This window comes from Pagrus major, chromosome 17 (genome assembly GCF_040436345.1).
Source record: "Pagrus major chromosome 17, Pma_NU_1.0".
Taxonomy (NCBI): domain Eukaryota; kingdom Metazoa; phylum Chordata; class Actinopteri; order Spariformes; family Sparidae; genus Pagrus; species Pagrus major.
In genome coordinates, this window is record NC_133231.1 from 7,446,915 (window position 1) to 7,507,862 (window position 60,948).

The following is a 60,948-nucleotide window of genomic DNA, read 5'->3' on the forward strand; positions in this document are numbered from 1 at the left end:
TGAGTGTATTGCATTTCGATATGTGTAAAAACACACGATGAAAGCTTTCCTTTAAAGTTCATGACTGTAATGTGACTTGTAACATGAACATACAGCTACAATATACAGCAAGTATTGAGGTCTTACTTACCTACTTAGCCAGGAGATGGTGGCAGCAGAAAGTGGACTATTAAATTACCTGACCATTTTTACAGTCAGCACTATTCGAACAAATGTGGCCAGCAAACACCCAAAATATTCAGCCAACACCATTCGAATCAAGCAAGCTAACGTTAGATAGCTTATTATGTCCATAGATGCTAATGTTAACTTTCACAACCGACTTACTGACCTATCTGGTTGTGTTTTCAGGTGCCTGATAAAGTTTGACGTGGTCGATCCAGCGTCCTTTATTTTGATTCCACAGACGTTGTATTTGGTGAGTCTTTTGTTTGGGCCTTGTGTGAAGTCTTTTTAGCCAAAAGTGTTGTCAAACAGCACAGCAGCTAACGGCGTGCCCGACATGGTTGTGTTTTGAGCTGTGTTGTTGCTGCAGCATAGGTCACCATCTGTGGCCACGCGCTTGTTAAACTGGAGGGAGGAAGAGAGGGAATGATGGTCAGCTAGCCAGACTTAAAACAAAGACTGCTCACGAGTCCCTGATGGCGAGTTCAAGCCAAATCTCAGGTCTCTGTGTGTGGCGTCTTAAGTGTGACTCGAGTCCAAGTCGCAGACTTGAGTCCCCATCTCTGATACGCAGCAAGTACAAATATCTCTCAAAAAGGCAAAATTAGTAAAGATTACTGCAGTAGCATCAACAACTTGACATTTTCTTCAAGATTCATGCGATATATGAGTTATATCTGTTTTGGAGGCAATCCTACTCCTCTCAGCTGTTGAAGTGACTATAATTTACTGAAGAGTGACCCTGGGGTGTACTCTGTGGTGTCTTGGGAGTTAGAAAGGTAAAGAGGCGCACTCACTTCACACACAACACCCTCGCCCTTCCTCAATCAAGCAAGTGTTGTGAAGCTGTAAGACGAGACGTGAGTGTCCAAAGCTGCCTGATCACATGTGTTACGGACTTATGGTAGAGCACCTCTTCCATTATTGCCTCTGCCTCAGAGGAAATCTCCTCATAGATCACCTTTAGTGCTTTGCTTACACTCTACTCTCCTCATAAACAATTCCTAACGGTAGGAGGACAAGAGCTTTGCACAAAGTTTACATAATGGTAGCAGCGATGCCGTCAGACATATATTATTCCCAAGTAACGCCTTATGAATGTCATTTATAATTTTCACATCATCCTGACATGTTTTATTTCCCTTAGAAAACACAATAAATCCTTTTCCCACTGTCATTTCAGAATAAATTACAGATAAATCAACTCTGTCAGGCTGCAGGAGAAAGGCAGTGGATGAAATAAAAGGAAACACAAGTTTGGCCTCTGGGTATTGTTACACATTCTCATTGGTTTTGCGGCGCTATCTTTGATATTTTCACATGCTTCTCCTGGGTTTTGGGGCCAAGCAAACAGTCTGGACTAAATGCTGGACAGGGGGAGTCACTGGGAAACCCAAATATTATTTCACAGAAATCCAATATGTGGGTACAAGTATGACAGCTAATAAGTTGGCCCCCGTCCTCGCTGTGCACCACCCACAGAGCGACGCCCGTTCGCGTATAAAATCCTACCCTCTGTCTGGATGACCTCACAGCTCGGACCTCTGCTCAGGCCAGGGTCTCCAACCAGGGTCCAATAAGCCACCCCATAACTCGCTAACACTCTTTTCATTTGTCCTCCTTGCTCTTTTAGGATAAGAACACCACATAGTTGCAGCAGATCGGAGTAGGGAGCTGCACTGCACTAGGTGTGTCCAGATTAGCGTGGGTTACGGCCCGGCGCCTCCATTGTTCTTTGCTGTTATTTCAGAAACTAAAAAAACAAAAAAACAGAAACATTAACGATAGCTTTCACTGGCTGAGCCATCAGTGAGGGTCGTGTGAGCACTGGTGCGGAGGTCTCTCTTTCAGTCATGTGGGCCCAGACTTCCGGGAGAAGCTTTTACACAGGCCGCACGAAGATAGCCGCACCACTTTATGCTGCGTCATAGACCTTTGCCAGGCGTAATTACAATGTCAGTCTGTTTAAAAAGCAGTCTTACGGGAATGTGAGGGCCCCATTACTGCATCAAAACCATGCGCTAGGGGCCGTGGGGCCATAAAACACTCATCTGTGACCAGCAGTAAAAGAAACAGCAGAGCAAAAAAAAAGGGCACTCTGACAACATAGTATTTAGTGCAATAATAATCACACCCCCTTTCTGCTTTTATTGCATGTAAGCTTGATTGATTCATTGCCTTGAGGAGAGAACACATGGAAATGTACTTGTCACAGTGTGTGTGACCATGGCAGCACAGTTTCCAAGGACTAACCTCACTCATGCAGCGCCAAATGTGTGTCTTAAGTTGGGGAACATGAAGGGCAAGAGGTGGCTCTGCTATGTCAGGGATGCAAGCCATACACATCCACATTTATATTGCTCTTTTGTTGCAATTAAACTGCAACTTATTTTAATGCGCATGCTTATCCACATCTCTGATTGTAGACATGGCTATTGGGCATTTTATGGTCAGACACAGACGCCTCTGTGAATAAATCTTGTAGCTTCCCAGTCATAGGCGGATCTGTTCTTACCAGGCACCCTGCCACTCTTCTTTCATCATAATCTGTCATCATTTCACCATGCTACTCTGTTTAATAACTGACGTTATTAATAGGAAAAAGCCCTTTGGTAAAATGAGACAGTTTAAATGTTCTTTTCCTCTTCCACCAGTTTTTCACAAAGCCCAAAAAGGCCAGTGTGCAGTGCATTCAAGCCAATGAAAAGAAGAGAGTTTTTCATAATGACATGAGCCGATAGAAGGTGCCTACATTGTCGTCGTTTTCGCTATCGTCATCGTCATCGTCATCGTCGTCGTCCTGTCCTGTTTCCAAGACAGGATGATGATGACCAAGACTGTACTAAAGACCACAAAACAATTAAGAAAATTAATTTGGGTTCACACCATTCATTTTGTTTAACAACCAGGTGGTGTAAGAAGTAGTAAACACAGAACACATCCTCACACCTAATCGACTGAAAAGGTTGATTGCCAATGACAAGCAAGAAAACTACTTTGTTAGGAAAACATTGTGGTTTAGGTAAAAATAAGTTACTTAGGTAACTTAACTTACAATATGTACATAAGTTATGTGCATGGCTTAAGTCATGTACGTGATGTATATTATCTACATTATCTACATTAGTAAGTTCAAATAGCTCACCACTGACTTTAAGAGAATGAACGGAACAGAAAAATGGATACATAATCACAGAAGACATTCAGAAAGGGATACAATAGCACTGGAGTCGATAAAAACTGTACAATGGTTACCGTTAGCTCCTGGACAACAAAGTACTTCTGTCTATGCGGCCACTTATTCGTTGTAGGCTATGTGAAATAATTGTCGCTATTTATGTAAGCTGAGCTGTTGCTTCAGCTGTTTTTTCTGACCAGACATCCAGTGAATAAAATCCTTCATATGGTTAAAAGACATAGTTGAAAATGACTAATGGTGGTTTCAGACCTAACGTGAGGTGAATTATTGCACGTATAGATTACATACAAAGTCAATGAAACAGTCAATGACGTAGCACGAATGACGCGAACACCCGGAAATTGCGTCAGTCGAGCCAGTTGAAAATATTGAACTCGCACGCGCGACTCTGTGGGCCGAAAGCCTATCGGCTTTGATATTCACACTGATCTCGCCGATGTGAGGACATTCATGAACAATGGAGGAGAGGACAATAATCACTAATCGTGGTCGTTAGCAAACACCCATAGCTGTTGGATAACACATCTACTCGTACCGAGACAGGACAAATAAGGAGCTGTCGTGGAGGAAAGTTATGGAAATATGTCAGCACAGCAAGTTGTTTGCTTGTCGTATAGCTGACAGACCTGACGAAGCATGAATTCAGGCTTTTTTAAAAGGCAGCATTTTTATGTTGTTATTTCTGTGTCCTTTTGATGCATTTATTGCAGTCAGATCACAGCAAAAGTGACGGTGTTGTGACTTGAACTTGTCATCAGAACAACCATTCCATTCATGCTAACGTCAGCTAAAGTTGTCCGGACTGTATGTGCTGTCCTATTCTGCCTCCAGACCTGCTTACGTAATGTTGTTCTGTTTCAGTGTTCATTTTCATGTCTTGTGCTAGAGCTCTTTTAAGAGATTGATGGCTGCACCAGTTCGATATTAAATGCTTTGTCATTACCTTGAATCATGTCTCTTCATTACCCACACATAAACTCAGATAGCTCTAAATAAATAAAGGTGGTAATTCAGAGAGGCAATGTATAGCCACAGGATGGTGCAGCTTTGATTCATCGTCCCAACGTCTGGAGGGCATTTTTGCCCAATTCTGACATCTCTGTGACGTCTTCCCAATTAGCAAGTGCTCCTGATACCGCGTTTTGTATGCGCAACTTACAAACCTACAAAAGGTCACGGTCCAGATGGACTACATGGGCCATTTAGCTACACAGCTAACTGAGCTAACTTGCTAATAGCAGTCACTTGCTACAGCCAAAATAGCTAGCAAACATTAGAGCAGCAGTTGACAGTTATGTTGCCACCTATATTTTGGAGCTACCTTTGACAGGTTGCCATACAAGTTTAGCTTTTTCAATCCAAATGACATCAGGCTTACGCAAATAAAAAATACATTAAGGATAAGGCATCAAATAATGAAATGGTAAAGATTAAGAAACTAACAATTGGTTAGGGTAGTAATGTTACATAAGAAAACACTGTTATTGATAAGTAAAAGCACTTGCAGTAGAATATTTTATGTTGTGAGTTGAGAATGTGGGTCACTGCAGTTAAAGGCAGAATGTACATAGCCCTCCACCACCCCACCACAACAGCCTTACTTTCCACTGTGCTATTCCTATGTCAAACCACTGCCTCATTCTAGTCATGTCTCCTTCATGTAATCCTTTTGTGGTGGGAAAATGTATTTCTCACTTGTACAGTTTTAAGATGTTATGCTCTTTCCACCAAGTGGATTGCACAGGATTGCCGTGAGATTTATCGCTCATTGGAAATGATAACAGTGCTGCCGATGCCATTATAAAATTGACAAAAATAGACCGGGATTTTCCCAAAAGATAAAAATAACAGTAAAGCTGAATTTAGTATGTTACAGTTATCCACTCAGAGGTAGGTGTAAAGAAAACTTTGTCATCTGCAGAAGAAGAATACCGCCAAGTTTGTCTTTCTAAATAACGCGTGGATTTGTACAATACAGGCTCTTCCTTTCGATTGAAATTGATGTGAATGGAGACACGGCGCTATTATGTCTCCAGTCATGTCATTTTCAATAATGAGGAAGAGCCAGAAATGTGCAAAGATGATTCTGTGTGGTTTCAAAGTCGGCATCAGACTCTGCAGCAGTAACACAATAATAACGAACAAAAGGAACAGTCAATAATTATGAGAGTCACGCAGGACTTCAAATTGACAAGTTTAATATATAATTTCACTTCTAATCTGATATAACATTGCATTTAAATCAAATAATCATAACCATTGTAGGAGTTATTACTTATTGAAATATAATATTCTGAGAACTTTATAGAGTTCAATCTTCTGTTCAATGTTAAAATCATAAAACTCAGCAGGTTAGCCAAGATTGCCCGTCGATATCCATATTCACCTCAGTCAGAGTAAACATGCCTTCAGCACAGCGTATCGAACAAAGATTTTATCATGGACACACACACACACACACACACACACACATGGCAAAGACCACATGGAATGCTCTGAAGCATCTAACCTCGTGTGATCCTTGGTTCACACGAAAACATCCCAGAAACTTAAAAGTTTGATGCTGTGATCAAGGCAAGAGTCCAGAGGGTCTGAACCAATAAAAGACCATGGAAGATATCCAAAATATCTGGACAATTGTAGAATAAGAAGTGCTTGGCTCAGTTTGCTCTCTCCATCCAAGGAAAGGTTTGGGCTGGAGGCCTGTCTTCAGAGTCTTGACTGGATGCCATGGGAGCAGGCCGCAGCAGAAAAACAGGTCAATACTGACTGTTAATGCCACGATTGGATGGTTTGTGGTCTGACCATTTGGAAGACGGAACAAAATAACATTTTACTGGGGTTCATAAACCTCTTGTGGATGTTAGAATGGCTCCTCCATAAATCCTAAAGTGTTGAAGGCAGGACGTTAAAGTCAAAGCTACAGGAATGACAAAATGTATAGAACTTTCAGAGGAGCCCCCAGCACATGCAGGAGGATTGAACACCTCTGGTGTTATACAGGCAATGTAAAAAGCCAGTAAAGATCGATGAGTGCTAAATGATAATCACTTAGAGAGGATACAGTGTGCTACAGTGCAGTGTGGATAGATATAATAATATAATAACAATGTTGTTCCTCTGTCAATAAAACTTCCGACAAAATTATTTTCATCACTGATAATCTGATTATTGTTTTCCTGATTCAACATTTAATTGTTTTGTCTTTAAAATGTCTGAAAAAGGTGGTCATTTCCTAAATATATAATTAGGTGTATGCTCTTAATTTAGTCATATTAGGACTTCCTTCTTTGGTTTGACTGGCTGGTACTGGGTGGGTCTTATCGATTAACTCAATGACCCAGGTCTTTGGCTGTGAAAATGGAAAACCTACAGTACTACCTCAGAGCTAGTCTCTGTATGCTGACCGTAAGCCCACACCATCTACTGCCAGTCAGGCTGGGACAAGACAATCATTTCTGTAAAATATATACTACAGAGAAAAGCAGAAAATCTTCACATTTGAGAAACAGACACCAAAGAATGGATAGAGGTTGTGTTAGAAAAATTAGTAGCACAATTTTTTTGCAGATTTTTTTGCATTAATCATTGTTATTGTGCATGTCAATAAAATAACTGTTCACTTTCTATGATACATGCTAGTCATTCATCCATCCATTAATTCATAATAAAAGCACCAAAAGAAGGTTGAAATAGGTTTATTTTTTGGTTGATTCATAGAAATAGGTCAAATGAAAACTAATCTGTAAACCAAAAAAAAAAAGAAATTGTACTGAGATCTTTGTGCTCTAAATCCTCTACTCCACCACCTGGTCACTGCTTTTATCTTGGCTACTTACTACATATCTTATTACTCTGTTTGGTAAAATATACACTGATTTTAAATGTCTTTAACTACAAACTTCGGTACTTTACCTCCAAACTGTACTCGGTGCTTCAGTGCATTTATTTATTGTAAACTTGTTGTGTTGTCACATTAAACTGCAGGTCACTGTTTCACAGATACTCTCGGTCCTGGTGTGTGTTAAGCTCAGCTGTAAGCTATTAGCTCTGTTAGCTGTGAGATATTAGCTACGTTAGCTGTAAGCTATTAGCCTCGTTAGCTGTGAGATGTTAGTCCCATTAGCTGGTGGCTCCCTCAGCCAAACACACAGCAGGACTGTTCACCGGCTGCTAACAGTGAACAAGCTCTCCTCCTGCTGATTTTGTTTGCGACTGAGGGGATAGATGGACCGGTACTGCGGTTCTTGTGACGTAAGGTGAGACAAACTCTAGGGCCACTGGCTCCACAGCTCGGTTCCAGGGCGGCATTCCAAAGGGCCGCCATTCCGAACGTTCACTTTAATGTTTTTTGGAATGCCGGCCCTTAATTATTTTTGAAAAAAGGGCGCCATTCCGAACCTGAAACCCTAACCCTAACCCGGTCAGAATGGCGGTCCTTTGGAATGGACCGCCATCATCTCTTCTATATAAATAAAAATAAAAACATGAAAAATACGGTTTTTTTTCTGATTTTTAATAAATGTAGAAAAAAATACGCAAATCCTGAGAGCACCAACTAGGATTTAAATGTGTATTTCTGGTCGAAAACTGGGTGATATAAGGTCTGAACATCTTTTTTTTTTTACTTTCCTCCCAACCAGCATCCATGTGTCACATTTGTAATGAACCATTTGTTCAGTTGTAAGTTGAAAGAGAGACAATATTGAAGGAATTTCTCCAAAGTCACATATAGTTATGGTTTCATATAAAAGTTATAAATATGTAACTAGAAAGTCTGTGTGCTGACAACAAGAAGCTTCCAGGAAATCATGATAGGAGCATGTTCTATGTACTACTGTAAAATAAGACATTTCACTCACTGCTGTAAAGAGTACCGAGCTCTGACTACTCCAAACTTGGATTTGTGGTTGTAGAAGCCAATTAGAAATTCCTCAGTTTACAGCCAGTAGTGCAAATCCACTGACATTTGGTCTATATGTGAACCAGTTTTGAACCAACCTTTTCAATAGAAATATCCTCACTAGATGTCCTTGTCGCTTTGGTTATTGCATGTATAACAACAGCAGGGAAGAGACTAATAAAGCAACCACATTACAACTCATACTGATGCCAGTATGTAAATGAAGATTTCATTGATGTTTTTGAAGGGTGACTCATCCGATGAGTGGCAGTCTCATCTCAAGGGGAAGCCAGCAGACCAAAACACATCTGTGTATTACATCCAGTAAGTGGTGCATCATCTGATTTGATGCGATATAAGCAAGTGCCTCCCCTTGAGAAGACCGAAATTATACTAATGTACTTGTGTACTAACAAGGAACTAATGGTAGTTTGAAGTTGATCAAAGGCAAGCTTAAAGTGGCTGTTTGGAGGTCAGGTTGAAAATAAAGTATATCCAAGAGGATGTTCTTCTTCACTTATGGTTATCTTAATGTGTACAAGGATGGAGGCAAAAGTTCACGTAATATCAGCAGAAAGCTGTTAAGTTCACAGTTGCATCTGTATAAAATCATCTCTGCGAGCGTATGTAACAGTTTAACTTTTTACGTTCATCTTCTAAATTGCCCTAAGCCATTTATCTATCTCATGTTGCGAGGGAAAGGCATCTTCATTTTAAAGTAGCAGATAACACCTGCTGCGTCATCACCACTCTACCCACTGCTTTAGGTTAAAGTAACACAAGTTAACACGCACATGTGGAATTTAGCCCCGTGGTGGTTGGAAAGATGATCCTCTGAGAAGTGTGGCGAACTCCAGAACGGAAGCCCCGCTGTGACCAATATATAACCCAGCATGAGTCATCCTGCCAAGACCCCACAGATATGATGACCCTCTCCATCGCACTGTAGCTGCATCAGTCGGGCCCCTGCAGGACGAGGTTTGCATCTACCCTCTCTGATCGTCTTCAGATGTTCCTCCTCTCCCTCGGGGACAGCGAGAGGGCAAAGCAAGGGTGGAGAACGGGAAGGGGAAAAAGAAACCAGGAGGAATTGGTCATCTCCCAAAGGCCCATGGTGTTTCATTTTATACACTGCATCCTGAACTAATGCCACTGATTTGATTTGTCTAAGGTAGAGATACACTTCAGGGCTGCTTTATTCACTCAGTGACTTTGAATTATAGTAAAAGGGTGTGTGTGTGTGTGTGTGTATGTGTGTGCAGGAGATGAGTGAATGGTTGGACTTTCATCATGAGATGACAATGAACAATCAAGAAGACTGATGTAATCATAAAATCAATCAGGATTTGATACATGGCCCCATCTCGCTGCTCACCACAGCCTTTATTCCAAAGATATCACTGTTTCAGTGCACCAGAAATTGCACAGAACCATAGCTTGAGTTCTTTCCCCCCATCCAGTCCAGCATGGCTGAAGTGAGCCACAGGGGTGATGAGGATAGTCTGGCTGACCCTTACCTCAAAGAAAACTCCCCTCAGGTGCCAGAAGCTCCTCAAACACGGAGATCAGATGAAAGGGAATGGAGCTGTCGAAAGTAAACAAATTAGCAGTTGGCTTTTTATGTTGCCTTTAGGTTTGTGGGATTTTGTTAGAGTTGAAAGTACATGCAACCACAGGTAAAAACCCTCCTGGATGCAAAACAATGTGGTATGTGTTTGAAGTGATAACTGTTGGGCCTCTCCAAAGCAAGTACAGATTCTGTCCAGACCCACAGCAAACACATAGAAAGGACAGGAAAAGGGAAAGACCCGCTAGCATAAAGAGAGACTCCACAATGTCAAAAGGCTTTTCTCAATATATGCAGTACGTCAAATACAAACTTGTGATCTTGGGAGTTCAAATTTAGCAAATTGAAGTTGAGAGTCCACCCTCCTCACCTCAGAAAGTATACCTGTACATTGTACGCTCAGTTTGCAACTGGAAAAGCAGTGCGCTTGTGGAAATTACCGACTCAGAAAACATGCTGCTACTTCTGTCGTTCATATAGCATTTCATAACACCCACCTCAAAACCAACATCCACCTAAAGGTTCCGAGACCACCTTTCCTGAGGGGGGAAGTTTAGTCACTCCCTGCTGTGCTGAGCTTGCCTTTTTCCAGTGGGGAATGACAAGGTCAGACCATAGATAATAAATATAAGCACTGTACATCTTCTACATACATAATCTATTCTACATAAATTAACTGCAGCACCACCTCCAAACATATATCCACCCACAGATTCTGAGTCTACCTTCCCAGAGGCGACAAGTTTGGTCACTCCCCACTCCCTGCTGTGCTGAGCTTGCCGTTTTCTTGTTGGGAAGGACAAGGTCAGAGCATAGATTTCAAATATCCTACATTCACATAATCTATTCTGCATGAATTAACTGAAAACTGATCTATATACAGCATTTCACAACACCCACCTCCAAACCAATATCCACCTAAAGGTTCTGAGTCTACCTTCCCCGAGGGGAGACGTTTGGTCACTCCCCACTCCCTGCTATGCTGAGCTTGCCGTTTCCTTGTTGGGAAGGACAAGGTCAGAGCGTAGATGTCAAATCTCAGTGATGTACATATTCGAAATTCACATAATCTAGTCTACAGAATTAACTGAAAAGTGGAGGCTATAGAGAAAGCATTTTAAAACACCTACCTCAAACCAACATCCACCTAAAGGCTCCGAGTCTACCTTCCCATAGGTGACAAGTTTGGTCACTCCCTACTCCCTACTGGGTTGAGCTTGCAGTTTTCTTGTGAGGAATGAAAAGGTCAGAGCGCAGATGTCAAATATCAGCGCTGTACATATTTTACTGTCGTAATCTAGTCTACATGAATTAACTGACTGAAAACTGACTGATGTAGATATGTTTTTTAATTGTTGTGACATGTTTATATAAGAAGCCAAAACCACACAGAGGCAGCACTCACTGCTAGAGAAACAAAACTGTCCAGCAAAGATTTGATTTCAAGACCTAAGTTTATCCTCCAGACATCAGCGCCAATTGCCAAACCTTTCCAAGATAAGACTGCTCATTGATATCCGCCTTGGCTCGGCTAGCTTACCCTCACAAATCCCTCAGACGTTGAGGCAAATTTTGAAATGGACGTTATTATGATGAATTGACCACATTCTAAATCTAAATGGTTTTTCCCGCTACTTAAGCTTTTGTAACTTACTGTTTTATTGGTACTTCTTTGGCAGCTCCCTGCCGCGTGTTTCATTTTTCACCTACTTTTTCATTGCAGCAAGGTGAAAATTTAAAGCTGAGATACAAACCCTCATGATCAGAGATACAATCCCTCATGAGTTTCAGAACCAATAAACTTTACAAAATAGTACATCAAAACTTTATTTTTTTCCCAATGTTCTGCCAAAGTCAATGGTCACAAGTTCACAAAATCGGAGACTGCAAGCAATGATGAAATAAATGTTTCTACTGACATTCAATAGCAGCCAAGTCATTTCCAGTGTTAGCTACAGTGGGATCTGACATAAACAGGAAATGATGGTGCAGTCACCCTCTGTTCTGTGCCATGACTGTGCATGGACCAAGTAGTTTATGAATCTGTTCAACAAATGACAGACTAATACTTACATACCCTGCTGGCTGATATGCAACGCATTTAGTTCAGTATGAATTCACCAATCCCATTTCTCTCCTCCATGGAAAACAGTCGGACAGAAAACAAAAAAGAGAGGATGAAATAACATTTGCATGCTATACAAAAATGATTTCCTGGTTGTGCTTTTCGGGAGACTGCTGGAGGAAGATGGAGAGTGAGATTCTGTGTCCTCTGTGGTCTCTAAATGTGATGAATCCAAAATATCCACATATTTTCCCAGACACCCTATCTCTTTGGTACTCTGGTCCAGCCAGCAGGCCATATGTATTAGGCTTCACGCTTCCCAAGCCCCTTGCCTGCCTTCTACAGACCACTACTTCCTACCACAGGACCCCTGCCGCTCAGCAAGGCCCGGAGGCCAGACCACTCATCTACCAAACACTAATGGCTCTGTTTAGTAACTCAGAGCCGTTCGCAGTTGAGCCAAGCACTCTCCAGGAGTCAAATTTGACATGGAGACCCGGAGCACATTCTCACAGATTCCACACAACTGGAGCAGGTCAATTTGCTCCAGCATCTCTCTACCACAGTCTATTTGTTCACCAGCTATCTTATTGTTATAGAGGGCTTTCAGGTTGCAAGGTGCCTTTAAGTAGGCCATTTAAGAGGATCTCTTGAGGGACCACCAAAATACACAAGACAATGTGAAGGGTGTTCACCAAGAGTCCCATTGGCTCATGGCAAAAAATGGGTGAAGGCAGTTGATTGCACTTCTAAAGGTTTCTATTTGTAGCCCCACACCATGGTTTTAAGGATGGACTGTCCATCTATCACTTTGGTCCAGATTGAAATATCTCAACATCGACTGCATAGGTTGCTTGATATTTTGTACAGATTTTTACATTTCCCAGAGGATGAATCCTGATCGCTTTTGTGGCCCCCACACTTTTTCCTCTAACGCCACCAGCAGCTCAAGATTTACACTTATCCAGTGACATATCTCAAGATCAATCATTACCATGCTTTACTAAGATGGTGATCACATTAGCATTTAGCTCAAAGCACTTCCTAGCAGTACAACCTGACAGAGACTCTATCATGTCTGTCTTACGGAATTGTAAATGACAACTTAAACAACAGAGCGATTTTATTTTGTCAATATCTGGCTGGTAAATAGCAAAGCATTGTTTGGTCAACTCAACCGCTCATCTTCTATTGGCAGGACCTTACTTCCAATTATCATCAGTTTGTATGTATGACATGGCAACTGCATACCAGCCAATAGCAGCTAGCAGTTCAAAAGCTCAAAACCATAAATTCACAGTCTGGTATTTGGTTATTCTTAAAAAATTGGACCCACATTCACAGAATAAGCGTCATGTCTCTCTACTGCAGCTTGGGAATTTTTACAGTTAAAGTGAAAGGAGAATCTGTCTGTAGGACCACCATGATCACACTGTGTTCAGTACATGTGTGACACGACTGCCAAGCCTCAGTGAAGAAAGGCTTGATGAAAGTGTTTGGATCCAAGAGTGGAGTAGACTATGGTTTTGACAGTCTATCAGGGCTTGGACATTCTCAGAAATATCAAATGTTTTTCTGAGAATGTGTGAATACAATGTCCTTAGTAGTGTTAGCAGAAAACATGTCAACAGACAAGCAGTGAAATGCTGTTGGATCCTCAGACAGCGCTTCAATTCAGCACGACATTTCGTGTATTGAACTGTCAGATGAATTAAAGGGCCATGACAGCCGTTGAATTGATTTCTCTGTGGTCAGGTAGTCAGTTCGGCTTGTGTCAGACTTCCCCATGCAGACCAAACATGCCTGAACTGCGCCATGTGATACTTTAAAACATACACACAGTCCAAGAAAATATAAATCCCTATAAATACTATCTTTGCAGGATTGAATATTTGTTGATTCCAAACCTTGTTAAAGGTACAATATGTAAGAATGGGCCATCTGTCTAGTTCATACTCATAACAAATAGGAGTTTGAATATCACCAGTTACTGCTAACTGCTGTAGCTGCCGTTTGCTCAGCTAGCCGTGCAGCAAGCGGCCCTGACTGGGAGCTCGGGGACTGGGTAAGTGTTAGTGTTTACACCGCTAGCACTGTAGCTTTGGATCAGGATGGGCCAGAGCTAGCTGGTTAGCATGCTAACTTCAGTAGATAACTCTGTAATACAAAACAAAGACATAATAATTTTAAAACTTACTTCTTCACATTCTGTTGGTAATTTTTAATTCATGTTTGAATTTATTCAACTGAACTGCTGATCTTGTGGCCCAGTGTATATGAGTTTAATGCTCTAATCATTTGGCCCCTAAGCAGGATGGCAATTCAAAAGATTCCACTATCTAGAGTGTATCTAAGTGCTATACGGAGGCAACTGGACGTTTCACCTCTCTGTTTGCAGTGTTTCAGCATTCACACTAATTAAGCGGAGACAATATACACATTCCCAAACAACAGCAATTTAAAATATCAATTTCAAAATAAAAATTTGCCGACTCTAACATGACGGCAACATACACCAATCAGCCACAACTGATTGATGTATGTTGCGGTCATGTTAGTGTTAGATGTGATTAACATTGATCATCTCGTTACAATGCAATCTTCTGCAGGGAAACCTTGGGTACTTGACACACACCAACCATCCAAACACCACTGTGGACAAAGTACATCCCCTCATTGGATCCTCCCAGATTGCAGTGGGCCCCCCAGCAGGACGATGCACCCTGACACACAACAACAACAAAAACTGCTCAGGAATAGCTCTAGGAACACAACAAAGGGCCCAAGGTGTCAACCTGACCTCCAAATTCTCCAGATCCCAATCCAGTTGAGCATCTTTGGGACATGCCGGAACAAGTCCAATCCATGGAGGCCCCACCCCCCACCGTACAGGACCCAAAGGATCCACTATGAGCGTCCTCATGCCAGACACCACAGGACACCCTCAGAGGTCAGATGACCATGCCTGACAGGTCAGAGCTGCACCGGGGGAACTTGCACAATATTAAGTAGGTGGTTTTCATGTTGTGGCTGATCGGTGGATGCTGGTCAGGAGGAGTGTTGAGTCAGCAGTCAATGGCAGTTTAAAACTGAGCGGTTAGTACAATTTTAATTAAGTTTCTCAAAAATATTTGAATCACCACAACTGTAACAATAGGAACTACTGTTTAGGAATATGTTGCAGGAGGCCTGCCCACCTGAGTTGTTGTTGCAGCATGGATCTGTTTGCAGTTGCACCTCGAGGTTGCACCTGTAATGTGAACAATTATGCTGAAGATGAATAAAGAAAATTAAGTAATCAACTGGGTAAATATAAAGAATTCTGCAGTCTGCGTGCTTATAACAGAACAGAATTCAGACACATACACACACACACGACCAAACGCATGATGTCCTCCAGGTTTATGCCTGAAACTAAATGCAAAATATTGCCTGATTGAAACATCTGGATATGACCTGTGATCAGCAGTTATCTACAATGGGAAAATAAGTGAATGAAAACATCTCATGTCTTGTAAATTTATTAGCTAAATATGTATGTGTTAATGTTGTTCAATCTGTTCAATACCTGTATATTTATTTATTAAGGTAATAAATACAGTTTACATAACACTTTTCCACGTTCTGTCAGCCTCCTCAGTGGTCCAGGATTACCGAGAATAATGGCATGGTTACACAAGCTTGTGAGGAAATGTCTGTTACTTTGAATCATCCACTGCAAAACGTGGAAAATGTGCCAGATAAGCAATACTGCTGGGCTTATGCTAGATTTCAACGTGTGAAAATACAATTATGGTGTGAAATGCGTCACATCCAGCACCCAGGCTGTAAAAACAGACTTTATTTGTATTGCTACCCAGAACACGAGTTTATAAGCAGAATAGTAAAAATATGGAGATTGTCCAACCATGATTAATACTTCCAGTTGAAGACTTAAGCCTCCAAGTTAATGTTTCTTGTGCTCAGATTTACAAGAACTGACCAAACATCAACGTCAATAATAATATAATAACCATAACAAAAACATGATTATCAGTAGAAGCAGCAGTACAGTATATGACTCAGACAACACTGCAACTGCTCACTTTTTTCAACTGTACTTTTTTCTACTAAAAATAACTCCACCAGCAGCTGGGGATTCACAGCCGCTGGCTCACTGTCATTCTAACCATCTCCACTTCGGCATCCATATAAAGCTCTGGCTTCCCACTTGACTGGCTGATGATGAGTGACAGCATCCCTGATTCCCAGACTCAGGAGCCGGCCAACAAGAAGAGAGGAGGGTGGGTCGGGATGCCAGCGAGCTGGATCAGGGCATCTGTTCTGGATGATTTGTTGCAGGCTGGACTGGACGGCCATGAACAAATCACTGCTTCTTGATGATGGACCATTTACTTTCCTTATTTTACTGCTAACAGACAAAGAGCAGTCGATCCAACCCTAGAGGAAGACTCGGTCATATTTAACCCGTATAGCTCTTATTTTGGCTGTGGGAGCGGTTGACGGTGGCAGTGACATCAGTGGTAGCATTGAGGATAAGTAATGAGATGGTATGTATCACCACAGAGAGTTATTTATGTACCTAAAGTGCCAACCCTTGGTCTGTCAGTTTGAATAATGGTGGCCCGTGTGTGTCTGTAGGATGAAGCCTGGCTCATTAATCTCCAGGGACTAGCCCTAGCCCAACAGGACCAGTATGGGCCCTTTTACCCCCTCGAATATGAAGGTAATAAAGCTTAAGTCAACCCCGCTCTTCCTGCTTCCCTCTGCACCAGTGAAGTTAAATATATCCCCCATTTCTGGCAACACAATAAGTCAAAATCAGCTTTTCAAAAGTAGATAACCACAATCCAAGCAACCATCTGTTCTAATTGTAATTCAGAGGAGGCAAAGGCATTTCGTCTTTCCTGCTCCAAGTATGCCCACGAAGCATTCAGGTAGACTTGCAGACTCTGTTCTTTCCCAGGCTTGATAACACTCCAACAATGTATCAAAAGAAAATAAGAACCATAGCAGAGTTGACGCACAAGGGCAAAATAGCAATGTTCTCAGTCAAGGAACTTAATAGTTTTGGTTTTTTAATCCCACTCGGCGAGACCTCTCGAGGAAAAATAGCCCAATTTTGGCTGCGAGGAAACCGGACCGGTCTCGATCTTGGACTGAATCATAGCCTACACAACAAAACAAATTTGCATCAATGATTACTTTCCAAGGAGGAAAAAGAGAAAAATCTTGCAGAAACTTTCCACAGGAAATTATTGACAAACAGTCACCACAAAGGTAATCGTACCCGTCTGACGAGTGTGCATTGTTCGGCATGCGATACATATTACTTATCCAGATCTGTACAAGTGGTGCATTGCTCTATGACACATTGGGCTCAGGCTAATGTGAGCAGGCAGTGGCAATTGAGATTATTGAGCTGGACTAAAGTGTCTCAGCCGCCAAAGAGAAGGTAAACTTCATTGGACTTGCAGAATTTGATAGCTTAAAGAAGAACCTGATCTCCTCTTTCTGTTCGCTGTGGTGTGGTTGATGCTTCTTTGGATGTGCTGATACATAGCTACAATATCCAGATGGGTGTCACATAAGTAATTCTACCTAAAGCCTGTCTGATTATATTACTCGAAAAGATGGCCTTGAACCCTTTTTTTTGTGTTATTCAGTGTTGGAATGAGTACTCAGATCCATTACTTCCAGAGATGTATCAATAAAACATTGCTTCTCTAATCTTTGCTTTTTTAATATCTTAATAGTGTTTAAATGAAATCCTACACTGCCAGCATCAACAGATATGCTTGTTGGAATCCAACTCCCCCCGACACCTTTCCCATGTTGGAATTTCCCCCTTATCAAGTGTTGCCATTTGGAACAATTATAAACAGTTTCGCCTCCAGACTTGGTGGAATGATGCTGTCAATCAAACTAATTCTTTTAATGCTCAAACCATCAGAAACGTGACACGGGACCCCGAACTAGACACTGATTTTTCATAAAGGGTCACAAGGCGAAAAGGTCGGGAACCACTGGTTTGATCGTTAATATTGTGTTTATACATGCTCATCCCATTTCTTTGAAGTAAAAACGTAATAATAACTTATAACTCATAACCAGCACTGCTACATAAGCGTAGCACAGTGATATGTGTATGGTGTTGAGCGGGTAGTGGAGAGTGGTCTTTAAGAGCTTTTATTACTCATACAGCTGCCTGAAGGACAATGTTGTGTTACGAGCAAAAGTCAAAAGGCGTTCCTCCTCAGATTTCAGAAATCTATTCACTGTTTCTATATATTTATAGCGGGCTGCTGTGGTCTGGGCAACTTTCTTCGCTTGCATGTAGTGACAGACAGAGAGACACTGCTCTGACAACAATTCGCTCAAAAGTCTAGTCAAATGTAGAATGTATTAATGTACGGGCGGACACACGGGCAATCTTTCCAAACATCTGAGAGAGCATCACACACGCACATACATAACATACAGGCAGAGAAATGCGCAGACTGCCTCGTTTCTCCATCTACCTCAAGTTCACTGTGCATACATGGATTAATGATTAAAATAGCCTGCTGATTGTTTAGCTATGTATATGGGTGCATACATAAATACAGTCAGAGATGGCTGTCTTGTTGAAAATCACAGTTACAGAGTGCTCAGAGCATCCTGTGTATGGAGAATATTTTTGGTAAGAATTCAAATTAAAAGCAATACAATTAAAAGATTATTATTTTATTGCACTATAAGGAATAATCCGGCCATAATTAAACTTAAAAAGAAAAAAAAAGCAAATTTAAAATGAGTGAATGAAAAAAACTCAAACTGAAAACTTAAAGCTGCAGTAAGTGATATGTTTTCATTAAAACAAGTGTTAAATAGAGCAATACTCCAACAGTAATCACTGTTATAGAGTGTTTGGTCAGTAACCCATGTGTCTCCCCTGCTCAGGCAGTAAAAGAGAGAAGAAATGTTCTGGTATCCCCGCCCACTTTATCCAATCAGGACAGAGAACTCCATAAAGAGGCGGTCCTGTCTGCTGCTGAGTGGCAGAGAGCAGGATCCTCCTGTTTGCTGATTATGCAACTTCACAGCATTGATTTTACATTGTCATTTGATACATTGTTACTATAAAAACATCAACTATAGTCCCTTACACAGCCAAGTGGCACCAACCTGTGGAAGCTGTCTCCGTCATTAAAGGGGCAAATGGGTAATCATTTTTGTTTAAAACATTTAATATAGTACCATAATCATAAACAGAATTTGAAGACAACAGATCTGACATCATTTCAAAGATGTCCATGTATTGTGTAGCAGAGATATCTACTAAAGTAGCATGCTAACCAGCTAGCCCCTAGCCTAAAAAACCTCTTTGTCCCAGTGGTTCAAAGCTCCTTTGCTAGCAGTGTAACACACACTGGCTAGCTACGCGGCTAACTAAGTCAACGAGCATTAAAACATTAGCTACATTCATGGAACAGCAAATTCTTACATACTGCACCTTTAACAACCACGTGTATGTTTGTTGTCTGCCACCGTGACATATATAGTTATTCCCTCTGCTTGCTGCTTTGATGCATAACTGATGAATAATTAAGAATGGACAAAGTGGATCTCTGCCAACATATCGACCGTAACACATTATGCTTTTTGCGTGCTGCAAATCAATCTACAATGTGGAATGTGTTACATTTAGCTGCAGTGAGACTGTGGAGATCCTCCAGGCAGCACCTTCATAATGTGCTTTTCATGTGAAAGATCCCACTTTGACCTAAGAGGAGTATGTGGTGGAATTAGACTCTATGGTTTGGCTCGCTCGGAAACTGAAGAAAAACCTGCAAACTTAAGCCAACACTAATACTGAGGGAAGGTCGAGGGGGCAACCGCAATTTAGCTGATCAACTCTGTCATTTAAAATGGGAAATGTAATGATTTATTCGTGAGAATTTACACCTACTGTATATTAGATTGAAGAAACACGATGTTGGACAAATGCCTGTGACTTTAATGTGATCACTCAAAACCAGATTTAACAAGTATCATTAGTGGCTCTATGAATATCTGGATGTTTTAGTGTTCCTGAAATAGAGAAATGCACAATTAAGAGTTTTTGCTGTCCACAGTCCAGATGAACAAAGTGTCCATTAAAATGCTGCCATAGGTAATGGATTTAAAGCCTACGTTTTTTATACTCTGGCATGGATTCGAGCTATTCGTTTGGTTGAGGACCCAGCTCATAAACCGAGTCCTTTTATTTTGTTTTTCTGTTTTTCTATTGGTCTTTTGGCTATACATCACAGTTCAAGCTTTCTCTCTGCGTGTTTCTGTTCCTTACTTTATGCGCAAAGAATCCTCTACACACACACTCACCGCCAATTAGCATTTATTAAAAAATCCCTACCTGGAAGTATTGGCGGAAACTGGCTCCAAGATTTACATGGGTAAGAACTGTATGAATAAGTCATTCTGTTTGGTTTACACACAACTACGTAAATGTCTGAGAAATGTTACAGTAGCTGCCAGCGAACTGGAGAAGCACTTTGTCGTTGCGCCGTGGCCCATGTTGTACAAAGTCCAAGCGCTGTGGAATGAGGAGTCTACTGCTGTCTGGGAGATAGAGACTGAGTGGAACCCATCACTATTACCTTGGCTGTTTGTGGTTGTCCGCCTGCCATATCCCTCTCCCCACAAGCAGATGGCAGCATGGCGAGCCTGCCAAGTTTACACTGCCGAGTGTGTGCGTGTGTGCGCGTGTGTCACGAGTGTCCATTGGCTTGTATGTGCTTGCGTGACCGCACATAAAATTGTACGTGGCAATAACACGGTAGAGTTTATTCCCATCCATCGCGAAAGGCTACTTAAAAAAACCCCTTATCTTCCACAGCGGAGGGCGTACTGTATGTTTTTGTGTCTATTACAGGTCTTGTCACGGGGAGCGAGAGTGATGGGTCTTGACTGGATATATGTGAGAAAGGATGTAATATGGTAACCTTACCGTGCTGCAGAATGAGACGGCAAGAGTTGAAGCGAGTCAGCAGACCGCACTGCGTGTCAGTATGTCCTGCAGATGGAGGCTTGAAGCTCCCATTGATGCCATAATTTACACATATCAAACAACAGCGGGAGTCAGAGCAGATCCTTCTGTTTTCAAACCCCTCCATGTTTAAATTTAAACGGTTATATGATCATAGTAAATTAACAGGGACAAGTACACCCCAGAGACAGAAGAGAAGACAAATGGCTGCCATGAGGATAGAAGAACGAGCCAGCTGATAAATTAAAACATGCAAGGCTCTTAAGAGCACATATGGATGTAATTAATGATGATATTGTTGGAGATTACTAAAAAGGAAAACATGCTGTTGGAGTCAGAGAAAAATGCTTTGGAGTTAAGATGAGGACCTCGGCCCCGTGCCTCGCATCATAACAGGTAGAGAGATGCTGAGTCAGCACGCAGTGGTTAAAGAAGTCTTCAGATCCTGAACTGAAGTCAAAGCAGCATGATTCAAAAAATAAGGCACAGTGTCTTGTAACAGGGTGAATCATGTCTGTCTCAGCCACTCTGCCTCCCTATCACTTGTTTCTGCTCTATATAACTTCAGTGAGAGGGTAGGATCACAGCGTTACATACATGTTTACTTCAACATACAAGTTTCCAACACATAACATTGTTATGACGTAATGAGTTTTGTGTGTAGTTAGCACCTAAATGACAAATTGTTACAGAGCTGGGATTTGTATTTACGACAGTGGTGTTGCACTCAGAAACTGGGGGGGGGGGGGCTTTGCTTTGAAATAATAGTTAAAGTAAAAGTATGTAAGTTTCCTCAGCCAAATGTTCGAAAGTAGAATTACTCATAATGTGTTGAGTTGTGTTGTTATATGATAATATTGATTGGTATTTTATTTTATTTTAATTTATTTTTGAGTTGTTGATGTGAAAGCAGGATTTATTGTAGATGGACAACATGAAGCTTGTTTTAAAGGTGTAATTCAACATTTCGGGAATACGCTGAGAAAATTGTTACCACGTGTCTATCTCATGTCTATCGGCTAAATATGAAGCTACAGCTTAGTTTGGTAGTTCAGTTTGGTAAGGTTCACGCACCAAAACTACTTGACTAGGTTTAGAAAAACATCACGGTCTGGGTTTAAACAACTGCGCTAATTTCTGACATAAATATGTTACAGAACTTAAAATTAATTAACGTTAACTTCGTTTCTCATGGCAAATGAACAGCAGTCTTCTTGTAGACTTTCTCGCTCTTTCTACTTTGTCACCTGACTTCCTCCTTTGCTCCTGTCATAATTACTACATCCACTAGAGGTCACGGCCAAACAAAAAAACATAAATATGGGCCGTAACAAGCTGCTTGCACAGACGACCACTGTTTTCTGCTTTTGACAGCCTGTGCAAACATTACAGTTTTTGTGGACAGTCAGGCAAGCTGTTTTTCCCTTTTTCCAGTCTTTGTGCTAAGCTAAGCTAACCTAGGCTTTATATAATAAACTAGTTACTACATCTGTCACATAAATATAGTAGAGCAGTGCCTCTGAAATGTAGCGAAGAAGACGTGTAAATTAGCATAAAAACTGTGCTAAACTACAATAAATGAGTAAATGTTCTTAGTTGCATTCCACCACTGACAGAACGGTATGTGCATAATCAAAATCAGGAGAAGTGAGTGTTCCCAAAGCATCAGTGTGTCTATGTGGAGGAATATGTGTCCCATTGTTCCCAGTTGGAACGAGGTTTGGCTCAATGCCTTGAAATTCTTTTGACTCTCGACACTGTAGTAAAAGTTTGTTTACCATTCCTGGATGGTATCGTGCCAGGATACGCCTATTAAATAAAAGAGCATGTTATAGCTTGTATGTATTCATAAACCCATGTAAAGCTTTGTCTGTACAACCCCAAACTTCCCCCGACTTCCACTCGCTCCCAGTCTCTGTTGCATCCCTTTCAGGGTATAAAATATCCCTCTGTGGTTGCCATTAACATTCACCCAGGAAGCTCAATCAGTAGCCAATTCTGGTTTTCCCTCCTTTTTGTAATTAGGCCCCAGGCCTTGTGTGGGGTAAGCCTGTGCATTCTGGCTGAGAAGACACACTGAGAGGGGCTTTGCGGTCTTGGAAGCCTGTGCTGGAAAGAACAACTGTCTACTGGAGCCAGCAACTTGCCCCTTTCTGATTTGACACATGCCCTACACTGTGACAGAGTCTGCAGACAGGATGCAGCCTCGACATGTGCACGGTCGTGGCTCCTGCCAGAGAGCCTGGAGCTGAGAAGCCGGCGCAACAACCAAAAAAGGCCCATGGAGGCCACAGAATATCCTCTGGAAGAAGATCGCAGCAGTCTGGAGCCTCCTGGTCAAGAGGCTTAGGAGTACAAGCATCGCCTGCAGCCAATAGTTTTAATTCCACGGGCAAAAGCTCCTCATATTGTTGAAATTACCACATAGTCGCTCACTCACATGCACGCACAAACTTGAGCTGACACAAAGGCATGCCTGCACATTGTCTGCACATTCATAATCACACTTTCATAACCGCAAATTCTCTCTACCTCCCTCCCTCCCATACACACACACACACACATGCTTTTCTCAGGGATGTTCTTTTGCCTTGAGAGGAAATTATTTCCCAGCATTGAAGCCCTTGGAGAAAAAATTAAGTTTGCACTCGCGCTGGTGCAATTGTGTAGGGGAAAAATAAAACTGGATCAACAAAGAGATATTGTGCAACGAGCAAAAAATGTAACTTTGCCAGCTGACCTTACCTCTACATATGCAATGCTTGCATTTGATTATGCAATAAAAAAAAATCTCCCCCTTTCATAAACATCCCACCTCCATCAGTGTGGAGCGAAACAGTTAGATGCTCTGATAAATGAGTTGTGGTCAACTCACAGAAGTGAATCCAAGGCAAAAAACCCAACAAAAACTACTTTGATGAATGCAAGCTTGTCAAATATTATTTTCCACCAAATGAATTTCATCATGAAAGCAGCGTTAATGTGACACGACAAGCCAAGCAAATCTAAGCAAACAGCAGAATCAATGAATGTGCATTTATTATAATCTATGTGTGTTAATATTCAAAGCTAACTGAAATGGATCAAAAGCTTGGACGCTCTCAAGAGTTGCAGATTACTGTGAATTTCTACAAGAGAGTTCTGGATGGCCTATTATGTCTCCTCGAGACTCTCCTCCACATGTCAGGTGTTATTCGACTGATCCATCCTCACCGGTCCAACTCTCTCCTTCTCCTGCATCTCCGTTCCCAGAAAAAAGGGAGTGGACCGGGCCGTTCCTGCTCGTAGCCAAAACACTATTTCATCACCAGGCCCGGTTGTGCGACTGGACGGGGCAGGATTTAGCACTGCATGCCTCATCCATCTTTAGCTCTCCTAGCCTCTCCCCCTAAAACAGACAGAGATGGATGAGCTTGCTGGAGCCCTGTTCTCCCTTTCCACTCACTCCCTCACCTTGGGAAAGTTGCTCGCCCCTGCTCCGGTCCCGAGCAGCATGGAGCAGTTTGCTCCTCCCTTTGTCTTGCAGCTGTCCACAGTTTCTCTGACCCTCACCCTCGCTGGAATCGTCTCTTCCTCTACCTCCACTTTGATCTCCTACAAATCCAATATTTCCTTCACCACTGCAGTCTGTTTGCCAGCTAGCACGTAATCTATTGCGAATAACAACTCTCCAGCCATGCTAGTGGCTCTATTAAGCTACACTACGGCCCAATATTGTAATAATGTCAGCATTGCACCACAATGACAGTGCTAAAATGCTGATGCTTAGTAAGTGTTCACCATGTTCACAATGCTAGTTTTGCATTTTAGCTGAACTTAGGAACAGCAGCACTTTGAGCTGAATGCTAATAATGACATACTAACATGCTCATGTTAAGCAGGTATGTTTACCTTGTTCATCATGTCACCTTCCAACCTAAGTAGTCTAGCTGCCAGAGTTTCAGTCAAGGGCTTAATTAAATCTGGACACAGCGTTGGTGGTGGAGCCCCATTCATTCCTATGAAAGCTGCTCAGTGGCACTTTGAAGCCAAAAAAATTTTGGATTTTCCGGGTAAGAAAATAACCAGATTCATGTTGTGGGTTAGGGTTAGGGCCCACTAGAGCCCACTAGAGACTTTCGCCGACCAAGCCGGCTAACTTCCAGTTTAGTGCTCCACTAACTTGAATAGTGATAAAATGATTTGATCTTGATCTTCTACACATTTTATTGGACTGAATGGCTCAAATGATGTTATTGAATCAAGTAATTTCGTGGGGGTTGTGACCCCAAATTGACGACAAAAACTGGCTTCAAAGCCTGTTGTCTTCCTGAGGGTCTTGGTTTGAGTACCCATCAAGCCCCGGAGGGTGCTGCTCAGCCTTGCTTCCAATCTGGCATGGTGGCCTATCGTGGTATTGCAGCAAAAAATTTAACTGCGGCCCAAAAAAAGCATTTTCCCCATTGACTGCCATTCTACAAGAGATGTCTGTAAAACTGTTGACAGGACACCAAGAACTGCAAACAAGGTCGATTATGACTCTTTCTATTCTTTCTAAAGCCAAAATTAAATAGAAAAAAAAACTGCTATGCTATCACAACCACTCACAAGCATCCAGGTGATCATCAGCAAATGTAGTTATTATCATAAACTGACTTAAAAAAAACAAAAAAACATCCACTTTTACTGCAGTTCTGCATGTGGTGTGTCCAATCAGTGTTGCCATACCTAACTGTCCAAGACGGTCGACACGCTCGCACATGCTACTCAGATCGGGTAGTGACCATGGTATATACCACACTATTCTGGCGTGATGGCATTGCTAACATTTGCTGATTAATGCTAAACACAATGTGTGGCTGAGAGGGATGGGAACAAATTTAAATACATTTGGCAGCTACATGGATCAGGACATATTCCAAAATACCGGACAAAATTAATGTGTGACCAAATTTCATGGCAAGTTTTTTCTCTCAAGACATTTCACTCAAAAACACAAATTCTAACCTTGTGGTGGTGCTACAGCATGGGTTGCAAAACTTCAACTGATGGACCAAACCTTTTCCTATTAAGATGAAAAATGGTACGAGGATCCCAAATTCCCTTAATTGACTCACTTCCTGCGAAAAGTGCCCAGATTATGAAAAATAATAAGGGATCCTCTGCGTTTAACAGTATTTTACCTTAAAAACAGTAAAAACTGTGACTTATATTATAATTCTTAAAATAACATTTTTTAAAAAGTTTTTCTTCATTGTAAACAACACGCACTAGCAAATAGAATCTTATGGTGAGCCAAAGTCAACATCATTAGACTTCATCCTCTGGGGACCATGAATATCTATAAAATTAAGTGGTGGTCCATCCAGTAGTTGTTAAGATATCTCAGTCCGGATCAAAGTGGTGGACTGACCAGTTTACAGACTGACCGTTGCCAGTCCATAGAGCAATGCTAGTGAGGCAAAAAATAGTTTTACATAAAACTCACTGTTCAAATTCCTCATTATATTCCTCATTTTTATTTGACAGTCATGCAGTTTGAGACTGTAACAGGAAACTGTTCTTCTCACAGAAGCCAAGCTGAAAGCTTCTCACTTTTTGCCAGCACTTGTCAGACATCTTGATGAGCTGTCTGCTTCATGATAAACACAATCTGCAACTGTTTTGACCTGTCCTGTTGATGTAAAAGGATAAGTATTGCCAAGAGGACAACATGTAACACAAATAATTATTACAGTACTAGAAATATTTTAACAATGCAAGCCTTGGACCGTTGTTGGATATCTGTCATCATCACCACTGCTTTTGATGAATGGGCTGATCATGCAGCTCTCTCCCGGAATAAGCTTATCATCTCTGAGCTCATCCGGCTCTGCTAACCTGGCCACTGTGGAGCAGCTGAGGACAAGCAAACCCTCTCCAGGGGCTAATCTCCCAGGGAATCCAGGATTACGGGCAGCACTAATAGTGAATCCCCTACACACACTAAACTGAGCCAACGGCTTAGTGGGGTTAGAAGGTTCTCTCAGCGCCTTTCTCTGTCTTTTGGTCTGGCTCTGCTGTCCAGGTATGGGCCGACAAGATGTTCGTAAGCTCGGGACTACTGGGACAAAGGTTGAAAAGGCTGTCAGGAGCTGGAGGTGTATGTAAACAGTGAGGTGAGAAGTGATGCTAAGGTTTATTCAGACTCTACAACCCACAGCAGTGCAAACGTGCTATTTTTCTTGACTCTACAAGGATATGTTTGGATAACACAGCTGAACGCAAGAAAGGGATTTATCAGAATTCTTGACTGATTAATGGTGCGGAACACTTTTTATTCAGCAAATCAGAGTCGCAGACGGGCAAGAAATAATATTACATACAGGTTAAGTTTAGGTGATGTTTAGTGCGTGACGGTGACAGCCTACTCCCAGGTGCATGCCGTCACTCATGAGTTCTTCATCCAGACTACAGATGGCACTATTGTCTCAGTATAGTTGGCACTGGATACCAATATCTCATATTGATGACCCATCTAACTGATTGACAACCTTTATTCCCCCATTTACAAGTTCATAAACCTTTGCAAGTTCAGCAATATGAACATGGAAGCTAAAACAGAAAGGATCACTCTGCTTCAAATCAAACTGTGTTCACCCTGTAACTCTTCAAAAAGAGCTTCACTTAGCCTCAGCCCTTTTCCTGTAAAAATAACTCAATTCGGTTTATGCTCAAACGTCCCCTGGCTTTCATTGGTTCCGCCAGATTGGTGAGGCAAATCAAATGCAGACACATTCATCCACTGACCAAGGCCAGAGAGTATTAAAAACTTGAGAAAACGGCTTTCCACACTCGGGGCTTTGAGATGGTGACCTCTCTCAATTTAAAAGGCGTCCAAAAAAGACCATAAACTCAACGCTCAAGTTTTCCATCAGCCGAAGAGTGAAATTATGAGACAATTGCCATGACTTAATAAACAAAAGAAATGGAAGTAACAGCTGACCCTGCACGGGTGAGCGACAACTTAAGATGATCATGTGGATCAATTCAGATTCAACAATTACAGAACCCAGTGAACTGAGCGGACCGCTCTAACAGTAGAGGAAACCAGCCTCTCACAGCACTAAGATGTCTTTCTTCCCCGCCTGTCATGAAAGTTCCCAGATTCATGAATAAGATTTTTTTTTTCCTTTCCAACTTGTGGCGTGTTAATTACTGGCAGCGATCTCTGAGGCTCTCTAAACTGAAATGGCAGAGGTGTTCTTCAGTGTGCTGAAGTTGGTTCAGCTGCTGCCCAGGGTAATTGAAAGGCAGGATTTCCCAGCTGGAATCATTGGGAAAGAAGATGTCCTTGTTGTTGCCACTGCTGCCTTCACAATGACAAATGTCTCTCATCCTTCTCCAGGATAATTTTACAAGCTCAAATGTGTCAGTAAGTGTCACTGCTGGGGACAAAATGACTGTTTAGATACATGGAAATCCCCCCAAAAAATCAACCGACTAACATTTCCCCTATGCTGCTACAAACACCAAGGAAGAAAATTTGTTTTGAACTCGGCATCAGTCCTGCTTTTATTAAGATATTTTGATAGATTAGACAAAAGAACAAAAATGTTTTATTAGATAAAGATGTTTCATTTACAGACAACAGTTAAGGACCTCAGTGCAGACAGGTGGCCTCTCCACATTGTCTTTATAAATAGCATTTACTGTACAGCTTGTTATCTTTCCTTGTCACAGAGTTATAGCCTTGATGTGGATGATTAGTGATCAGTTCAAGGTGAACATAAAAGACAGCATGGGATGGAGAGGGGCAGTATAATCCAGTCACAGCTAGGTTATCACTATGTACAACATGTTTAAATTAGTTGTAGTACTTGAAATTTGCTGTTATAGTTTTCAGATGGTTGGAAACATCTTTGCACTTGAAGGAAACAAATGTCTTCCATTGTCCATGTCAGGTTAAATCAATTACAGAACCAAACTTGAAGGGACGAAGAAAAGAAATCAGTTAAAGATCTGGTTCTGGTCACATTAGCAAGGCTAATTGAGCTGCCATGATGCTCCAAGTGGCTGTGTGTGCAGAAGGGAAGAGGGCATCTAGGACATGGTGATCTGCATGGACTCCAGCATCTCCTCCACCGCCTTCATGGAGCATTTGTTCTCCTTGGTCCCGCGACCAGCCAGCTGCATGTCAGAGAGGGAAGGTGAAAGGAAGAGACACCGAGTGGGACAGAAACAGAAAGAGGAGGGAAGAGGAAAAGAGAACATCAGAACATTAGGTCCTTCTGCCAACAGAAGCAATGAAGAGCCAAACACACTTGAACACAGCAAAAACATTGCAGTCTGCACTGCTAGAAGCAAAAATAATCAGAGTGACAACAGTGGTCGTTAGAATTGGTAAAGAGGTCATGCAATGTAGAATAATACCTCTAATTTGAGGGTTTTTCCTCGAATGTTGCATAAGTGCCATTTTAGTTCTGTGTGCGAGAGCTCCGAGACAGGATGCTCACATGATTAGTCCATTTCCATGGCCTCTAGTACAGGAGTACATAACACTCTGCTCTAATTTCGGCACTGCGTCCAAAGGGTTTCACAGGAAATGCCGCAAATTATAATCCACAAGCACATTCAGGATTACTCATGCGTGCAAATAAAGGCACACACTTTTTCTACCCAATTAAGCTTTGCAGAAGACAAGGCATCCCCTCAAAAATACCACAGAAGAAGGCAACTTCCTTAACCTTGGGCGGGGGACCAGGGATATAATAAAGGATTAGTCTAATTAACCTCACTTCACCAAGATTTATCGGCAGACATAAATCTGATTTCAAAACCGATGTGGGCTAAAGTATAAAATACAAGTTTGTACAGATACAGATTACTATGTGTTAAAATGCACTAAAATAAAGCAACATTATCGTATTGTAATGGTACATTATCATTTATTGTTAATGTAATAGACTTGTAACCTACAGCCAGCAATGCTTGCAGCTCTGTGAGGCTATACTTCAGCGTAGCAGTGCTTTGAGCTAAAAGCTAATGTCAGCATGCTAACATACTCACAAAGACGATGCTAACATGCTCATGTTAAGCAGCCATAATGCTGGCCATGTTCAGCTCCCTAGTTTGCTGTGTTAGCATGCTAGCATTTGCTAATTTGAACCAAATACAAAAGTGCAGCTGAGGCCGGTGGGAATGTCTTCAGCGGAGAAGGTATTTGGTTACAAACTAAAGTTTTGGATGCATTCAAATTTTAACCTGATGATTGGGCTGGATGAAAGTCAGGGGGTCATGAAAGTTACAACAATTCAGAAACACAAATATTACAGGGTGAAGGGGAAAGGTCATTTACACGAAGACGGCAACAAAAATGTCTGTTAAATACAGAGATGACTGGAACTTTTGTCGTAAGGGCCGACACTTAAATAGTCGGACAAATTCAGGAATGGCAAGAGATGCTGCTGTTCTGCAGCGTACTTGTAACATCATCTCCTGCCTCCTGCTTGTTCTACCTAAGCTCCATCCCTCACCCAAACCAAATGATGTATCTCGAGTAGATGAGAACGTGTCTCACGTAGATCTCCTGGTTGTGTGCTTCATGTGTTAAAGGAGTCCAGGTAATGTCATGAACCAATTCTCTGAACATTGTCCAGAATTCATATGAGAAAAGGGTGTCTGAAACGTACAAATTAAAGCCCATTTGTGATCTGCAATTTCCAACCCTGTGTATGCCGGGACAAGTACCAGGACAATTTGTAGCACATAAATCATCATATAAAACTCTGCTGCTGCGTAGAAGCATTGCATTTTCAGCAGCAACCACAACACAGCTGAACAGCAAAGGACATGCAGAAGGCAACAGCAGTGCAGGCTTCTTTCAATTAAATCATTATGAAAACACCATTACCCTGAGTCAAACACAGGCAGGGGATACTGTTTCATTGCTGCCTTTGCATGTCCTCCAAGGTGAGCGATGTGCCCCTTGAGAGTGTCTGCGTACTTGATCAGACAGAAGCACACACACCCATTGTAAACATAATAATTTCAATACTTGAAATACACATTGTTGGCTGGAGAAATTTAACTCATGCCCTCACCAAGACCATCCTGGCATTCTCCCAAAACCACACACAGTCCGTCCTCAACATTCATCTGTTTGTGGAATAACACAGAACAACAGACAACACTCAACTCTATGTTCAACATGAAGCAAAGCTTTCAATGCTGTGACGCATTTATTCATTCAACCTTTGGCCCTGCTCAAGCTTCTACAAACAGGAACTAACGGCAGCCTAAACCTAGCCTATACACTATTTCCATGGCAAAAGTTTTTTCCTACCTCTTTTGCCAAACTTAGAGAGGGCAGTTGGCTAAGGTGTGCAATTGGCTACGTAATTTCCAAGTGTGACTCATTCTTCTAGATTTAGTGTGTGTGTGTGTGTGTGTGTGTGTGTGTGTGTGTGTGTGTGTGTGTGTGTGTGTGGTGGGGGTAGCTATAATGATCAGTGCATTTCATTGCCTTGCTGCCTAATGCGCCATTACCCCGGGCCCGGTAGTCAATTATCTCCTCAGCCTGAGGTGAGACCACCACATTAACTCCTGCCCTGTTCTACAACAGTAGGAGCAGACCAGACAACTCCACATCTATTTAGAGTATCTGATAATAGAGTCATGACGCAGTGGAAGCCTGTGGTCCGTGACAGAGCAGCTCATCAGAGAATCTGTTCTGAGAGTTAGGGCAGGAGGGCAAGCCACGCAGTGCTGCTTTGAAACCCCCTGCACCTACAACACACACGTCTTCACGTCTTTTACATGTCAAACGACCCCACCGAGGTAATTACTTTTTTTTTTCTTAAATGGGCCCCAGTCAGTCTTGACCTCTCGCTGACGTCTGCTCCCGCTTGCACTCACCTGCCCACCTTTTTCTCTCACAGAGGTATGACAATCACCAGGTACCAGGCCCTAATAAAAGTGGACGACTGACACGAGCAACGCTTTAAAGGGGCCATCAATCAGCAAGCACAAGCCCAAAGCAGCCTGCAGCTGTCTGACGGAGGCCCACACCGCCGCTCCCTTTTAAAAAGATCTCAGAAGTCATTTAACTGGAGGTGGGGAGTGAAAAAATCAAGGAGGCTAACCTTACACTTTGTCATTTCACTTGTCTCACACAGCAACCGCGAAAACATTGTCACGCACATATGTGCAGGGTGCAGGGCTTGTATTCACCTACTGCACGGACACAGTCGCAGCCAAGTACAACCTCACTATCACCAGGCAACTTCAACAAATACAAGACGGCGTGAAGCTCACATGTTCCCTGGAGGACAAAGGTTTGACTGACTGACTGACTGAAGTGTTTCATTATCGTCACCAGGGGTCAAAACCATATACAGTCAACACCTAAACATTTACACTGTGTCCACTGGCGTGTGAGAGTAGCTGAAGTATTTCAGTGTGTCATCATAACAACTCAACTGAAACTATTTTCCTCTGGGCCACTACAGCACGACAGTGATGCTCATCTCAGCTTCCCTGACACTGATTTAAACTCCAGTGTCGTTGATCCATTCAGGAGTGTGAAGGATGACTAAAAATGTAACTCATAAAACTAGTAAAATCTGAAAAAAAGGTTCTTTTTTCAAATCAAAATCTTAACCCTAACCCTAACCCTCTTAAAATGACTGCAAAGTCTTAATTGACAATTGAAATCTGTGCCCATCTAGCTTTTAATACAGGGTGTATATTGTCATATGTATGGCAGTGTTTGGTGACATTGGCTGTAATGAATCAAATAGACAGTTATTTGCTACCCAAACACAGATGTGTGTTCCCTGTCTGTGGGTTAACCCTCTCCCACACCTCCTTGGCAATAAGGAAAATATTTAAGCAAGGAAAACATGTGCAGCACTACTGGTTATGCTACCGTCTAATTTCTGTAACAAGTTTCAGATGAAGTCCCAAAGTTATGTTGTAATTGGTCTGTTTTAAAAACATGTTTGATGTACTTTTATAGAGCCTGGCAACTCCCAATAATGGATTTATGACCAGTTTGAAAGAAAAATATAAAATTCAGTTAGTTAGTGTAGTTAGTGAAATGTGTCTACGGAAAAGAGGGGTAATTTACAGGCTGTAACAGGATTTTTGACAAGAATTACAGGACTGTCGCTGTCTTAATCAAACATCTGGCTGTAAACGCTTTCTCCGTACTCTTCTACTCTGCTTCAGCTGTCCTGTCAAAGCCTGATGCCTCAGAGCCTTCACTTATTTTCTTCAGATGTTTGGAGGCTCAGCTCCAAATATCGTTTTCCTTTTTCATACTTTGTCCCTCTCCCTTTCTTGGCCTCTGATTTATGATTAAAAGTTAGCAGTTTGAGATATTCATCTTGTCTCTTGCTGGGATCAAAGACTCTCTAAGACAGCGAGGTAAGGTCAGCGAGTATACTGATCAAAGTGCAGTTAGTGTGGACTTGACATCAACTGAGTCATCCCATTGACTCATTTTGTTGACCAAACCACCTCTACATTTTTCTGTTTATCAAGGAGATTTATATCTGCATACATAACCCTAAACGGGGTTGCCCAAAGTGTGGCCCATGGGCCAAATTCAGCCATAAGGTTTGATTTGGCCCGCCAGAGGTTTCTAGCTACAAATAAATAAACAAAAAATAAAAATTACAATGTGAATTGCTGCTTTTATGGGTTAAATTTTTTGTGAGGTAAAAGGGCTCTTTAAATATGTAGGAATCCTTATTAATGTTTATTATAATCTGAGCACAGCGTGTGATACTTGGGATCCCAGTTCTACGGAAGCCCTGAGAAGCAAGTGAGATGTATTTTAAGATATTAGCAAAGATGATCCTGGCATTTTTTCACCTGTTCTTTAGTCATGAACACAGGATAAAAAAAAAATTGATCAGACTGAGGAAAAAAAAAGAAAATTTCTGACTTGCCTCGTAGGGCTCCCGTATAGTACCATTCTGCATCTTAACAATATATTACAATAGCTGTTGCTCTTGGCCCATGGTTCACCACTAAGTTCTAGTTTTGGCCATCCAAGGGAAAAGGTTTGGGCAGTTAGACAGTCCACTTCAACTCAAACCTCGAGTACAATCTCAGAATTCTTCCTTGACACTTCTTTAAGAGCTCAACGAGAGCACAGCCATTCACCGTGACATTACTCACAGGCACACTTTTTCCGACACAGTCCTCAACATGTGACATGTGTCTATGAGTGTGGTGAGACGAAGTCTTTAGAGGCTCAGCGGGGAGCCTCTCTCTCAGCAGGACCCACACAAGCTGAGCAAGAAACCGCTTATTACACGTTTAACTGTTGATGCCCAAATAAGCAACACATATGGCCCGCATGGCAAATGAGATTTCTTTTAAATATGATTTATACTTTGGTTGTCATAACAGCAGCATAAACCATTTTAGTGATACCATCTGAAGAGTTCTTCACTTTTTCCCTTCCTTGCTTGATGATATGTGAGCACATATGCAAACACATACACTTTCATTAAGCAATGCACGATATTTGATTTTTGCTGATATTGCCGATAAATTTGGATGATGCCCATGCCGATGATACCTGATACCTTCATATATTTTTTAGCACCTAATTACAGGGAACACAAACTTCTCCTGTTGTAGAGTTAACATATTATTATCCCTACTTTTATCATGATGGCTCACAGATTTTTAAAGTCTTTATAGGCTGATACCAATGACATGCTGATATTTTTGTGTATAACTACTTCCAACCTTCATCTCCCTTGACTGCCCACTCTTACTCTCTGTATTGTAATATCTAAGAGTCACAACATATACCTCTTTTTCTTCCTCAAGAGGCCACAAATGGGTTCAGTTCAGTTTCTTCCCCAGAAATTACATTTAATATCAGGGACAACTAGGGAAGATATCTGTTTTTGTTGATGTCATATTAAATGTACAACTAATGAAAAACCACTGCAACTAAAGAAATAACATTCAAATCTATCATTAGTAGGGGTGTAACGATACATGTATTTGTATTGAAGCTTTTCGGTACAGGATGTTCGGTTCGGTACAGGGCAGTACGGGTGAGTTCCCGGAACGGAAGTTGCGTGTGTTTTTTTTCTGCCTGCAGCTACACGTGCAGCCCGTTTACGTCATGGCTAATGCTAGCGAGAAACCAGAGCTTGAAGACCCTCCCTTGTCGCTAAAGTCTCCTGCTTGGGAACACTTCGGCTCCCTGGTTAAATATTGCAACGGAGAAAGACAAGTGGATAAAACGAGGGCAGTGTGCCGACATTGTTCAGCTGAGATCGGGTATGTTTCCGGCAACACGACAAACATGCTAACTCACTTGAAACGGCACCACCCGAGTGTGAATATCACTGCTACAAGAAAAAAAACGACCTTAGTGCAAACGCAGCTGACTTCGGCATTCAAGCAGCCTCTCCCTAGCAATTCAGATGAGGCCAAAGCTATAACAACTACCATCGGAGTTTTTATAACAGCGGATCTAAGACCATATCCAGTTGTTGAAAACGCTGGTTTTAAACACATGCTAAAGGTGATTGAACCCTGGTATGAAGTACCCACTCGTCCGCACTTCCGTCAGAAAATAATACCAGGCCTTTATGAACAAGCTAAATCTGCTGTTGTCCAAGACTTGTCAAAGGCATGTGCAGTAGCACTAACGACTGATGGGTGGACATCCAGAGCTAATGAGAGCTACACAACTGACTGCCCATCACATCACCCCTGAGTGGAACATGGTGAGCCATGTTCTGCAAACTCGGTCCATGTATGAACAACACACCAGCGCAAACCTGGCAGAGGGACTTAAAGAGACAGTGAGAATAATTTATTTAACTTATTACCAGGCAGCACTTTACAACAGTATTCTATTTTTTTATTTTATTTTCATATTTTGTATAATGTTACAATAAATTGTTGGTTTACAAAAGTTCTAAATAAACAACAAGCAAATTTATGTTTTGCATTTTGTTCCCATACTGTACCGAAAATGAACCGAACCGTGACCTCAAAACCGAGGTACGTATCGAACCGTGAGTTTTGTGTATCGTTACACCCCTAATCATTAGGCTCATGAATTTGCTGGGGACCTCCTACATTCAGTTCAAAGGCACTTGAGGGTCATTGAACCTCCCTTTGAGAACCACTGAACTAGACATCTCTCTTACAGTCTGTAGTCTCTGTGTGTACAGATTGTTGTCGTCGGAGAATCAGCCTGCAGCTCTGCAAAAAGCTCATCTGTGAAGGCAGCGTGTGGAATAAAGTCTAAGCAGACACTGTGGCCTTAAATAAACACATTAACAGTAAACGTACCCAGACACAGCGAAAGACACTGGGGTTGTTATTACAACACTGCGAGTCAAAGGCTGCCTCAGGGATGCTGTGATTTCGGGGGTCATTTGTTGGTGGTGAATGCTTTTCACATACTATGCAAATAAGGGGATTTCTGGATGTCTGGATATTGTGTGCAAATACCCCACGAAAGCTAAAACACAACAGAAGAGTCATGAGATAATATGATCGGTGGTTTTCACTGTCTTGTGGGATGAATGGGGATGTGGGAAAGAGTAAGGAGATGTTTTTCAACAGAGGACATAGACACCAAAGATACAGAGCTGAGACAAGAATAACATATAGAATGAAAGTCTATACGTGACTCACCTTATAGGCTCTATTTATTTGAGTGGCAGCCCAAGCAGCGTACTTCATATTGTCCTTCTTCACCTTGGCACTAACTTTTGGACTGGCAGCGATGTGACTTGCAGACTAGAGGAAAAATGGGGAAGAGGGAGCAAAGGAGAGAACAGGGGAAGGGGTGTTCTTATATCAAAACTTGGTGAAACAGCAATAAAAGCGTAATTGAGATGAATGTGCAACCACTCTTACCATCTACCACTCCACTAGTCATTGTGGCAGAGTGAAGAGAAAAAACAGACCTTGGCCTGATGACACAGGAGAAATCATTTATGGGGAGGAAAAAGTGAGTGCTTTAATGCTTCATACGTAAATTGTCACTTAACGGGGGCCTAATTTCTCCAACACCATCGATTCCCGGCGATGAAAGGACCTTGTATGCCTTCGAAAAAAAAAGCGGCGCGCAGTGAGAGGAGCGCTGTGTGAATCACGGTCTCTGCCTGCCCCGACAGCTCCCCTCCGAACCACAAATCCCGTGTCTTTCCCATGTTCCTGCCATCATCCCCACACAGCAAACCCCAGAGGGCTTACCCTGCCTGCACTTCAAAGCCCTCTCTACCAGTGCGCTGAAACTTTAACTACACACCAATCAACCTGGCCCTGTTTTTTCTATCAAATGGTTTGGCTTCTGTATTTTTTAGTAAGCATTTTCTTTACTTCTTCTCTTTTTTTAACTCAAGAGAAGCCTTAATTTAGATTATGTCAACTCAGACAGGCTATCCCCGGGTAACAGCGTGTACCATTATGGAGGGGAATCCCCACGCAAGTGTTGTGAGTAACTAACCCACAACCGAACTGTGGTCAGTGCTACCAGGTCTTTTGTCGAACTGACTCAGACAGTGCGAGATGGTGAAAGTTTCCTGCCCTTTCACTGAACCTCTTGCACCTGTCAGGACCTAGAGCACCTTGACTAGCTGACAATCTGCAAAACACTCTTCAGACAGATCTGTGACTGATACGGAATAAACTCCCACCTGAAGTATCCATTAAAGACTCAAGTGTCAGTGGATGACTTGTCAGGAAACCGTACAGGGCCTGCTCTGTCTCCAGACGAACATGAGAGTTAACAGAAGCGAATGTCTTGGTTTGACCCTGCCCTGCTCCTCCTGCACTCCACCTCAGAGCGCCTTCAGAGCTGCTCGGAGGTGTTTGGACTACCTGAAGACTCCCAGTGCAGCACAGAGGAAAACACAGGGGCTCTCTGTGTTAGACCTGCTTCCCCTCTCCATATTTCACTCCCTGTGCTGCTTCGTTTGTGTTTTTATGTCAAGTCTCACTTACATATGATGCATTGGCACTAGCAGACAACATCCTGTTTAAACAAATCTATAGATGAAAGAGCTGCTGGGCCAAAACTACAATCAAACTGGCACCTGGTTGGATAATTTGCCAGTGACAAAATGCTTGCAGCAGTTGTGCTGCTCTCTCCTGCGCTTTTCTCTTTTTTACTACGTGACTGCTTTATTTATTCAAGTCATAAACATAAAAAAAGTCTCACCAAAGGGGTATTATTATGAAAATAAAGAGCTCCAGAGGGGCAGACTTTTCCGATGCTGGAGTTCACCGTCTGAGTCAGCAGTGAGCTGACCTGTCTGAGAGCCCCTTCTTCACTCCCCCCCCAAAAAACACACACACAAAATACAGTCTTGCTTGACACACTCAGTGGCCAGCCTCAACCTTGACAAACCACAGGGTTACAAAAAAGGTCAGACTGTTTTTGTTTTTTCTTCCTCTACCTCCCTCCCACTTTCTCTCCATGCAAAGCAGTACTTACCATGTACAGACCAAACAATGCCCTCATGTTTCGGTTGTTCAGCCTCAGCGCCTGGGCAAAATACTTTCTGGACAGCTCCAGGTTTTCCAGCCCCCCCTGCGTGTACTTCACCTGTGTGAGGAGGTATAAAACACGGCCAATAAGCTGTGCTGAAGGGCAGCTCGAGCAATGACAGCAAGACATCTGAATAAGCAACACATGACAACCTCGTGTAAACACATCCCCTTTCATGAGCCTATATTCCCAATGACGTTAAGTGCGCGTCGGTGCCTCTCTGTGTTACAGAGAGGCACCATTCACAGAGAGCTAACATTTATTCCACAGTTTGCCCCCATGCTTGATGACGGACATCCAAAGCGGGTACCTACCTCAGCGTACTGCTCACAGTACAAGTGATTGTGAGGATTGGTCATCATCAGCTCCTCCAGACAAAACGCAGCTTTTCCATAGCTGTGGAAATGACAAGGAAAACAGTAAGTCGATTGATACAGCTGTGGATGTGTCATCCTTTAGCTTGGTCAACTGTGAAGCACAACATCTATGCCCAATAAATTTACAGGTATAAATCTGAATTGAAAGCTGCACGGGGTACGGGTCAGTTTACATGCGACTGACTTTTTTGTACAGATGTGTAAATGTCCCCCTCATGACATAAAGTTTATTTAGAGGCTTACAGTAAAGGTTAGTCAGCCAAGACAGCTGGCAAAGGTAAAAGACTATCTAGTGTGGTGATTCTCCTTCCTTTGGGGACACCGAGGATCAATCTTGTCCATCTGTGTGTTTTTTCAGCCTTTAATGTGTAGTTAACTACCTTCCTGAGGTCAGCACTACAGTAAGAGCTGGCACACTGTGCCTATACTCAGATGAGATCACTTCTCAGCAGCAGACTGCTGAGCTGTTGACCTCACACTAATCTGCTGCCACTCCGCTTCTAATACACAGTTTCCCCTTCACAGACCCAGGCCAAGATGGGCTAAGATACAGTATATCACTGAACACAAAGCCATAAAACGTCTGTGCACCTAACAAAATAGAAGCCAACACACACACACACACAGCGAGGCAGAAGCAGACTGACGAACAGAAAATGGGGCTACATCGGCTGTTTATTAGCACATCTGAAGTAAAGTTCATGTCATTTTTTGTAGCCAAGTTTTCACTTTCAAGCAATGCCATTTTTTCATTTTAATTTGAAGATTTTACATGTTTCTTAATGAACCTTTTAGTTAAAAGAACACAGCAACCAGAAGACCACTGCTTGCGTCAACAGGCTTCGACACTGTAATACATGGGGAGTAATTTCATTTATGAAAAATGAGGGACATGCTATCATGCAGAGGTTTTTTTTTTAATTTTTTGTGGGGACCAAATGTTGCCTGCCACAACATGAAGAACCTATCAGTCTATTTAAAGTCCGCCATGGTTAAGAGCTGAAAGATTAACAGCATAGGAGGGAAAGGAAGGTGGGGACAGAGCAAGAAAGAAATAAACAGGGGGAAGGGGTTGAGAAGAGGGGGAGATCAGAGGGGGTTTGGAAGGTTGGGGGCTGCTTACAATTACCACTTCCTCTCCATAAAGACTTTCAGATGTGCTCATGCAGTGGCCGTGGCCTGCTCCATCAGCCATCAACCAGAATCCTGTCCCAGAGCCAGACCCTTACCTCTTCTACTCTTCCTCTGAGCCATCTTACCCCACCATCACCGAGCTGCTCTCCTAAGCTCACTCTTCACCACAGTGCTTGAGTAAGGTTGTAGCCACCATTATGAGCGAGACTGTAAGAATCGCATTTGTTTCTTTTGGAGGTTAGTAAAAACCATCAGCAGTGGCTTTCCCCTCATTTTAATACCACATTCTGACTGCATTTAAGACAAAAATGGATTCAGACTGTGTGGAGTATGTTTGAAAAAATGATTACTATTTATCCTGCAATTCTGGATGACCAGTCCAATTTTGTCAAACAGCCTCATAAGCTGGGTCAGAGTGAGAGCCAACAGCAGGATCTGACTCGCAAACAGACAAAATATTCTCCTGTCCAAACAACGCTAGCATAAGGATTGTTTTAACAGTGTCAACTCAGAGGCTATTAATTACGTTTTTAATGTGTTAACACACTGATGCCTGCTGAGACCCCGACAATGGCGGTGCAGAGACACACTGCTTTGTTTATTTTTAGCTCCCAGGGTGTTGTGCAGTGAGGGGAGGAGAGTTTATTTCTCTTCCCTGCTTCTCCATCACCCTCTGTTTTCTCTGGCTGGGGGGGAAGAAAGAAAAGTGCCACCACCTTCTCCTGGGAATTTCACAGCAAGTGCTCTCTCCCTCTGCCCCCCCTGCTCTATCCCTATGGAAAAGAGTGGTGATAATGCCGGGCTATCCGGAAGAGGAGGAGGAGGGGAAACAGGGAGTTTGTAACCCAAAATAAAGAAAACAAAGAAAAGAAATTGACACGCCTGTAGATAAGGGGCTGTGGGAGAGAATGGTGTGATATTAGAAGTGTTGGGATAAGCTGGGAGATAATCCTCTCACCCCTGGATTTCCTCTGGCTACTACAGCAATAAAGCCTCGCAGACAAAAGCATGAAATATCCAATAAGTAGCCTTCTCACCGCGCTACACATTCCTGCTGCCACTGCCCTCGTACCAGAGCAACCAAGCAACCCTTAGAGTGACCAGCACACACACACACATATAAAACCAGAGTAAAACTACAGAAACTGCTTCACTAACTTCTGAGCCCGAGACAATTAAGAAGGGATAACAGGTGACACAAACAAAATTATTTTTTTCTAACACTCTTCTTGTCTGTCTGGCAGTTCTCCTTGGCAACTGAGATATCAGTGGGAGGCCGGGGAGTCTGTCTGCTCTCATATGTAGGAGAGGGGGCTTAAGACCGAAATCCTATTAAACAACTCTTATGTGACAAACATGGACAGGGCTCCATTCAGGCTCCTGGCTGAGATAGGCATCTCACCGCCTTCCATTGTGGCCATCCAACGGCCCTGTACAGATCAAGCCATCAGTCTGATGTGAAGCCCTGTTAAACTGACAGGTTTACATATGGCTGCCTTACTGAAAACAGATCATTGATTTCTAAATGCAATTTAATACGATAAACATCTGTCATTAGAGGAGGAGTTCACAATAAAATAACCTCAGACACAGAAGATTGATTCAAATGTTCTCTTCTGTACCTTTTGCTGGTGGTTTGGACCTATTCCCTTATTTTTTTGCGAAATTCAGATTCATTTCAGTTATTTTGGTGGCATCATGGACTTTTGTTTTAACTGATCTGGAAAGTACTTCTGTTCCTTTAAAAAACGTTTTAAAAGTTTAAACAGACATTTGGAAGACAACTGGCTGAATATATTGGTCACCCCATTGCTTTACCCACAGAGATATTCAGCATTTCTTTCTTGTCTTGGTTGCTTTTTAAAGTTTTGAAATAAATGCTCCCAAATACTAATTAGATAATCCTCTCAATGATAGAGATCGCTTATTTTATCCTAAAATTATGCTTAATGCATGACAGTTGATGGAAACGTCTTGCTTGAATTTTCTATTGGTAAGTCACAGCAACCACACAGTGTGATCTGTATACCGATTAGATATACAGATAAATACATAACTGAGGGATTTCGGCCCTCCTGTTTCATCTCGCAGTACTCTGGAATGGATGCCATAATACACGATGACCTTTGTTTATGGTGAAGAATAACGAGGCTAAATCAGAATTGTCACGTTGTTGATTTTAAACATGTTATAGTGCATTAAAAAATAGCAAAGACTTAGATAACACAGTTGCTTAAATTAGAAAAATGTAATTACTCGTGTTCGTTGATGTAGAGCTCTGACAACTCATGCCATGCTTCTTGGTCCCCAACAAACCTGTAAACACAAAATGACAATATGTTCTACATTAATAACAACATTTCAAAAGCAGGGAAAGTGATTGTAACACAGTAAAGTAAAAACATCTCTATTACAATAACCATAATGACAGTCATCCAACTTTAAAGGTAGGAGCAAGAGTTTGCTGGGATTTTATGCACAACTTGTGCCAGTTCAACTGAAAGCAAACTCGGTTTTTAATTAAAATAAAAGCCGGGGAGGTGGAGAAGAGGGGGGGAGTCTGACCCTCTTCCCCCTCTTGGAGAAACACTCACTGCTCCAGATACTCATTGAGCTCCCGGATGGCTTCAGTGCTCTTCCCCTGGGCCTTCAGTATGGAGATCTTGCGCTTCCTCGCCGCCTGTAGAGCAGAGAGTAAACAGGATTAGGAACTCGGCCCCTCGAGTGTTTGTCTGAAGGGGGGTTAGAGGATGAGTGAGTGTAAGAGTTGTGAGTTGAAGTGCGTACATTAGTGTCTTTTCAGTGCACCACAATCCTGCTCCAAGTTTTGCTATGAGACTGAACCATTTCTATAGAATGAATCAGCACTTTGGTGCATCACAACAACAGTTGTGAAAATAAAAGCACAAGAGGCACTAGAGTTACTTTTTTTAGTTTATTGCTATTATCACTGGGCAATTTAAACAAATACAAGCCTCCCAAAGCATAATTGTAGATAGTTAGTGGCCATGTCCAACAGGAGATGGACACACATTATGAGTCAATGTTTGGGAGCTGGAATGAGCTCAGTAGCTGAGATAAAGTGGTGAGTCATCCTCTAACCAAGTGGGGAAAATGGCACACTCCCCCAAACCCCAACGCCTGTCTTCCTGCCGGCAGGGCACGCATCTACTGCTGCACCAGCCCAACTTACATCAGCTGAAAATTGCTTTCCGCTCCGTTTTGATGTTGAAGTGACCTTAAGGTGGATTAGATTCTCATCAATCTGAATTAGATACTATTACTCCTGCTGCTCAGAGTTTTTCCAAATGTTTTACTCCCACTAACCCTCCTCTTGGTAGTAAGTGAAAACCTTAACAGGAGGCTGCCGCTCCATTAGAAGTGCACTGCCCTGTCACAGCCTATTTTATTTATGGTGTGGCACTTGATTGAGTGGGGCTTCCTCTCCTGCGCTCATAACCAAAGCCATTGAGGGCTGTGTATGAGTCATGTCTAGGGGGTTGTAAATTTTGGGCCTTTTCGGACACTGCCATCATAAGAAATCCACTTATCCATCAGGCTGCGACTGAAACCTGCAGAGACACTCAGCCTTAACTGACAAGCAATATTTCAGTGTCTCAGAGGAAAAAGGACACAGGCAACAGGACAACTCTAAGGATTTCTACCTACACCATGACATATCTTATTGCAAAAACACACTTTTCACTAGTGAAGTGTATATTTTTAGTATAAGACAACTTGAGAGAAAATGATGTTCTGAAGTTATCAAGCTACAATGAGCAGTGAAAGTTCAAACCTTTAATTCATCTCTAATGTCCTCTGACTATAAAACAAAGATCACACCACTTTATGTCCAGTGCACTCCACCAGTACTTGATGCTATGTGAGATTCAGAAATTCTCACTAAATTACAAGCATCTGGGACCTTTCCTCATCCAATACTGAAAAAGGGAAGTTGAAAAAAATTAAAAATAATTAGCGATTCTGAATGAGGATTTTTGCACTTGTGCAGTACCGCCATCACCACACCTACCTCTCTTCTCTCCCAGCCTTTTTTTTTTTCTTTCCCAGATAAAGAACCACTTGGGGCTCAAAGAAACATATGGAAGTTGGTAGCCCAGAGAGTCACACGGCACTTTATTAAACGAGGAGCAATTCCAAACCACTCCTCTCTCTCCTCCTTTCTCTAACTAATGATCCAGAAAAACCTGGCAGAGGGTCTGATCCCTCTGTTGTCGTGATTCTTTTTTAATTAGCGCTCTGAGGAGACCTCAGGAGTGAGAACTGGATTATTTACATCACCTCTGGCTCTTTGCTACGACCTACCGCAAGTTTTATTACAAGAAACATCAAAACGAGGGTGCACACCTAGAGCACTGAACATACTTGAAAATGGATGGAGGAAAAAAGGAAAGTAGAGAAGAGGACAGAAAATACTGTTAAAGATTTGTTTACATCTTGCAGCAATGCAGACGTCTGTTTTCAATCATCATCAACTATAAAACAGATTGTTATTTTTAATCTGCAAATCAAAACTATTTTTCCATTAATTTTGTAAATACACTTCAAGAAATTCTGAATTGGGGCTTTCAATTTCAGAGAACTTGACCCACACGAAAATAATCTCGTCCTACAATAAATCTGTAATTGCATTTGATTGTGGGTCAACCTCAGGAGTCGTCTATGTGACCTCAGTGGCTTATTTAAGAAATACTAGCTTTTTATATCGAACAATTAGGGGGAAATGAGAGTGCTGGAATTCAATATTAATGCAATAATTGAGGCAACTCAATGTTTACAAAAAATAATAAATTGGTAGATCCTTGTTGTGGGCAATGCACAATCTAAAATACTCACCAGAAGAAATAAAAAGGTGGAAAGAAATGCATTTACGCACGCAGACAAGAATTTTGCCAGATCATTGCTGTAGGTATTGGAACATAGCGAGCAATGGAAGGGCTAAGAGTTTGAAACATTTTTTGGACGCCGCCATGGCAAAAAAACCTTGAGCAATTTTTGTTGATTCAACAATTTTGGTTAATGGGTACCACATCTATTCCACAGCCTGTAATTACAACAGCTCAGTTTCCAATCTCTGCTTCGCATGCTGGGATGCCTCGTCTTCCTTGTGGTCGCCAATTTTCCGCCATTTCTCAGGCCCGTCCCTCCGCCTGATTCACAAGAGCATGTTGGAGAACATGTAGGGAGGAGATAGCCCTCACTCAAAGACAGGTGACCCATCATTATATCATTGCTCCACCCTTTGCCACTACACCCAAGTCATTCAGGACAAGGATTGTGGGAAAAAGGTTTAAGGTTAACATCCCAGGCACAAAGGACCTATTTGTCTGTGTTGTTCCATTCCTGGCCCCGGGTTTGACTGACAGCATACGCTCGCTTGGGTGGCAGAAACCAGGAAACTGGCCATTCCCTTTCCGAGGATGTCCCTGGAATCCCCAGAAGAGCTGTGCCATGTTGGGGAGGTGCCCTGGGATTCACTGAAATTACAACTCCCATTGTTCAAAGAGGGGATGGATGTGAAGCAATTTGTTGCGGATTACAGCAAATACTTAAGCATGGATTTGCTGAAGCAATTCCCATTTGAATATGAAAATGACAATACTACAGTCTGGGACAAAATCTTTTCAGAATGTTCACTGCAACCATCCCAGTGTATCTCCCTTGTCAAACATGGCATGAATCCTGTCTTCAGCATAAATTAGGAAAGTTGGCTATGACGTAGGGCTGCATGATGTGGTTTAAAAAAATAAATACAATCATATTGCGAGTATTTTGACAGACACTATGATGGTCGTATGATTCATGATTAGTGGGAATGGTTATTTTTGCATCACAATTTTCATTTCCACTGAACAAACTATTAAATCATGATGATGTGACATTTGCTGGAGTCTGTACCAAACAAACATGTTTTCTCACATCTGGAGAACAAGATTTGTAGGCCAAGGCATATTGCACTTGGCCATATTGCGATTAACTGTGCAGCCCTACTATGACATAAATATTTTTGCTTATTATTTGGTTTTCAGTGTTGCCCGAGGTTTGTTTTAAGACAGAATCAGCACTTTTGATAGCCTCCAACAATATGGAAGCTATCAAAGAGAATAAAAACAATTGTTGGTTAAAAGTAATTGTACTTTAGGCCTCCCAGATCATATTTCGAGCACGTATCACAACTCATGCACACTTTTGTTGTGACATTCAGCCTACCCCTTGCCTTAAAAAAGTACATCCCGTGATCCGACCAATCTTTAAAAATTGAAATCCAACTGAAGGGAGCTGCCCATAAAAACAGTCCTGTCCCGTTTTAAAGGCCGACTTGCCAATCTGACTTGCAAACTTCCAACAGCAACAAGAGCGTAAAGTAAATAGAGATGGTCTCGAGAAGTGAAGGTGGGAGTGAGACACAGTGTGAGGCAGCAGCTGTGGCTAGATGAAGGTGAGGTTATTCCTCTATACCACGGTGAGAGCAAGCAAGGTCAGGCGCATTGGAGCGTGATTTGGATTATTAGTTCTTCAGTAATGTTTATATTCATTTAAATCAGATAACTGACGATGTGAAGAATCTTCGCATCGCATCCAAAGCACAAATGTCTATGCTGTGTCTGCAGGAGTGGGAGAACATGTTTAATACATCTAAAGCGATCCAAATGTCAGCATGGCACAGGGGCTTGTTGAACATCTCTGGGGTGAGGGGTGAGGTACAGCCAAAATAAATAAGGTCATGGTTTCTTTTGAAAACCCTTTAAAAGATTTATTTTCTTGCGTGGCCACATGTCCTTATGGAAACAATTAACAGCAGGTACATTATGTTTCGGGCTGGTGTCGTAGGATTGCTAGAACACTGGCGAGACTTGCTTCTGCAAGTCATTTCACAGAGATAAACAGTAAATTGAGATGAGAAGATAGCAAGGAGAAGGGTTATTTAGGGCTCGTCTGTATGAACTGCACAGCACACTGCAGACTTTACACCTGAAACTGGTGGAGGACAATGGAGAGGGTGGGACAGGAGCTGTGCCCTGCTCACTCAGGGAAGGGTTCTAAGAGGTCCAGTAAATTACCATCTTCAAAGGCCAGACCTTTATTTACGCTTTACTTCCACCAAACATGTCTGCCACTGACTAAGGCCATGAATCACCCCCCACCTACCCACCCACCCAGCCCCCTCCCTTAAACACTTTTCAGTTGTGTGGGTGATAGGCTGATCAGCACTGTGGTTGAGGTCAGAGAGGCCACAGAGAGTTTAACTTAGCAAACTCACACTGCTCACACCGAAGTGCCTCAGCAGATTTAAAGCCCTCCAAAACGCTGAGACCACAAAGTGAAGCAAAGTAGAACGCTAAGCGAGAGGGATTTTCCCCCTTTTCTTTCCCTGCGTCTCAGTCTTACCGTATTGGTGGGGTCGTCTTGGAGAATAGCATCGTAGTCCTTGTTGGCTTCGTCGTACCTTCAGAGAGAGAGAGAAAAGAACACAAATTTGTTTTTTAACCAATCCCAGTCCCAAGTCGAGTAAAATTAGGTGGTGAGGAAATCAAGCAACAGTTCAAGGTAATCAAGTTTCTGTATACAACGTGGCAGGTTCCTGTGATTACAGTGATGCTGTACAGAAATCAGCAGTGATCTAACGGAAGAAATAAACATTCATTTCAGTTTCGGTTGCTGGTCAAACAGCCGACATTGTGAGAGTCTTATATCATTTCACAATGAGTCATGAAATCAATACAAACAAAGCTCACTTGTATTTTCATTTGATTGTATCCAGTTTGATTCACCTTTAAACAAAAACTAATTGCTGCTTTTACATCCATCCAGATCCACAGCTAACTTGTTGGTCAGTCTGTCTCTTGGCCCTCACATAGAGTATTACCACAATACACACATGAGACTGATAAGCAACAATATTCAACACAGCACGCCTCAAACTGTTGGACTGAGCCCACATGATTCTGTTTAAAAAAGGGAAATTTACGAGCTGTAAATATCAAATCATACGGTAAAGAAATCTGGGAACAGGAGGCATGTGCACTTCACTTGTCATGTCAAATCAGGCGCTGAAGGATGATTTTAGAACTTTTTTCCTGTTCGGGACAATCTGCAACACTGACGTTTTAGCTGCCAAAGGCGGGGACCAGTGATCAGAAACTGTCCCGCCCACAGCCTGCAGCAGACAGAAGCAACTCTGGTTCCCATTAGCGCTGAGAAGCCCCACTTCCAGCACTGCTGCTTCCCTCACATTCACTTTATTACTCAGCCACACTTTGGGAGATTTCAGATGGCACCAGGCGAGCACTCACGAGCCACTTTGATTTGCTTTATTTATTTAGGAACCAAGTGTGTGCGTGTGTGCATGTGTGGAGGGGAAGGGCCTAACTGTTTGAAGCTGTGTCATTCAAGTGTAGCTCTGTCTGCTGCCAATTAGATCCCAGTGTGCCGTTTATTTAATCTGACAGTGCCGAAGCAATCACTCTCAATTATCACATAAACTCTGACATAACCGATAAACCAGCAATGGTGATCCGGGTGGGGAATGTGAGCGAGGTAGAAAACAGATTAAATTACCCTTACTTTAGCTCAGTACAGACTTAAAATACTCCCTGTTTATCTTTCCTGTTCCATTCTGCAGATTCAAAAATAAAACTCATCACTGGGGGAGAGGGGGGGGATTGTGGTGGCATGTCAATATTTACAGGGCTACGACGTTACTTGTTTTGGTCTCTGTACCAAAAGAGGACAGAAATGAAAGCATGAAAATAGGGAGGGCAAAGAGAGAAAAATACTGAGTGATGAGGAGTAACAAATTAAGGACACAACTGAGGGATAGAAACCAGAGAAGATTGAGGGACCCCCAAAATAACAGTGGGATCCGACCACTTCCTTCCCGGGAATCCCTAAGTCAGGCTGAAGGGCCACAGGACTACCCAGCACTGAACCTTTCCTCCCTCCATTCCCCTCTTCTCCAAAGGAATGCTGGGTGATCCAACATAAACACATCCTACCCCACACACACACTGTACTTACACACACCCAGAGCATTGTACCACTTAGGATCTGCTAACAGTTTCTTGCCCCCAAGCCACCCATAGTACCATGCACAACAGTGAGGCTGTGCTGTTTTTTGCCTCCTCTGCCTCTGGAGTGTTTGGTGCACAATGCTTACCTTTCCAGGGCTTCCAGCCTCATGCCCGATAATCGCTTCACTCTGTGGCTATCTGAAAACTGCTTCTCCAGTTCCTGTAGACAGGTCTGCAAGGATGTGGGCAGAGGAGAGAGACCAATTATAGTTGGCTGTAACTAAACTTTGTTACACTCTAGCTCTCTCACACAGACACATACCTCTACAGATACAAACCACCTGTTTTGAAAATGTCGGTTTTGGCCTGTTTCAGCTAAACAAACTTATAGGGATAGTTTGGGTATTTTTAAGTGGGGTTTATAAGGTACTTATCCATAGTTAGAGTATTAACTAGAGTAGATGGTGGTCGGCACGCCCCCAGTTTGGAGAAGCAGAGAGTAGTACTCACACATAAGCTAATTAATGTACTGCTGTAGGCACCTCAAAGACCGCCTAAAAAATCTGTATCAGTTCAAGTGTAGAGCTGCAAGACTAAATCGATTAGCTGTTAACTATTAAATCAATCGCCAACTATTTTGATAGTCAGTTTTCTGTTTGACTAATATTTTCAGAAAAAAAGTACAAATTCTCTGATTCCTGCTTCTCAAATGTGATAATTTTCTGGTTTCTTTACTCCTCTGTGACAGTATCTTTGGGTTGTGGACAAAACAAGACATTTGAGGACATTATCTTGGGCTTTGGGAAACACTGCTCAACTTTCTTCACCATTTTCTGACATTTTATGGACAAAACAACAAATTCATTAATCAAGAAAATAGTCGGCACATTTATTGACAATAGCTGCAATAGTTAGTTGCAGCCCTGTTTCAGTGTATGCTATATTTAGAATATTTTCAGCACTTTACAATGGGACTATATTTTCTCAACCGATTCCTGCTCCTGCACGTGCTTCGCTGCACGTTTGCTGTTTGGGTCAGACTTTCAGTGTTTCATGGAAGAGACAACAATACGAGAAATTAAAAACAAGTGACTGTGACAGCAACGCCAAAATGAAATGCTGTTCACTATGGAGACAAGCACATACCCTTTATGAACCAGAGTATAAAAAAGAAGAACTTTTGGAGAGAGGGGAAACTTCTGTGAAAACTAAATTTCTTTACTGTTTTTTTGGTGAGTCATTTCAATTTTTTGTAGGTATTTCGCAAGAATGATGGTTGGTTACAACAGTGCTCTTCAGTAAGTGGCTATCTTGCAACTCTGGACCAGTGCGTGGTTACAGTTGAGAAAATATAATGCCAAAGTAAGAGACTGTCTGACGGCAAGGTAAAGCACTAAAAATAGCCTACATATAGTATACATTTAAAGTGATTCTGATTTTTCTTTCTTTCTTTGAGGTGTCTAAAATCTTCTTTTGCTATTTTGCTGCTATTTGCAGCAGTGCATTGCTTTTCTTCTCCAAACTGGGGGCGTGCTGACCGCCATCTATTGTTTGTAATAGACCAACTACGGAAAAGTATCTCATACAACCCATATTCAAAAAACCTGAACTATCCCTTTAACGCACTGACTGTTAAAAGGTGAATTTCACAGTCTTCGATGTGAAAGTTTGCTGTTACTAGTGTATGGTAACCATTTAGCCAACCACAGTTGCTGCTGTAAAAAGCAGAGTGAGGATGCTCTCTGCCACTTCCTCCTCTCCACAGAGCTTGAATTTGTTTGATCACACAGTCATGAAAGAGGTGAGGAATGGGAAACAGTCTCATTTAGCATTAGTTTGAATGAGTTTTAAAAAAAAGTCTGCAGTGTGAACTGAATCGTTTGCGCTATCCATCAGCTGAAGACTGGTCCTTCTGTTTTTTTTGTTGTTTTTTTTTAAAGTCTGGCAGCAGGGCTGAGAGGATAGCCAACAGACAAGTAATTCAAATGACTGAGTTCTGCTTTTTCTATACTCAATGAGTCATTCTTTTTGCCAAGTTGTTTCATCCATACTGAATGGAGATGAACCATTTCAAAAACCACGATCTTTTGTCGTTTTTATTTCATGCAGATTCGAGCATGTTCAGAGCTATGAATATTTCAACATGAACTCAGAAACATCACATTAAGCTTTAGGATGGCAAATAAATCCTAAGGGAAAAAGCAGTTGAACTCCATAAATGAAGGCCAAGTTCGGCTAACACTTGAAGCATGCTTCTCCGCTCATTTGCTACACCCTCTAATTCCAACTCTCAGCAAATTGTTTTTCCAAAGTACAGACAGAGTAATACCATTTGGCCAAATAAAAATCAGATTTTCACTTTGGCAGAGGGGGTGCTGTAAACTAGGAATGGCTGTGAGAGAGTGAGCGATGGCTTTTGAAGCCTTTGGGCGTGTGAGGAAGAGCGGTGAAAACGTACCAGAGCCAAGTCATCCCGACTGCAGTCCAGCGCTGCGATCATCACCTGCTCATAAATAATCCATACTGGGCAGAAAAGACAGACAAAGAAGACTGTGTTAACGCCCTTTCCACTCCACTGTCTGCTGAAACATGAAAAAGTGATATATTGAACTGTACACTTGACATCCCAACTTGAGAGAGGCCTCCCCAACAGCTGCACATCATGTCTTTTACTCACACAAACGACCTTCCATGATGTGAATCAACAGTTTGAGACTTCAGTCAAAGAACTTTCCCATTTCATTTATTATGTAACGCTACATTTACTATTCTCTATATGGAATACATTATAGATAATGTTGCTCGTTAAAAACCAAACACTCATTTAAAACTTGGACGGCACTACAATAATAATAGTAATCATAAATGCGGGAACATTTCAAGTACACGCCCTTGTGTGAGGCTTTACAGTCATGTTATTAATTTCCCCACAGTGAGTTGGAAATAAATTACTAATTCAATTACAGTTAATGTTATATTGGAGGAAAGTAAGTGTAACATTATCAAAGAAAATAAGTTGTTACATTTGTTATAATCACCTCACTATCTGAAAATGAACCCACGCCCCACCACAATTAATTTTATTAGATGTTTTCCTCACACGTAAAACTCAATGTGACATGGAAAAGGTGAACTTTGAAAGGACAGTCACACATTGGACAGTCTAATCAGAGCAATGCTACGTTTTAGTGAGAAATAAAAATACTAACATAGTTAAAAACACTGTTGATGCAGTGTGAAACCAAAGTAGCTGAACTAACATTTCTGTACAGGCCATGCTGTTTCTCATCCTTCACTTCGAGTAGTGTGACAGTGTTAACAGTTGCTGTAGTTCACATGCCAGAACAAGTTTCAACAGCTAATTGTGGTTTTGTTAACATCATAATGTGTCCGTTTTCACTAAAAACATCAAATATGTATTTCAACATGAACACAACATAAAATTAATTTGATCAGTGAGTGATGTTGAAGCGTTTCCAAGATGTTTACATAAAAGGTTCTAAACATCCTGACACTTTTCAACACAAATAGATGAATGAATGTTTACATTACAGTGAATTATTTTTGGAAGGTGATTGCGCAAAATCCTCCAGAGGACTCTAAGAACAGTCACTTCTTTAAAAAAAAATTTCCACATCTCCACAGCTTGCATTTTTAATATAAATGGGCTACATAAAGGCAATGTCTTGCTACTGTGATAAAAAATGTAATACTAATTTGTACATTATTTTGTAGATAATTGGTCATCCAGACATTTGTACCAATTTAGACATCTACGCTTTGTACACTTTGTACTCCATGATGCTTGTTGAGATTCTTTAAGGAGGGACCTTATGGTTGAATATGTCAGGATAAATAAAACCAATGTCAAGCAAGTCTGAAAATGTCAGCACCGCTCTATTGATATGCTTGTAGAGAAAGGCATGTTATTGCCATTCCTTTAACGTGTCCCACTTGGTGGTCAGCTATAAATTCTTTTAATTTTTATTTTTTCATTCAACTGTAACATAATTATAACATGCTGACTAATAGCCTGGCTACAGAGGCCAATTAATGGCATTAACACAACATGTTAGAGAGACAGCTTTGACAAGCAAACTGGATGTGTTCAGCCAAATGAACACCCCCTGTTAATTGAAAAGAATAACAACAATCCAACTCCACCCAAAAACTTGGGTCAGGTTATGCCAAAACAAACAAATGCCTCTAGTTTTTCTTGACTTTAATGATTCCAGCTCTTGTTTTGATAATTGCCATCTCATTTCACAGCCAATTTAAGAGCTGGTTTCAATAAAACCATGGCATGTTAAGTGTTTACCCGCTTCTTCTGAGGATTGTATGAATCATAATGACTAGGGGGAAAAGGGAAAGTTTTATGGGGTTATGCAGCAGGACAGTACTGTTATAAAGGAAACCATGACCTACCATATGTTAATGGTAGGGTGAAACTCACTGCTGTTTAAAAAGGGAAATCTCAAGAAATCAACAGCATAAAATAAGATATTAATCCCCCAGAGGGGAAATTCAGATGATAGCATACTGTACTCTGTGCATTAAGGCAACAGACTATGCTTACTAATGCGTCTTTCACGCCATTATAGTTACTGTCTAGTTAACCGTGTCCCTGCTTACAGTATGTCTTTCTGCTTTTACCGATAAGCTACTTGTTTATTTTTTTGTGAAATTGCCCACTCATCATCTAGATCACCAGACCAAGAGCCAGCAATGCTTTTTTGAGTCTTTCCAAGTCAAGTATTCAACTTTTCACCCTCAAATCTCCTAAATATCTGTTTTAAACAAGTGATCTTGTATTATTGGATTTGGCTTTTCAGCCATGACTCCGTCTATCTGTGTTTTCCACATCACAGGAAACCTAAGATCCTGTTCAGAAACGTATCCAAAAGAAAAATATATACCACAAAAGAGAGGAGAAAAAAAAAATTTAGCCAGCAGAAAATCGCTGACTTGGATCAATCATATCTCACACAGTTGTTCAGATGTACCCACAGTCAGTTACAGAGAGGCATTCAGTGGTTTTCAACTGTACAAAGAAGAAGATTCTCATTCAAGATGTCTTTCAAACTTCCAACAGATCTGCAGGCTATACTCTTACTTCTATATTATGTTAAGAGCTGCTGATATATGAGCTACCATATTATGATATAATGGCGGCTGCAAGGAACTTGTGTGGGGTTGCAGTTGTATAATTCTTTTAAGGTATACCGTGGTATCATCAACATTAAACAGTTATCACACTTGCTTATCCGAGGTACCGAATTATACTATGTAAGTGTTATTAAATACAAATATATTTAATGTTGAAGTTTCATGTCTGTCAGGACATTATATTTTGTGAAATTACAATAGAGCATTTGTTAAAACAAAAAACCCCTTCTGTTTTTATTCTTTTTAGGGTCATTGTAACTTATAATATCAATGAATGACTGAATGCAAATTTATTTCAGACATGTGAAAACAAAACAAAAAGTTAAATAAGTTCAACAAATAAGCATAATAAAATGAAAAGCTTGTTACAAAGTATATTCCATTAACAAGAATTGACATGCCCTAAAAGGAGTAGGAAGAAGTACACATTTATTTAATCCTACCCCTTCTCCACAACTTAGTAATTAATCATTATCAATTTACTTTAATAATTGCATAATATTGTATACCATAAAACTGTCATATTTTCTGAGGCGGTTATCGTATCGTATGTTGCAACTTGCAATGCCACTTGTGACAAGCTATCCCTTTTGTTCTTACCAAAACAGTAGTATGTTTTCCTTGCTAAAATGAGTTTGTCCACAATTTTCTCCACTTCAGTGCATTTACAGTCTCTTGTTTTAATGTTAGAAAATGAAATTAAGACGGGTGCATAAAAGGGAATTATCATCTAGCGGTCAAATCTAATTTCTAATGGTCTATCGGAAACACAACAATGCACATCAGCGTGTCTGATTGTTAACAGGTTCTCTGGAATGATGTAAACTACATAATGATTTGTTTACTCAAGACACACTTACTGTCATCTCCCAGTTTCGATGCATGCTCACTGATGAGCTCTTCACCAACATCCACAATTTGTTCACTGTTTCTGCAGTTCTCTTCTCTCCACTTTCGCAGTTTGTCTCTCATCTCTGTGGACAAAGATGTTAAACAATAGAGCAATTCTGTATCATCAGCTGGCAACATGTTATCAAGCCTGTTCCTTTAACTCTGGGACTGTGAAATTCACGATTTAGGATGAGACAGTGAAAAGCAACAATCATATGTAGCTTCACTGTAATGTGCAGTAGTAACGTTGAGTGAATTAATTATATGGTGGGATGCAAATTACTGAGCTATTCACACACACACTCACACACCCAAAGTCAGAGCAGCCGTTAGTTCACATTGTCTGATTATCACAGAAATAAATTTCACTTATAACCATCATGTTTGTGCTGCTAACACACTCGTAAGTGCACAAAGCGGCACTAACATTAAGAGTAGATTATTATAATCAATTGCGATGTAGCTATAGCTAACTAACAGTAGCCGCTTGTCGTTTAGCCATGGCATGCTAACATGCTCACTACAGGCGTTTATGGTCATCTGAAAACAGACAGTCATCGCTTACTGCTTTACACGATACACAACTTTAATTTTAACTGGAATGCAGCATAACAAGTTATATATCACGGATATGTGGCTGGTATGGATGCACTGTGTGAATTGACCCGATACGTTAGCTGACCATGCTAACTAGCATTAGCTTTACACGCTGACATGTCAGCTCGTATTTTCAGTCTGGGAAGGCGACGACTCTCCGCCATGCTCTTACACTAGAAGAACACCAAGGAAACACCGAGTGTCGTAAATATAAAAACATGTCTCAATGACACTTGAGGAGAATGTGTTTTATCTTTTGTCTTACCTTCCCAGCCAACATCGTACATATCTGACACCGACGCCATCTTTTCTCCTATGACAACATACGCCGTGCCTACGTCATGGACTTGCCAGCTGTGGGCGTGCCTGACATTGACGACAAAATAAAATAAAATAAAATAAATAATGATAAAACATATCTAATAATAATAATAATTATTAATATTAATATTATTATAATAATAGTAATAATTATAATTATAACGTTGTAATAATCATACTATTGATGAACATGGTTTCTTGTTTTCTAATGTTATGAGATGTGATGTGACTGACATGATTTAAACAATCTTACATTTTTTATTTATCAACAGAATCACCTAATTTTTTGCCCATGACTTGCATCCAGGTTGAGTAGATTTGAGCCTTTTTTACATGTTCTGTTCTTTGGCACCTGGTAAATGTGACCCCAATCTAATGTAACATTTGCATACCCTTTGCACTGCTCAGCACAGAGCAACATGCAGCGTGATGGTGAGCAGGCTACAGCAGACGTTAACAATCCACATCATGTCGTTCTCGTGCTCCACTTCCATTTTTATACAATTCCCCTGCTAAGTATTGGGTCGGACAGTTGGCTCGAGCCGAGAATCAGTTTCCTCCGAAAATATGAAATGTGCTTTCCAAGCACATCTACAATTTATCCTGATTTCCCTGAGGAGCCTCTGTGAATCTCATCCCCTTCCAGTGTATGCTCGCTTACACACTTCTCTCTTACCACATTGCACACTTGTTGATGTGGGCTCAGCACAAACTTGCTTACAGGGACATTTCACAGATCTGATGTCATATCCAGTGCTGCTCACTGCATACAGCCTACTGTTATGCATACTTTGTTGATGTTCTGTTGTAAAGGACAACAAGGAGATTTATTTTCCAAAGGACAATGATATTGTAAAACAGCCTAGCATCATCAGTAATGGGCAAGTGCAGAAGGAACGATGAAATGTCATCATCCCTGTCAGGGATACAAATAATAACACTGTGTACAGTTTAGGTTACGCTCAGCTTTGGCGATCTGTGCACTTGTAATTTTCAAGTCTGCACATGGCAGTCAGTTGATATGTGGTTGGGTTTTTGCTGGAACGCGAAATACCAAAGAGACCACATTAAAACAATCACACACTGTCCTTTGGGGAAGAGGGCTTTCCCCTGTCTGCCAAGGTGCCACTGAAGGCCAGGGCCCTAACAGTGACCCGTAATAAACACTATGCAGCGGCTGTGACTCCTGGGATTTCAGGACACGATGGTAAAAAGCGCTCTGTGAACAAGCTGTCTATAACTTTGAGATGCAGCTGGATGTGGTGGTGGTGAATAAAAAAAGCCTCTTGACATAAGGCGCCTGTTTAACTTGGAGCAGCTCTCTTGTGCAGAAATGTCACAATATGGGAGATCAATTGCAGCCATCTGAAAACCCAAATTGTACTACTTGACTGGTGCTTACGTAGGTTTCCATGCTCTGGAAGCCCCCACATATGGCACACAGGACAAGCATATATATATTTTCCTTTTCGGTCTCCATGTATGAAAAAAAAAAAAAGCGAAATATTCCAGTAGAAACACTTCATAGGCATTATATTTTGATTTCTGACAGAAGCAATCAGAGTTGGCAATCTCTAAAATGAACAGTTATGGACTCAAAATTGAGGTAAGGTTGAGGTGCTCTCTGTGGTTTTGAAATAGTTCCTGTTCCATCTAGGTTTCTCATTCGTTGGTGTTGTACAGTGAGTTGCGGAAAATGAAGACAGATGCAATTAGCAACAATGTTTGGACTCAGCCTTCTGGAGCCGGCGGCGCTGTGTTTACTTTGAAATCTGATTAGGTCCCCTGTCTGAGCAAGTTGCTTTCACCTCACCGCGAATAACTCTGTACAGATGACTTCAGCACGCTTTGCCTCTGATGGACTCCCTCTATTGCACCTTTGACCTCACCCATATCCTGAGTGAGAGGCCCTGAGCGGGAAATTATGGCACATCACAATTAGGCTTCCTCACTCTCCTGCTCTTCTCCATCTTGACTTCGGTGCCAAGAACAATATTCAGCCCCATGTCAGAGCAGCACCACGCTGGTAATTGATGTTACTCACACGGTACGAAGCATTGGACGTATTGCTCCCCCGACACCTTGTGCAGTAGCGTGATTGCTTATTGTGGATTGGAGTATTACCACATGTAGTATATTATGTGTTGCAAGATTGGTTTTAATAGCCCATCGTCCTTTCTCATTAAATTCGAACAAGGATTTAACATCAGCATGCGTGAGATTACCTCCGAAACACTTCAGCGCAGGCTATAGGTGATGGCCACATTCATCATGAGAAGTGATGGTAATTTAGACTGAGAAAAATTCATTCTTACAAGATCTGGAAGCCATAAATTGATTTCTACATGAACACATTCCTGTGCTCTTCCTTGAATTTATTACAGTAGAAAAAAAAAGTCTCATTGGAGGACTTTACATTGAAGCCTGATCTTAAATAACCCTCATGCAGTCTTATTAAAGAGAAAGTTTGATCTCTGAGAGAGGATTTGGCAGTGACGTGACAATTTTGACACCTCCGAGCCAAATATTGAAAATTCTTTCTCCGTCTCATCCAAGAATCACATCATCTTCATCTTAAGTTGCGGCAGCTGGTGAAGTTCATTCATTCCACCAGCATTTTTTTTCATACATGGTTCCAACTCGAAATACAAAGCACTTCTACAACCTCTCAGGGGGTCAACGCTGAGGTTTGACATTCATAGAAGTCACGGCTGTTGTTCACTGGTCTTACTTTCTTTCCGTTAGCTCGAGAGCGGTTTTATTCAGAGACCTCCACTTAGCTGCATAAATACGCACAATGGCAATTATTACAGAAATGTAAAATCCACAGGAAGAGGGATATTCAGATCTCATCCCCCGTGCAGTGGAAGCCTGTAACTATACAACATAATCTGGAGTTATCAGATTTCACTTTTCTTTTCTGGTAAGAATGCTCACCACAACAAATTTGGAGATAGCGCCATGTTCTCTGTAATGTCATGTTTTTTAAAGCAAATTGCAGAGGACGAGTGAAGTTATGCATAACGAGAGGAGCGAGCATCTGAGGAAGGATTAGAGGGGTCAAATATTGATCGACTCCCATGTGTGCCTTCTGCGATGCTGCTGATGTATAGTACAAGTCACTCCTTGTTTGTGCAGCGGACATGTGTTGCACAGATGTCCTCTTTGCTTGGTGCCATTGGGTGCTCGCTGGAAGTTCACATTGTTTTCTGGCCCACGGGCCTGGTCGATAACCTTCATCCCTCTGCCATCGAGTGTGACACTGCTGAAGTCAGCACTGGGCTCCGAATCAGGAGTGTGGGCCGCTGATTTATAACCTGACACACACACGGAGCGAGGTGATGCATATCTAAAAAGTTTACAGAAGAATCATTGAAATTCATATGAGATGCTGGAATTCAGATTCTGAGCAGGGATGCTTGGCTTTGCTACATACGGCGCCGAGTCATTCGTCTTCAGGTCTTATTGATTTATATTTTGACAGATATTAGAATGAGGCCAGTGGTGGGTGTCTTTGGCAGTGTCATCTCCTCTCCCTCTCTTGGATTCATTTGTTGACCAAGAAAGCTTTCAGGGAACTGGAGAGCTGAGGTTTTTCATGGAATATTTGGCCCGTCACTGCAGCGCCCTTTAAGTTTATCCCATTAAGGCAGAGGAGTGTTTTCTGCAAGACAAACACGTAGAATGATGGATAACCGTCTTGCATGCTGAAATGTGTTGCTGTCTGAGCATCCCGGTGTTGAACCTGGAGATCATGTGTGGTCAGAGCCTTCACTGCCTGCAACTGCTTCATCCTACAAAAACACACGCATGCTTTGATTTAAAAAGACAGAAATGTTGGATGACTGTTTATATTTACTCCACTTTTATGGGCTTTGTTTAAAGTTTTGATAAGCCTTTAACCCAAACCTCTTCATTCACCAGGCTGGCTGGGTGTTATGGGAGTTGCTGGGAACAAATCATTAATTACATTCAGCCTGTTGGTTGGGTTGACTGAGAAGCACCTTGGCAGGGGGAGATTACAAAGTTGCAGAAAAATCGCCAAAACAAAGTTATGTTTGAGAGCTGACAGCAGTGAACCGCATCCACAAGAGGTTAAACAATCAAAGTGTAGGGCTCATGTTTGCAGGAACTATGCACAATTGCACAGCCTCTGCCTTAATTGAGTAGTTGGACATTTTGGGAAGCCATTGTCATATCTGTACTACATATTTAACTACAGCCAGCAGCTGGTTAGTTTAGCTTAGCATAAAGACAGGGGTAAACAGCAAGCCTAAAGGCAACTAAAATCCTCACATCAGCTCCTCTAAATCTCACTAACACATTATATGTCTTAGGGGTAGTGCTTGTCCTTGAGGTTGGTGGGTTGGGTAGAGTGGTTTGGTTCCCACGGACCGCACTGTCGACAGTTTTCATAGGTGCTATTTCTACAGTAGAAAGTTGTTCCAATGAAACGACGGATGCGGAGAGTCCAGAGGAACAATAGTTTGTCTTTTTTTATTGCTGTAGCACAGACCGAATTACACCCAACACCAAAGTGTTGGTGATTTCAGAGACAGATACAGTCGGGTCAAAATGTCTGCGACCACTCGTCAAAATACTTCAATTTTTGCCACCAAAAATGTTCAATGGGAATGAGGTCAGGTGACTGTGGAGGAAGGTCCATGACAGTCAGGACGCATCAGTCTTCTTTGGTCTTTAAGTGGTGCTTGTAAACCATTAAGGTGTGTCTGGGGTCATTACTAATGGTCTTAGACTTTTTTAGCCTTATGTATCTCAAATTGAATCTGACTATCTCAATTGAATCAGTCTAAATGGTCAGACTCCACTAAGGAGACGTGTGTACATTTTCATTTTTTATTTCATTTTTTGGTCATTTTATTTAAATGAATTTGAGGGGGGAAAGCTCATGTCTTGGAAGCACTGTGAGGTCCCTAAAGAAAGTAGTTGGATAACCCAAATATATAGGCCAGTACCCCAATACAACCCCAATAATC

General features: G+C 41.7%; 1 protein-coding gene across 1 annotated transcript; it reads right to left on the reverse strand.

Moving 5' to 3' along the window:
• Positions 1-28,430: 28,430 nt before the first annotated feature.
• Positions 28,431-55,954, reverse strand: emc2 (ER membrane protein complex subunit 2). Its single transcript, XM_073485317.1, has 11 exons — positions 55,896-55,954; positions 55,003-55,116; positions 51,435-51,499; positions 49,123-49,208; positions 47,355-47,412; positions 42,539-42,624; positions 42,201-42,260; positions 38,748-38,829; positions 38,380-38,490; positions 36,573-36,677; positions 28,431-29,075 (listed from the first exon to the last, which is right to left on the reverse strand). The coding sequence occupies exons 1-11, from the start codon at positions 55,933-55,935 to the stop codon at positions 28,989-28,991; spliced, it is 894 nt and encodes a 297-aa protein (XP_073341418.1). The 5' UTR covers positions 55,936-55,954; the 3' UTR covers positions 28,431-28,988.
• Positions 55,955-60,948: the final 4,994 nt, after the last annotated feature.

Coding starts and splice junctions, on each gene's coding strand:
- emc2 (XM_073485317.1), bottom strand. CDS start 55,935: ATGGCGTCGGTGTCAGATATGTACGATGTTGGCTGGGAAG. Junction 49,209..51,434: donor GTCGGGATGACTTGGCTCTG/GTACGTTTTCAC, acceptor ACATCCTTGCAG/ACCTGTCTACAGGAACTGGA. Junction 29,076..36,572: donor AAATAAATAGAGCCTATAAG/GTGAGTCACGTA, acceptor TCTGACATGCAG/CTGGCTGGTCGCGGGACCAA.